This window comes from Panicum virgatum, chromosome 3K, assembly GCF_016808335.1.
Source record: "Panicum virgatum strain AP13 chromosome 3K, P.virgatum_v5, whole genome shotgun sequence".
Classification (NCBI taxonomy): Eukaryota; Viridiplantae; Streptophyta; class Magnoliopsida; order Poales; family Poaceae; genus Panicum; species Panicum virgatum.
The window spans coordinates 58,136,698-58,198,711 of NC_053138.1; the positions used below are offsets into that span (position 1 = coordinate 58,136,698).

The 62,014-nt window shown below is 42.9% G+C and overlaps 5 protein-coding genes, 3 long non-coding RNA genes and 2 other non-coding genes across 39 annotated transcripts; 5 read left to right on the forward strand and 5 right to left on the reverse strand.

Annotated features, from left to right (window-relative positions):
* The first annotated feature begins 6,223 nt into the window (after nucleotides 1-6,223).
* LOC120699890 lies at nucleotides 6,224-8,425 on the forward strand. Its single transcript, XR_005685692.1, has 2 exons — nucleotides 6,224-6,973; nucleotides 8,027-8,425. It is a non-coding gene; the product is annotated as an uncharacterized LOC120699890 (long non-coding RNA).
* Nucleotides 8,426-18,032: 9,607 nt separating this feature from the next.
* LOC120699891 lies at nucleotides 18,033-24,110 on the reverse strand. 24 transcript variants are annotated; one of them, XM_039984000.1, is made up of 6 exons: nucleotides 23,815-24,110; nucleotides 23,473-23,516; nucleotides 22,316-22,374; nucleotides 19,305-19,377; nucleotides 18,363-18,470; nucleotides 18,033-18,264 (listed from the first exon to the last, which is right to left on the reverse strand). In XM_039984000.1, the coding sequence occupies exons 1-6, from the start codon at nucleotides 23,910-23,912 to the stop codon at nucleotides 18,152-18,154; spliced, it is 495 nt and encodes a 164-aa protein (XP_039839934.1). In that variant the 5' UTR covers nucleotides 23,913-24,110; the 3' UTR covers nucleotides 18,033-18,151. The 24 variants fall into 24 exon arrangements, 4 of the variants coding, with proteins under 4 accessions (XP_039839934.1, XP_039839937.1, XP_039839938.1 ...); XM_039984003.1 differs by having other exon boundaries at nucleotides 22,316-22,408; XM_039984004.1 differs by lacking the exon at nucleotides 23,815-24,110 and adding an exon at nucleotides 23,634-23,808 and having other exon boundaries at nucleotides 22,316-22,408.
* Nucleotides 24,111-27,281: 3,171 nt separating this feature from the next.
* LOC120699892 lies at nucleotides 27,282-29,605 on the reverse strand. Of its 5 annotated transcripts, none has more exons than XR_005685714.1 (4): nucleotides 29,244-29,605; nucleotides 28,980-29,158; nucleotides 28,505-28,666; nucleotides 27,282-28,224 (listed from the first exon to the last, which is right to left on the reverse strand). It is a non-coding gene; the product is annotated as an uncharacterized LOC120699892 (long non-coding RNA). The 5 variants fall into 5 exon arrangements; XR_005685716.1 differs by having other exon boundaries at nucleotides 29,282-29,291; XR_005685717.1 differs by lacking the exon at nucleotides 29,244-29,605 and having other exon boundaries at nucleotides 27,282-27,662; nucleotides 28,099-28,224; nucleotides 28,980-29,237.
* Nucleotides 29,606-30,062: 457 nt separating this feature from the next.
* On the reverse strand, nucleotides 30,063-30,136 carry TRNAW-CCA. The gene has a single exon. It is a non-coding gene; the product is annotated as a tRNA-Trp (tRNA).
* Nucleotides 30,137-30,267: 131 nt separating this feature from the next.
* On the reverse strand, nucleotides 30,268-30,341 carry TRNAP-UGG. Its single transcript has one exon. It is a non-coding gene; the product is annotated as a tRNA-Pro (tRNA).
* A 3,597-nt stretch (nucleotides 30,342-33,938) lies between these two features.
* LOC120699894 lies at nucleotides 33,939-35,523 on the forward strand. Its single transcript, XR_005685718.1, has 3 exons — nucleotides 33,939-34,696; nucleotides 34,781-34,867; nucleotides 35,467-35,523. It is a non-coding gene; the product is annotated as an uncharacterized LOC120699894 (long non-coding RNA).
* A 1,510-nt stretch (nucleotides 35,524-37,033) lies between these two features.
* On the forward strand, nucleotides 37,034-37,892 carry LOC120699893. Its single transcript, XM_039984007.1, has 2 exons — nucleotides 37,034-37,289; nucleotides 37,366-37,892. The coding sequence occupies exons 1-2, from the start codon at nucleotides 37,182-37,184 to the stop codon at nucleotides 37,651-37,653; spliced, it is 396 nt and encodes a 131-aa protein (XP_039839941.1). The 5' UTR covers nucleotides 37,034-37,181; the 3' UTR covers nucleotides 37,654-37,892.
* A 1,864-nt stretch (nucleotides 37,893-39,756) lies between these two features.
* LOC120699895 lies at nucleotides 39,757-43,618 on the forward strand. 3 transcript variants are annotated; one of them, XM_039984008.1, is made up of 3 exons: nucleotides 39,757-40,275; nucleotides 40,948-42,441; nucleotides 42,856-43,618. In XM_039984008.1, exons 1-3 carry the CDS (start codon nucleotides 40,191-40,193, stop codon nucleotides 43,353-43,355), a joined length of 2,079 nt encoding a protein of 692 aa, XP_039839942.1. In that variant the 5' UTR covers nucleotides 39,757-40,190; the 3' UTR covers nucleotides 43,356-43,618. The 3 variants fall into 3 exon arrangements, with proteins under 3 accessions (XP_039839942.1, XP_039839943.1, XP_039839944.1); XM_039984009.1 differs by having other exon boundaries at nucleotides 39,758-39,977; XM_039984010.1 differs by having other exon boundaries at nucleotides 39,758-39,943.
* Nucleotides 43,619-46,237: 2,619 nt separating this feature from the next.
* Nucleotides 46,238-50,237, forward strand: LOC120699897 (heparanase-like protein 2). The gene is made up of 10 exons (XM_039984011.1): nucleotides 46,238-46,587; nucleotides 47,342-47,564; nucleotides 47,652-47,688; nucleotides 47,929-48,112; nucleotides 48,290-48,438; nucleotides 48,536-48,766; nucleotides 48,871-49,060; nucleotides 49,142-49,267; nucleotides 49,351-49,450; nucleotides 49,619-50,237. The coding sequence occupies exons 2-10, from the start codon at nucleotides 47,352-47,354 to the stop codon at nucleotides 50,009-50,011; spliced, it is 1,623 nt and encodes a 540-aa protein (XP_039839945.1). The 5' UTR covers nucleotides 46,238-46,587; nucleotides 47,342-47,351; the 3' UTR covers nucleotides 50,012-50,237.
* A 189-nt stretch (nucleotides 50,238-50,426) lies between these two features.
* Nucleotides 50,427-55,853, reverse strand: LOC120699898 (probable galacturonosyltransferase 13). The gene is made up of 6 exons (XM_039984012.1): nucleotides 55,104-55,853; nucleotides 53,700-53,758; nucleotides 53,456-53,611; nucleotides 52,164-52,751; nucleotides 51,466-51,768; nucleotides 50,427-51,127 (listed from the first exon to the last, which is right to left on the reverse strand). Exons 1-6 carry the CDS (start codon nucleotides 55,312-55,314, stop codon nucleotides 50,837-50,839), a joined length of 1,608 nt encoding a protein of 535 aa, XP_039839946.1. The 5' UTR covers nucleotides 55,315-55,853; the 3' UTR covers nucleotides 50,427-50,836.
* Between the last annotated feature and the right edge of the window lie 6,161 nt (nucleotides 55,854-62,014).

The window sequence follows — 62,014 nt, forward strand, 5'->3', positions numbered from 1 at the left end:
TAAGTTTTTTTTGGTGGAAAACAATTTTAATTTCTTTGGATCCCTATAGTTTATAGTATAGATAGATAGATTAGTGGGCCTCTGTGAGAGGGTGGGGGTAAGATTTTTGGTGAAAGACAATTTTAATTTCTTTCGATCCTTATAGTATAGATAGATTTTTATATTTCTTTTTATGGAACTGCTAGCGCTCGGACGTCTGATCCGGGCGTTGCCGTCATAAAAAAAATCCCGTCGCAACATTGTCTGATGTTGCATGCAACATGACCGGATCAAATGAAACACTTTGAACATACTGTTGCAATATTTGTTTAAAAGATTTGCAGCATCAAAAATCAGTGTTTGTGACACCAAAAAATATGTTAAAAGATTGTTGTTAGCCATCCGTTGATGATGAGAAAAAAACCCACTGCAACATCTGTTTGTTTCATGGAATATTTAAAATCCACATGAAACATCTCAATGAAAATGTAACACCCGAACTAAACACTTGCAATATGTCTGTGCAATATCAACATTGCAATATCTAGATATACTTTTGCAACATCTATAAAAAATATTTGCAATATTTTTCTGAACATCTTAAACACGGGGAACATACACTTGCCACAATGCACTAAAACCTGACTGCTGCCCCGCCATGGATGCCCCGACCCCCGGAGCTCCTCCGTCAGCTGACGTGCGGGAAGCCCCGGAGAGCAGCGGCCCGCGGCCGGCCGTGCGAGCTCCGCCCCTAGGTGCTTGGAGCTCTGCCTCTAGCCGTTGCGTTGGCGCCCACGCCCGGCCGAATCCCGAGAAGGAGGTCGCTGGGTTGGGTGAGGTTGCCGTCGCCGGCCAGGGAGCTGCAGGGTGGAGGGGCGTGGAGGAGCGTAACACCCTAATTTTCAATTTAGGAATCCTAAATTAAATTTATTAGATTGGTTATAGATTCGATAAGGTTTTATTTCTTGATTTTAAAACATTTATCGTGAATGTGAATAATTTACTTAGGCATAAAAAGAAAAATAAGGAAAATAGGTTTTGAGTGTTCATATTGCATTGAATTGTTTTTTGTTGAATTTGAATTTGAGTTTAAGTTTTTTTTAAGCATTTTTTCCATCTCTCTTTTCTCCTTTCTAGCTTGGCCCATCTCTCTCTTCCTCCTTTCCTCTTCTCTTTTCCGCAGCCCAACCGCCGGCCCAATCCCCCTCCCGGCTCAGCTCACCCTTCAGTCACCCCTCTCTCGCGCTCAGCGCCAGGTGAGATAAGGCTGTTGGGTCCTTCCCCTCCCTCACGCTAGGCTCAGCCTGAACCCAGCCATGGCTTGCATGCCGCCGCCCTTTCCCTTGGCACGCACGCCAAGACCCTCGGCCACGCCCTATAAAAAGAACTACGACCCCCACTTGACCCATCATCCGCAATGTAACATCTCAAAAATTTACCAAAATAAATCACTCGCTAAAATTGTTTCAAAACCTTTTTCATAAGCGCACCCTACAGAAAAGAGCCACCACCAACTCGTTTCTCGAACATCCAACTGCGACCTGTAAAACCAAGATCAAACAGGCCACATGCATCAACCATATCCCGAAAGCCTGCGATTTGTGCATGACTCCTCTCCTGCACACCCACATGCTCCGATCGATGTAGAACTTCATTGAAGTCACCAAGACATAACCACGGTAAGACTGATGATGACTTGATGAACTTAAGCATATCCCAGGTTTTAAACCGCTCGCTTGTTTGTGCCTCCCCATAAACACTTGTCAGCCGCCATTTGTTGCTGCTAGCCTCGTTGACAATAGCGAGTATGGTAAAATCTCCAGCTTTATTTCATTGTTCCAAAATAAACTGAGGCCACCACTGCGGCCCGAACTGCTAACAGCAAAAGCATTAGCATAACCTAAAGTACTTTTCAAACCTTCAACCCATGCTTTGTGAACTTGAGTTTCTAGCACACAGAGCACGATCCGGCGCGTAGTTCTTCGCTATATCGCGAAGCTCCTTTACTGTCACGGCATTGCCCAAGCCGCGACAGTTCCAACTGAGGAGACTCATTGGACCTGGCGGCGCTCCTCGCGAGAGCCCGCCTTAGTCTTCGAAGGTGATTCTCCTGCTCCTGTACTCCCCTTCGCCGTCGATGACTCATCCGCCTTCTCTCGCTTGCTAGCAAGCCCTCGCAGAAACTGTCGAAAGAAAAATGCTCCCGCACGCCCAAACACCTCGATGCCAAGGCCGGGTAGCTGAGCCAGTTAGCCCCATAGTTAGTCCGAGCACGAGAGGCCAGGAGGGAGCGGAGGAGCGGCCGAGAATCCCTCACCGGCACGATCGCCGTCGAAGTCGTCAAAGCCCTAGAGAAACCCTAGGTACGCCATAAGACAGTAACCCTAGGTACAAACATCTATTTCATAGAAAACCCTCAAAACTTTTGCGAAATCAACCCCCTTAATATGTATTGGGTGGCGGGTTAAATTGTCTCCCACGAAAAAAATAGCGCGCTAATTTTCGCGCTATTGTGCCGCTAAATGCGAATAGCGCCATAGCGCCGCTATTTTCCCGCTATTACTACCAGGCCAAAAATAGCACGTGCGGCCCGTTATTTCATTGCCTTTATGGCTGTTTAGTGTTTGCTGTTTGTGTGTGTGAAACTATGAACCTATCTAGCTTTTATTACCTTTATGACTTATGTTATCAAGTATCAACTTATCAAAGATTATGTTGACTGTTATTATGTTGGAAACTCATGGATTATGTTAAAAATTCATGGATTATGTTGGCTGCTATTATGTTATCAACTTATTATAGATTTTTATTTTTTCCTAACACTTGTAAACAAATAGCGCGCTATAGCGGCACTATAACAGCACAAATCAGCTAACGCTACTCCGCTTAGCTGCCGCTATAGCGCGGCCATAGCGCCGCTATAGCGGCGTTATGGCGCCAATAGCGGCCCGAAAAGGCCAAACACTATTTTCAATAGCCCGCGATTTTTTTTTCATGGATTGCCTCTCACACTTACACACTGCATATACCACAACATCGACACCTATGATGACTACTCTCTCCGTTCCAAATTATAAGTCGTTTAACTTTTTTGACACCAAATTTGACCACTCGTCTTATTCAAAAAAATTATGAAAACATAGTCAAATTTAACTCATTATTGAAGAACTTGTATTGATGAAGTAAGCCACAACAAAAGAATTGATATTTTGCACAAATTTTTGAATAAGATGAATGGTCAAACTTGGGGTGAAAAAGTCAAACGACCTATAATTAGGAACGGAGGGAGTACCACATAAATGCTTTCTCGCTGCGGACGCAGGGACGATCCATACATTTAACAAAGCAAATACAATTTGATTGAGCCCGCAACAAAACTTTATAAGTATTGATATATCCGTGACGGGTCTCTCGGTGGCACCAACGGCGCGGCATTTTTCTTGTTCTCTTCTAAGGGGATTGGATGGTACTGGGGAAATTTGACTTATAAGAGATTTGATCCTTCTCATTTATTTTTTCAATCCCCTCCAAACCAAACAAAACTCTAAAATGTGATTTTTCCATTGAGAAGAGTCCTACCAAGACGTTTGGTAAAGTATATTTGGTAAAGGAAAAATAAATAAATTCAGTAGCAGGTGGCGGCAGATGCCGGCGGCGCCCGAGACAGTAACAGTTTTTTTTAATAATCAAGACAGTAACACGCCGCCGGGATTCTTTCCAGGCCCAACAGTAGACGGCCCACACCATGGGATTCTTTCCAGGCCGGAACCAAACACAACCGGAACATGAAAACGATTCGATGCCGCCGTTCCCGATTCCGATCAAACTCTTCATCCTCGATCAAATATAAACCCGTCGACGACGCCGCCGCCGCCGCCGCCTCTCCACTCCGAACAATCGCCGAAACATGGCGCTACTTTCGTCGACCTTCCGCTTCTCCCCTGCCAGCGGCGGGACCCCTCAATCCGCCGCCAGGCGGAGAGCCGCCACCGGCGCCCCCAGCTTCTTCTGCCCGGGGAATGGCAGACAAGGAACGCAGCGCCTGCGCTTGTGCCGCTCAGCTCCGGACGATTATTGGTCGACGCCGCCGCGGTGTCCGGGGGAACTAATCCCGATCCCGGCGCCCAGGTGGTGGACGCTGGAGCTGCGGCCGGAGGATCTGGTCGAGCCGACGGGGCAGGGCGTGGAGGAGCTCAAGGCCATACGGGACGCCCTGCTCCGGGACCCTCTCCAACCCGTCTGGCTCGCCTTGCAAGAGATCGTGGCCACCGGCGGAAACGTCTTCCGCTGCCAATGCTTCCATGTCGGCGTTTGTCAGGTAGTACAAGATATTTATTGTCAGGTAAGTACAAGAGAGACTCTCGCATGAGTTGCTGAAGAAGTGTGTGCCTGTGTGCAGGTCCATTGCTCATCGCGGCAGGTCTGTGTAAACTCTACACAGTGGCGCCCAACCTTTTCATGGATATTGTTCTTGGATACATATTCTACAAGATGAGTGTTTTAGCAGCAAATCTGAAAAGAAAAGGGAGATCAAATGATATATGTGGTCGGATACAGTTTGGTGAGTCCAAGAATTATATTTGCTACCTCTTTTTTTTACATTTAAATAGCTCGCAACAAAGAGCTATCTCAGTCGCTACAATATAATTACCGTTGCACGGCATTGTACAAGTAAAATTTAACAAAACTATACATAGTAGTCAAAGAAAGTTCCTGGATGTTCTAGTGGAAAGAATATTAGTAATATTGAGAGAACTTTTCAAGGCAGTTCAATTGGTTTCGTTACTGCTAACCTGTTTAACAAATGTTAATGGGTGTTCTATCTAATCACACATAGTACAGCCCACCGCTTGGCTTTCACAGATTAATTATATCTTAGTTCTACATCCAAGATGGTTTAAAAGTCATTACAATTAGTTTTTGATATTAACCCACATGCAATGCACCCCTCAATTTTGGTCTGATCATATCATGACCACTAAAAGTTACATTGGCTTTGCAACTATTTTTTTTCCCTCAATGCGTAGCCAATAATAGGCTCCAAGTATCTTACATTATTATTTTTTCAATGCAGTTCTTATGCTTATTTTGTTCTTGAAGTGTAACAATCCTACCAAGGTACAATTTCTGCCAGAAAGCATTCAGACCTAAGCTCCATTTATTCAGCTCCGCCATCTTAGCCATCTAGAGGAGGTTTAATTGTTAATTATGTGTGTTAACAAACTTTTTGTTTCTTTTTTCTTTATGACTTCTGCTACCGGTTCACGGAGTTTTTCTGGTTAGTACTTGTGATAAGTTCCGGTTAATGTTTTATTCTACTTGGTTAACTTTTGTTAGATTACATGGTATATCATATTTGACGAATATTTCCTTGAGTATGTGAAGAATTTTATACCCTGTAAATGCGTTTCAGAATTTCTTTTGTTGGAGCAAAATTTCAAAACAAATTTTGCTATTTAGTTTGACTTTTCATATTCTGTATACTCATGATTAGAAGCTCTAAACCTCAAAACTGCACCACACTGATTGTCGAATCTTTAGATTTGAACTCACCTGTGGTTGTGATTGAACTGTTTCTCAATGATAATAAAGGGCCAATATTTGGAATCAAAATTGGGAATAAGTAGATATTTGGTCCACATGTTCAAGAATAATGTTAGGGCAATAACAGTAATAACGTTGACTGTCAGGCTTCTTCTTCATAAACTATTGATAAAATTTTCATGACCAATTCAAATAGGTGCATGATCAGTGATCAAAGAGAGAACATGCTTTGTAAAATACCATTTATTACTAAGTGATTACTTTATATGTGTCTGAACACTTAATATGTGTTATATATTGATGCAAAACTCACTACTAGAAAACAGGCTAAAGATCCAGGCCAAAGGAACCACTTATTGCTTGAACCGGTACTAATGTGAGACATCAGCACCGGCTGCATCAATAGCCGGTACTTTTGGCATGCGCCGAGCGCTGGCAAGGTGCGCCACGGCACAAACCGGTGTCAATGCACTGACAAAAGCACCGGTTAACTCCATCAGCTGGTACCAAATTCGCCATGCATCAATGGCACCGGGTGGTGGCACGACCCGGTGCTTATGGAGCAAACATTAGCACCGGGTCAAGCCATGACCCGGTGGCTGTGCTGGCTCTGGACATAGGCACCGGTTGAAATGAGTACCCGTTACTGATGGCCGGCCTGATCTCCCTCGATATTTTAATTCCTGACCACCCATCTCTTCTCTCTACCGCACAGACCCCCACTCTCTTATCCTCTCCACCGCCCAGCACCCATCTCTTCTATCTTCTCCCCATCTCTCCTCTCTCCCACGCCATAGAGGCCAGGCTGGTGGATGGAGCCCATGTGCCGGAAGCTCACTGCCAAGGTGGTCTGGGTCATGAGCAGCTTCATCGTCTGCATCGCCATGGCCATGGTCACCATCCTCAGCTCCTGTCGCTCGAGGTAAGCTATAGCGGCAGGCGGGGCTGAGCTCAAGCTCGGGATGGTGCTACTAGATGTGCTACTAGATTTGGCCGCACGAGATTGGCGCTCCTTTTCTCTCTCCCATGCTTGCACATACAAGAATCAAGACCGATGGTTGCATCTGTATAGTTTTCTTCCGTTGCTTTGTCTTGCTTGCTTGATGGGAATTGGACCTTTGATTCGTTTGTTGTTGAGGAGATGAACAGGTGGTGTGGTGCTCACCCTGCCCGACGGCAAGCTTGCGGGATGCAGGATGCACTTGGCGTATGCTCGGTCCCTGTTCGTGGATGGACCGGCGGCGGCTCCCTCTTGCGGATCCAGGCATGAAGCGGCCAGATCCGGCGAGGAGGCATCACGCTTAGTCGCTTGGACGCCACGGAGGTGGCGGCGAGCAGCCGTACGGCGGGGAGCCACTGGCCGCACCAGACGGATGGGCCGCACGGCCAGAGCAAGCCATGGCCGTTCCCGTGCCTGCGCCCGCCGAGCACCATGCAGTTCCCCTTCGAGGTACGCAATATGCGAGCCTTTCTTGCTGATCTGCTGCTCCACATTTCGATTCAGAAGCTCACGCACTCTCTGGCATGCGCGTGGGAGCCGACCGCCGCCGCCGACGCCGTGGGGCGCGCTGGCCGCCGCCGCGGGAGCTGGCGTGGGGTGCTCGGGCCGCCACCGCCGCCGTGGGGCGCGCGGGCCGCCACAGCTGCGGGAGCCAGCCGCAGCCGCCGTAGGCCGCGCAGGGCGCCACCGCTGCGTGTCTGCGGGAGCCGGCTGCCGTCGGGGGAGTGAGCGGGCTGACGCCACCGCCGGAGCAGGACGGGAGCCGGCCGCGTGGGTGATTTTTTTCTCTTTTTTTTCTTATTTTTCAGAAACATATATGTATATGGGATTGTATTGATTGGATGTATCTTGTGAACTCTTCTTTGGATGATTTGTGAGACATGATTATTTTGTTCGATGGATTTAATATCTGAACATTCTTTGGAGCATGAATCCTGTGAACGATGAGAGGGGAACGGTGGGAGGGGGAACGGGAGAGGATGCTAGAGAACGGCCGTAGCAATTATTCTGGTACCGGTTGGTATTACCAACCAGTTACCAACCGGTACCAATGGAGATGGAGGTCTTAGGCATCGGGTTATTTACCCGGTGTCTTAAGTAGTCACATTAGTCTCGGTTACTTAGTACCGGTTCCAAAACCGGTACCTATGCTTATTTTCAACTGGTGTTGATGGTCCTTTCTCTAGTAGTGACTGAAATGACCAAAGAAATACTATTCAATCCCAATTGTTTGCTCTTTTTAGGGCTTCAAATGTCGTCAAGGATTATATAATTCTAAATATTTGTTAGATTGTGCTTTTGTGCACCTCAATTGTCTCTCTTCTTTGGCGTGATTATTTTGGTTGGTCCCTAAATCATTGTGTCGTTTACATTAGCATCCATCTTCTACATTGGGCGTGTCTGGATCCGACCGCTAGATCTATTTGGGCTAGAGCTATTTTTTATTCTCCCCTAAGTATCTGGATCTAATGGTTGCCTTTTTCTAAATCCCATCCACTCCAGAACAAAGTGTATGCAAGTGTATGCATGCAAAGTGTACTGTGAAGTCGTTGATTTGAAATATCCAAGACAAGAACTTGAAGGACTGTTCAAGGCGATACTGACAATATTCAAGCGAATGCTGAAGCTATAGCAATATTCAAGCGAATGCTGAAGCTATAGGTGGCTTGATGATGAAGGGGGCGAAAGCTTAAGTTCCATTTTTTCAGAAAAATGAGGAACTGTGCTGATAAGCTATGGTTTTTGTTGTTGTCCCTAGAACGAAGGGCGGTTAAATAGCCCAACCAAGTGCTTTGATGACTTTATAATCACCATGAGATTATCACGTTTCCTATTATGGGGTAATGGGAAATGTTTACTTATCTGATTTTTGTTTCTTATTATACTAGATAAATTAGCAACTTTGGGTGTTTTCTCTTATGCGCTTCTGCTGATCAAATCTCCCGCAACCAAAGAGCGAGTTTACAAGCTAATAAGGATTTGATCACTCTTTAATCAGAAAATTTGCACCAAAGAGATTTGACAAGTTTGCTTATTCCCCCTCCCAAGGTGCATCCGGTGGTATTCTCTTGGGATGGAACAGCTCCTTATTTTCTGGACAGATCATTCACAACCTCAGATTTGCAATCACTGTGAAATTTACATCAACTCACAACAATGAATCATGGAACCTAACTACTGTCTATGGTCCTTGCCAAGGAACTGAAAGAGATGACTTTGTCAACTGGCTAAATGATCTGCAGATTCAGGATGATGAAAATTGGATGCTCATAGGGGACTTCAACTTCTATAGATCCTTAACTGATAGAAATAGGCCAGGAGGGGACATTAATGATGTATTTATCTTTAATGAAATTATCAGCCATCTGGGTCTCCAAGAAATTCCTCTGAAAGGAAGAAAATATACTTGGAGCAACATGCAACAAGAACCTTTGCTAGAGCAAATTGACTGATGTTTCACATCTACAAATTGGATCTCCCAATACCCCAATACTCTCCTTCTTCCTCTGTCAAAGCCAACCTCAGATCATATTCCTTGCATGGTCCAAATTGATACAATGATACCTAAGGCTAATGTGTTTAGGTTTGAGAACTTCTGGGTTGATCAACCTGGTTTCATGAATCTGGTAAAAAGCACTAGGAATTCAGAGATCAGAGCAACAAACAGTGTCACCAAAGTTACAGCTAAGCTCAAAATGTTAAGGAAAGTGCTGAAAAAATGAAGCAAAGGAATTTAAAAAATCAACAACCTCATTCAGCAATGTAATGAAGTACTTAGTGTCTTGGACAAGCTTGAAGAACAAAGGACTTTATACATTCAGGAAAGCAATTTCAGGACTATTCTCAAGAAGCATATTCTGTCCCTTCTAAAATTCAAGTAGGAATATTGGAGAAAACGCTACACCATTAGATGGACCAAGTTTGGAGTTGAAAACACCAAGTTTTTTCATGCAGCTGCAATAGAAAGATATAGGCAAAACACTATTACAAGCCTAGAAACACAAGATGGCAGAATCCTCTATGACCATTTTCAGAAAGCAGCTTTATTATTGGAAAATTTCAAAGCAAGAATGTGACACTCAACAAATCCTCAGATGCAGTACAACATAAATGATCTAGTCATTGAGCATGAAGGACTAGAGCAAATTGTAGCTCCCTTTTCCAAAGAAGAAATCGATAATGTTGTCAAACACATGCTAGTGGACAAAGCACCTGGGCCAGATGGATTTAATGGGATGTTTTTCAAGAAATGTTGGCACATCATCAAGGAAGACATCTACTAGTTATGCAATGACTTCTTTTCTGGAGTAGTGGATTTGCAAGCAATCAATAGCTCTTTCATTACTCTTATTCCAAAGAATAACAATCCCATCTCCCCAAATGATTTCAGGCCAATATCCCTAGTGAACTCCATTCTCAAGCTGATCACAAAGTTAATGGCAGATAGGCTGCAAGCTCACATCATTCCTCTTATCCACAAGAACCAATATGGATTTATAAAAACTAGAGCAATTCAAGACCGTTTAGCTTGGGCATTCGAATACATTCATCAATGTCAGCAATCAAAAAAGGAACTTATGATCCTAAAATTGGATTTTGAGAAGGCCTTTGACACAATTGAGCATGATGCAATTCTGAAAATGATGGAAGGACTTGGATTCAATGGAACTTGGATTGGTTGGGTAAAGAGAATACTGGATACTGGATCCACTTCAGTTTTGCTAAATGGGCTCCCTGGAAAAATTTTCCACTGCAAGAGAGGGGTCAGGCAAGGAGACCCCCTTTCACCTTTATTATTTGTCATGGCTGCAAACCTATTGCAATGTATCATTAACAAGGCTCACAATCAAGGCATCTTCTCATTACCTATCAATGCTGATCCTAATAATGATTTCCTAGTTATTCAATATGCAGATGACACAATAATGGTGATGAAAACCTCTCAGAGAGAACTGTTTTGCTTAAAAGGGCTTCTACAATCTTTCACTGAATCAACTGGTTTGAAGGTCAATTATTCCAAATCCCAAATGATTCCACTAAATCTAAACCAAGACCAGACATCAATCCTGGCCAACACTTTTGGATGTCAACTGGGAACTCTATCTTTCACTTATCTTGGTTTACCTTTAGGCACAACCAAACCCAAAGTGGAAGATTACATGCCTCTTATGGACAGAACTGAAAGAAGATTGACTGCCACATCATCCTTTCTAACTCAGGCTGGTAGACTGCAATTAGTAAACTCTGTCCTCTCTTCCTTGCCCACATACACAATGTGCAGCTTGAAGATTCCAATTGCAGTGCTGGACTTCATTGACAGAGCCAGGAAGCATTGCCTCTGGAGAGGGTCAGACGAGAATACAAAAAAGAGATCACTGGTTGCATGGCCAAAGGTCTCAAAACCAAAAAACAAAGGTGGACTGGGAGTGATTGACCTCATAACACAAAATGAGGCCTTATTACTCAAGCACCTGGACAAATTTTACAATAAAAAAGACATCCCTTGGGTAAACATGATCTGTCATTCTTATTATTCCCAAGGACAAATTCCTCATGCTACTGCTGACAGAGGATCTTTTTAGTGGAAAGACCTACTACACCTTTGTGCCAAATTCAGAGGAATTGCTACTTGCACAGTCGGCAATGGCTCTACCGTGCTCTTTTGGCTAGATGTTTGGAATGGTTTTTTTCTCCAAGAAAAGCTGCCAAGACTATTCACTTTTGCTAAAAACCAGAAAATTTCTGTGGCAGCCTTCCTGTCAACGCCAGATATGTCAACACTTTTCCACCTCCCACTATCAGAGCAAGCCTATCAAGAATTTCAGGAATTGCAGGAAATAATTCAGAGTGTACAAATGACACAGACAGACAAGGATCAATGGCATTATATTTGGGGATCATCGAAGTATACATCCAAGAGTTTTTACAATCACCTCTACAAGGACTTCCATCCACCAAAGCCTTTTCTTTGGATCTGGAAGTCAAGATGCTGCAACAAACTAGTCTTCTCATGGCTTCTTCTAATGGACAGACTAAACACTAGAAGTCTTTTAAAAAGGAAAAAAAATTAAGATTGATGGCAATAACTACAACTGTATCCTATGTACAACTCAAAGAGAAGAAACTGCCTTCCACCTCTTTTTCACTTGCCCTTTTGCAACCTCATGCTGGCAGCAGATTGGAATTCAATGGCAACATGGAAATCCTTTCTTCCAAATGCTAGAAATAGCTAAGCAGAGCCTCAACTGCAACTTCTTTATGGAAATTTTCATAATCGCAACTTGGCACATTTGGAAAATAAGGAATGAACATATCTTTGAGAATTGCACAACAACCCTCAGCCTGTGGAAAAGAAATTTTAAAAGTGAATGTCTTATACAAGCTCATCGAATGAAAGACTCTCTGAAGACACCCTTCTTAATTTGGTCCAATAGCTTGACTTAGTCTCATTTGTCTGTATAGCTCGTAGATAGCTCTTAAGTTTCTGTCTAGTTGTTGCTCCCTTTTGCTTCTTCTTTCATTTGTACAGGCTTTCTGTATTCCTAACTTTTGGTGTTTCCTTTTTTTATATAAATAAAATTTTACAGCGGGGGCCTCCCTCGCTGTTTTCAGTTCAAAAAAAAAACAAGCTAATAAGGAACATGAGCTAGCTACATGTCTGAATCCGACCTGGGCCACTAGGGCCCAGCCACCATGGCCAGCTAAACAGTCAGCGGCTTTGTTAGAGTAGTCCCAACCCTCTACATCAGCCGGTGTCTATGGCATTTAATAGAGTGTCATGTCACCAAAAATCTGATGTGGCATTGAAGTTAATGAGGAAAGAGGGTAAAAACACAAGACATCGTTTCTCATTCACGAAACTGGATCGACTCGTCTACCAAGGCACGAAGACACCGGCGATTCCGCGTTGTGGGCAATTCCTCGTTTCTTCCGTTGCTTTTTGCGGGACCCACCAATGGACCGCACGAAGCCACGCCGCGCGGCCGCCATGGGGTTGGGTCTACATCAAGAAACTCTGCATTGGGTTGTGCAGTTTCTAACTATTGTGTCTTAATGATGTGACACTGATGGAAACCGGTCGATGGTTTTTGGGTTGGGACTGGCCTTACAGCTCCACAGCACTGAGGAGACCATTGTTCGACATTACACTCAGTTCGTATGCCAAGCCAGCCATGTTGCCGATGAGATTTATGTGAACGTAGAACTTAAATTTTTGTCACCCGGTGGAACTCTTATTTGACGTCACATGCCCTCTAACCATAACTAAAAAGAAAGTTTTATTCTCACACAAAACATGTGAAGTCATGCTAAATGATACTAATTATATACACACATTAATAGGAGAATATATAAAAGATTCATAATATAAATAAGGGGGTAAATGCAATAACAAATGCACTACAAAATAATCAAGACGGGTAGAATATCAATAGACTACCAAGACCAACACACCACAGGCTCCGCTGAGGTTCTGCGCTCCAGCCGCGCACAGGAGACTACAAAAGCATCGAACCACACAGTTATGGAGCTTCTGTTGTATCTCGCTAGCAACAAGGATCTTACTATTACTAATTGGAGGCTCTTTATAAAGCTACATGTGAAACCTCATAAGATCTTAGGTGGACACTCTAAACAAATAGAGAAATTCTAAAAATTCTCACAAAAATCAGAAATATCTGGCCATCAATCAAACAGCTCGATTCATAATAGTCACTGGATCTGTTATCTTTTCTAATAATTATCCATCTTTGTCATCATTATGAAAATAAACTAAAATAACTCTCTAAACATGTAACTAATTACCCACCTCTGTCATTATAAAAAAAATCTAAAGTAACCCCCTAACCTACATGAAAATTAACCACATACCCCATAATAAAAGTAATGCAAATAACTCCCTAAATTTGCATATAGATTGTCCAATTATGTCATTATTGAAAGTTAAAGTAACCTCTGAATCTGAATCTAAACTATATATAATTATAATATAATACTAAAGTGCACCTATAAAATTCTAAATTACTATTTCTATCATTATGAATATATTATCTTTTGAGCTCTTTTACAATGATTGTAAAGTACCAATGGGTACTTTCATGTACTTTACCATAATTTTTTTTCTAGCCGTTGATCTGTGAAAAGTGTATTCATAAAATTAAATTAAATTAGTATTCAGTCCTATGGTACTTGATCCCATATTTTAGAAGTACCAGGTGCTTACCCTAGGTACTTCTGGGTACTTCCTACCTTCACCACCGTAGAATTTTATTAGATGGAAGGCTCCTATTTTTTTCAATCATTGTAAAATTTCTCTTATCTTTTATATAGAAGTACTACCCATGATATGTTTCGCCATATATTCATGTATGATAGAAGAGATAAAAATACAAATTCATAGATAAATTGTTCAATTAAATATATATCAAACACATAAAAGAGATGTGATGCAAAATGAAATCTATTGCAACTAGATAACAATAAATATGTAGTTTAGAGTATGTGTTAGAATATTTAATAGATAAAAGAGGATGTGAGATAGATAATTATAAGGAATTATTAGCTATAAGTTTTATTTTTACATTAATTATAATTAGCCCGTGCAGGAGCACTGGTTGATAGCCTGGTTACCACTTAGTGCAGCCATTCCCATGTTTGTGTAATTTCAGGCCGACGACATTACCAGCTACTAAGAAAAGCATCGGCGTTAGAAGTTGTGGCACCAAAAGGCCCATCTTCTAGAGTATGATAAACCACACCTGCCGTGCAACCACACGAGACCAACAAATGCTGCATACTTTCGTCAGCCTAATCTCAGCGAGCAGGTGAGGAAGACCCGACACGACACCTAAATAGATCATTAACTGCCTATAAAGAACTAGATGATCACATGCCACCGCATTAAAAACTGAATTACTGGCGAGGAGCATATATTTTCATCTGCATCTGGGGAATAAGCTAGACCATAACATGCAGTTTGATCTCCACGTGGGCAGAATTTTGCTGTGCTAAACTGCCCACGCATTCTGCGTGCAACTGCACAGGGCCGGGTCTGGCGCGGAGACCCCGTACAAGGACTCTGAACTGCGCTGCGCCCAGGTGCCCCCAACATCTTCGCAATGCACTGACTAAAAGCATCAGACTCACCTTTTTGGGCTCGAATTCAAGGGAAACGTGAAGCTGCAAATCAAACTGTTTGTTTTTATGACACTGGCATGCAAACATGTTTGCACATATGCGCAGTTTGTCTGCTATATGGAGCAATTAGCATCGAAACTGTGTGTTAAAAGTTCATGATTTATTGCAAGTAGATTATATTGTTCGGTACATATTGAGCAAAAACACAACTTTGATGAGAATTAACCCTACCATCCATAACGTTCCTCCTTTTTATGAAATTTAAATAAATCAATTTCTGAATCTGTATTTGAGTGCAGCGATAGTCTGAACAAGGATGTTTCATGTGTCAATAAGTACCTCCTGTTGGATTAAGATGATTACACATAGTACCAACATTTTTACCTTATCATTTTCTTGGTCAAATTCAGTGCTAACCTAACAACACAGCTGAAAAGAGTCAGCACATGTTCTAGTGAGAGTACAACGGTCCACAAACACAAAAGATCATGTTCATCTTTCAGCTTTTTTCTAACATATAAATTGACTTTAGCAGTAGCACAATATAGGATTGCATCTGTATGGTTGAATAGGTCAACAAAGGCAGTATCATGGCATCATGCAGGAACATATTCTACTGCTTACCTAGAACTCATATGGGTTAATGCCATTAAGTTCAGCAATTTAGATTTCCTCTCGGCAATATTTCCTCTGAAGTGTCTCACTTCTCCTTCCTGCTCTATAATGGACAGATAAGCCATAAACAAGCTGGGTAGTAACTGAACAATGTTGACTGAATGCAATATGCAGCTCTTATTAATAACCCACGCTGTTAGTGTTTAAAGCTTTCATACATAAAGCAAGGGAACCCTATCGAATGCTGACATTTTGTCTAACTTAATGGGACAACTGAGTTCACACTATGTCAAATTAATAAGTATCAGCAAACAGGGGCAACTAAAAAATGCAATTTAGAAAATATCAAGAAAGATAAATTATCAGGCAGATGAAATTCCCTTTGCAAAGGCAGGCAGAATACTATAGGTGTCATTTAGGTGCACGTCGATGTTTATTTATCAGAACAATGATATGTAAAGACATAGCATACAGACAGTACCAGAAAGTAAATTCTAGAAAGCATGGGCTATATTAATATTCAACCTCAAGGCTACTGGACAGCTATTGAACACCTAGGATGCTAGAGAAGTATAGAAGACCGACAACAAACAAAAACCACATGCAAAAGTCGTCTTGGACATCATGCCGGGTCATTGGCCAGCAGCTGAATCAATAAGCACCCACTGAGGCAGAAACAAACTAAATGATCACCAGACCTCAAATCAATAACAGCATCCGCTGAGGTAGAAACAAACTAAATGATCACGAGACCTCAACAATTTACTCCTATGCAGTCTCTACTCTCCACCGCCATGACTAAGAAAATGAAAGAAAAAAAAAACTCTGACACAAGGGGAGAGACATTCGAAGGCATTGCTTGAAAGGTCAAGAAAAGGCACCCGAAAGTCGGCTCTTATCCGTAAGAGGCACTGTTGCATCGCCATGACTATAGCCATTCACATAAAGATCATTTAGCTTCTAAAGAAAAAAAACATAGATCCAAGAAATGTGTCAGGAGTGTAATTATACTTCTTTTAGTTGTTTATCGCAGTACCAAACATGCCTTCTTGTTGGGCTTGGGCACTGATTTTCTCTAGAAAAAGAAACCTGAATTTGTTCAAACTTGGTTAAGTTTTTCATGTGGGATTGTTCGTATAATCGTATGCCACAAAACTGTCCAGTTTTCTATGCCTAGAATTGACAAAGGGTGAGTTAATGGAAACGATGGATTTAGATAGCGAGACTTATATGCCAGACTTAATTAGTTCAAGCGGAGCAATCAACGCACTTAACTCCAACCTCTGTTATCTCTTAAACCATGTATTATATAACCAGCAAACCAACCTACGACAACCAATTTCATGGAATGGAGGAATTTAAGTCCTGGCCTCCTGGGAGAGGATCTGGAAGACTTGGGCACCCGGCAAATAAATGTCAGTTTTTCATGTGGCTGGCAATCAGGGACAGATGTGTTGGACATCTGATCTGCTGGCAAGAAGGAATTTGCCGCACCCTGCAAGCTACCCGCTCTGTGATCAAGCTGAGGAAACCATAATCACCTGCTGATCGATTGTGTCTTCGCTAGAGATTTTTGGTTCAATTTTTTGAGGAGAGCTAGCCTGCAGGTTCTCTCTCCTTGCTTGGATGGAAAACTTTTTGAGGACTGGTGGGAGATTAGCGCTGACTCGGCGCCTGCTCACATTAGAAAAGGCCTTAATTCTCTGATTATTCTAGGAGCCTGGACTTTGCGGACACATAGCAACCGTTGTGTTTTTGATGGAGCCTCTCCCAGTGTATCTAGAGCCATGGTGTCGGCCAGTGAGGAGTTACATTTGTGGGGTTTGGCTGGAGCTCGAGGAGTGAATCACCTTCTCGCTCTGGTGTCAAATGAAGAGTGGTCGAGGTCGGATGTTTTTTTTTGACAAAGGTGCCTTTTAGTTTGTTGGCTCAGTGGGGGGTTGTTAGGATATCCCTTTGATTAAGGGATAATTATAGGCTCATACCAAAATTACCCCTGAAGGGTCATGGCTATATATAAGAACCTGTACATATATATAAGAACCTGTACATAAGGAGAGAGAACAAGTTCCATCTACATTCCGTCTCGTCTGTGTTAATCTTGTGTGCTACTAGGAAGGGATACGGGTGATCTTCTACGTCTTCCTCACACCCCATCTGCTGCGGGAAGGGAAGGAGAAGGATCGGGGATCCGTAACAGCGCCGTTTCTCAACAGGGGTGTGTGTGCGGGCGTTGTACGGGTTCTTACCCCCTTTTCTTCTTATTAATATAATTATGCGCAGCTTTCCTGCGTGTTCCAGAGAAAAATAAGCTGATGATATTCTACCAGGGAATAACAGCACCCTTGCAACAAAGCATGCAAAAAAGCAAAAGTAATGCCGTCCTTAGACAAATCATGCAGAAACACTGAGAATAAATGGTAAATAGTATTCTAGTTCGGGATAGCCTAATTTCAGTCCATGCCCACTAAAAAAGGCAGCTAAGGAGTAAGAATGGCCATGTAGCAATAGCACAAAAATATTGGATTTTAGTCATACAAGTTAACTAGATCATACTATGAGACAAATGAAACTGATGAGTAAAAAAACAACGGAGAGGGAAGTTGTCCAAATGGGACTAAACTAAAGACATGCCTATGAAATTTGCTGCCTAAATTGCTTTTGTTCTTAACAGTAGTCCATGGTGCGAACCTAATCATGTATCCTGGGAAATAGTGGGAAATAGCTTGTAGGCAGACTCTCACAAAAGACAACAAACTTCTTGAAAGCACAAAGCCAAATTGATTTATTATATGCCATATGCAGGGTCACAAAAAAAGAACTAAATTAGGAAAACTCTTAATTATCTGTGTACATAACCCTTTGAATGCATAAACATCAGACACACATGGCAAAAGCATCAATCCGCCTACAGATATGCAGATCCCTTTTTGAGGTTTGGGTGGTGCTCGTTGTCATTTGTGTTTGGGACTGGGCATTCTGCCTCTCTCCTGCGTATAATTTTCCTCTTAATAAAATGACATGCAGGTGCAGCTCTCCTGCGTTGATGAAAACAAAGACCGCAGAACCAAAAGGGATGTCCACGGACCAGGTAGCGATAAAAGGCATGGCCTCCCAGTTGCCACCTGTCCAGACCCACTCCATTGCATCGGCAACTGTCTCCATCTTTCACCTGGGCTCACCACCTGCATACTACCTACATTCCACGAGATCGGAATAAAAGGAGTCAAATAGGTATTTGGGATGAGGAACGAAGGAAGAGGTCACATGGGGCGCTTAAGTGAACATAAAACAGAATGAATGCCTGGTGGTCGGATGAACAGTTCAGTGGAACACGTACACACTGATTCCAATGGTCAAATAACTGGTAGCAGATGATGTTAACTATGGAGTGCTATTCTAGGATGTATTTACTTTTTAAGAGTCTCTATTGAAGCATCTTGTAACTGTTAAAATGTGACTCCTACGAACAAAGGAATTGAGCAGGATTTTTGGTGACCAAGACATGTCTTCTACACTATCTTTTGACCAGAGGATAACTCCACCATATGTCCATGTTATGCAATGGTATTGAGCGTGCAGAATGCAGAGTCTGGAATAGCAAACACAATAACATATTTCATTCAAGAACAACAATATCCATAATACTGCAGTAAGGGCAATCCTAAATCAAAGAGAAGGCATTGATCAATTTACCAGAAAATGAACTATTACCATGACTGCAATAATATATATATATATATATATAAAAACATCAACAGCCAGAGTGGTATTTCCAAAGCATAGGCATTATCCCCCAATAAGCTATATCATTAATGTTACACAGTACATCTCCATATATAATTGGCATTATTATTATCCAATCAGCTGCAGCATTCATCTAGCTAGGTGATTTAAGGAAATTCAAATCTTCTCATGTTTGAGTTTGCCATTTATTCATAACATTTTTTTTGTCACTATAGCAAATGCAGCAGCAACATAGTTACAGCTTAGTTGGTCATATCAGGGGCAAAGCCTAGTGGAGACCAACCTTGGCTCCAGCCACCCTTGCTCTGGCTTGCCTTGCTGACCTCAACAGCAGCACTTGTTGGCCGCTGCTGCAACTGCCATTGGAAAAGACAGACAGGGCGTCAGGAGAGTTTGTCATGCCCATGCAGATGTTGAAGGAGAAGGGGTATGATGAATGGGCTAACTGGGCCTTTTATCTCATGCCCTTACCAGTAAATGGACTCACAGGATGGCCCAACAAAAGGAAACAAAGCAGCCTGGTAACGCTCACAAGCAGCTCGACACTTCCATTTATCAACCTTAGTGCCACATCTAGCTATGGCACAGCAAGTGGCCATTGCCGCCATGGACAGTATTCTGCCACTACCCCAGACCCATAGAAACATGAATCAGCGCCCCCCCCCCCCCCCCCCCCCCCCCCCCCGATCTGATGCCACAAAGAGGCCCTCCAACTAGAGGGGAAAACAAGAGAAATATACACAGCTACATATATATCTAACACCCCCCCTCAAACTCACGGGGGATCCACAACACTGAGTTTGGAGAGGAAGTAGCTGTGCTGAGCCCTTGTCTGTGCCTTTGTGAAGAAGTCTGCCAAACAAATCTCAACTAATCAAATATCAACTAAAACAAACTAAATGCAACTCTAACACTTGTAGCTACAGCCTTCTTCCCTTTCCTCGAGCACTTGTATGTTATGGATAGTGCCGGTGATCTCTCCCAGGATACAATCTACTGATCTAAGTGTAGTTGTATGATTGTTTGTGTACATGTGGTGTGAGGGTGGTGTGCGTGTGTAGGGTTGGTGTGTGTTCGTGCATGAGCAGATACTACAGCTATACCCAGATGAGAGACGTCAAAAAAAAAAACTAGCAAGCTCTGTAGTCATAGCTATAACTCGTAGACACATGTATGCATGAAAGTATGAAACAATTTTATGATTAATCAACAAGTTATAGGAGAGGTACAAAACAAAACATGTGCACCTAGAAAGGTAGAGCTCTAAATATTCTGGGAGAGGAAAACTATAAAAAGCATTAATTAATGAAAAGAAACTAAAGTAATTAATTTTAAAAGAACAGTTTGGAAACTGCATCCCTTTCCTGTCATAAATTTCTTAATGAATCAAGCCTTGACGGAACTGATGGCCTGGAAAGAAAAAGGTCAAGACCCTGAAGCACAACGCACAAAGATACATAAAAACTCCTTTTGCGCAGCTATCTTTATTCTGACTTTGAGCATCAATTTATCAGTTTCTTTTTTTTGCTTTTTCTTTTTGTTGCTTTGATATGTGCTAAAATATAAATGAGTTCTAGAATTTGTGAGCTTTACAAATTTCTGTACTATAAAGCCACTTTGAGGAAACTAGCTAGCTTCTACTGAAACAATATATGTCAACATGCACGCATTCTTCGGACTGACATACAATCCCAATTCCAGCAATGACAAAAGTGGCCAGGGGGTTAACTAAATGTCTCTGTATGTTCAAGTCCATACTCAGTTAATTAGCAGAAGATAGACAAAAGGACGGCACCTAAACATTTTCATAGAGTAAAACTTTTTTTTTTTGCATTCTTTTTGTTAGTTGCTTTTGATACTATTGTTGACAGCTGAAACACAAATAACAAAAAAACAGTGTTACTCACCGTAAAAGTTGGAAATGACGTACGAAGCAGTTGGTGTAAATAGTTTTAATGAATTGGAAATGAGATTCAGTATAAACATCGTTTTCTTAAACCAATGCAGTGTGCTTTCAATTGAATGTACAAAGCATAGAAATTAAGAGCTAGAGGTACAGAGAAAATGGGTCCCAGTAAGGCCTCAAATGTGTTAATCGCTTGTGCAAAGATATCAGGTAATGGTTTGCTGACAGGAAGTAATTTGGCAGATATAGCCAGCAGCACAAATAGAGAGTAGAGCACAGAAAATTGGAATGCAGAGACTTATCATCCATTATCACCATCTAGCAATCCTTGCTTTTACATGCTCCTGCAAGCACCTATATCACACACAACGATAAGAGCCAAGTAATAAAAAACCATCTGGGGCAGAAAACCAAGAGAAAGGGGGAAGAGAGACCAAAAGGCTAAACTTGAACGGAACAGATTTTCAGCAAGAAAACAACCAAATGGCAAACTGAACTATTTAGATATAAATAGAAGTGGGATATTGATTGAATCTTGAAAAGAAATTAGATAGAATGTTTACTCTTTGGCTATACAGATTTGGAGACAGAAAACAGGGATGAGAGGAAGATTATGGAAGAACCTGATGTGGGGGTATTACTAATTCCAGTGGAAAATCAATATATTCCAGCAAAAGAGATAAAGTAATGCAGTGGAATCTTGTAACAAAGTTAAATGCAACATGTGCCCAGGGAGTGTTAGAGGAGCTTGGTTTGGACTTCAAGATTAGCATCTGTTCATCGTAGAGGGTGTGGTCGTTGTTGGCAGAACCGCCACTGAGATGCACCACAGCAGCAGAAGTGGGAGGGCTGGTGAATATTACTCATAGGGGCAGCTCAAGATAGGAATCAAAGGGTTAGCACAACTGATGGGTGGTGGTTCAGTTATCGTGCAGTGACGAATCAGAGAGACAGATGCAAGATGAGGATGGCAGATGGGGAAGAGAAGACAATGTGGACGAAATTACCGGGAAGGATTGAGTGAAGATAATGGCCCAAGGGAAAAGTCACCAGAACTGAGCTTTAGAAGAATAGATAGCAGTTAGTGTGTATGAATCATATAGATATATTATAAATGAATAAGTCAGCAAAAATTGTCATGAATTTCCAAAACATAACTATTCATGAGGCCAGATGGCCTTTCAGTGAGTTGTAAAGCAAAGGGATCTTATTCAGATCTTCTATTATGACTGGGTATCAGCATGCATTGCATAGATACAGTCAGAACTCAGATATACTCATTAGGGCACTCCTCTAAATCACAACAATATTTATAAGGACACTCTCAACAGGAAATTAATAGCATGCTTAGTTATTAAAGAACAAACCAATGTTGGGCTACGTATTACCTGGTTGAGATGCAGCAAGAGACAGTTATCCATGTCAGCACAGATGTGATTAAAGTGTCCTGCTTGTGGGAGCAATTTTAGCCAATTAGGACACTGTTGATGAAAGAACAAAAAGCTTGAGCATTAATTTAGTAGAGTGATGCGTCAATACATTCGCAGCAAAGCAATAAAGCATAACATCAGCATAAAGCACATACATAAACTCAGAAAAAGCAAAAATGGAATCACTCAGCAAAGAAATCCTGGTGTAAGTTAAATAAAAGAGAGCAAGGTTCAAAGGAGAAATACTGATCATACAGATCTACATATGCAAAAAGCACAGGTCAGTAGCATGAATAGTTACCCTGACAAGTCCTGTCATTGAGAAACAACAGCAGACATTACACAGTACATGTTAAAACAAGATAAACAAGTTAGTGTATAGGACTAAGATAAGCATGCTTGCTCATACATGCTGAGCCGAATCAAAAGAAGCCTGGAATTCCACCAACAGAAATCTTCCCCATGTCAATCTATGAGTATGGTTGCACTTTAAAATATTTGCAGAATTGTATGTTGTGAGCTCAGCACTTACAGTTAACATGACTGTGTGACCATGGCAATGGCAATTTTAAGACTTTCAAACACTTATCATTACACCCACTATATTACATGCATTCAAAGTATCTAGGCAGCTAGTATATACATCAAATCGTTACTCCATATAACATACGCCAGACCGAGACCAATTTAAGCAAAACCAAAATCGTCTAAAGTTGAAATGAAAATAAAAGAGAAAAGTCTGATAGGCATACCCTCCACATCTCTCAGTACAAAGAATGTGTTTGTGCAAGATCAAACACTCTCGCACAAATGACTGATGATTGCATAAAGACCTATACATCTACCCCCTAGAATCAATCAAGGCACATAACAGATACAAGAATCATAATTCATTGGTGTTGAAGAGAAAGTTAATTTATTTTTTCTTTCTACAGGTAATGACCCATGAGGCCAAGACACATGTATAATAAACAAAACAAACTAACTATAAGAAGAAGCGGGTCCTAATATAAGAAAGCCTCATAAAGAAATAAGTCATCTTATATGTAAGCCCAAGAATATAAGCAAATTGCAACAAAAGAGGCTAAGATCATCCCTGAGACGTGAGTCCTGACCTTGCAAGAACATAAGCAAAGCACCATAGGAGAAACAGTATAGCCTTGAGAAAAAAAAAACATAAGTCAGTCAGCAGTTTGAGTGTCACTGCAATGCGCTTTGTGATTAACCAAGCAAACTTCAGTTATTAGTGTCATTGCAATTGGGACCTCGAACATACTATCAGGTAGCTCTTCTTAAGGAGCATGTGCGTCCTTATACAGGGGAGAACGCTGCAGACCTATTCCTACACTTGGAACTGAACGATAATGGAATGAGACCGAAACAGCTATGCTGTACCGCACAACTGCGCATGTTGAGCAATGAACACTTGAAGGGAAAGGGTTGAAAGCATACGCTACCTTAAACCCGCCAACGGAAGAGCAGCGCGACGGGGACGCTCCTGCCCTTCGTCTCCCCGGCGGCGCCGAGCCGGTCGGTGGCGGCCGAACAGGTCCATAGAAGGTTGCGAAACATATTGCTCCACCGCCACCAAGCACACAAATCAAATCCGCAACCAACTGAACGGACCGGACTTTCCGTGACTCGATTGCACCTCCACCCTTCCTTACCCCCTATTGAAGGGAGGGGGGAGAGGATTATGCCAAACGAGGATGGGGATGAAGGAGGATGGGGACCGGGGGACGAGGACCAACCGCAGAGAGAAGAGAGAGAGGCAAGAAGGCGTAACAGATGAAGACGTGTTCGGGCTATCAAGACGTATTTTTGCTACCTTGGACTGTGGAGTTAATGGGCCCTGAAGACAGTGTAACAAGTCGGCCTGTTAACCAGATTACAGCACAGATGAGATGCATACACTTGGGCAAGATGATGTAGCCCATTGATTATGGGCCTAGCCCTTTCGGGCCCATTTCATTCGCCAGGCCCACTTCAGCGCAGACAGGCCCTGTGCACGCTGGACGGTTTCTGGACATCATTTTCCGTGCGTTTCGGCCCATGTGGTTTGAATCTGAGGTTTTGGCGCCCTTTTCTGATTTCACACAGTGGCGAGACCTTGCTCCCCGTCCTCATCCTCCACTTCTCCAGCCTACCTGCCCTCGTAGTACAAGCATTGGAATTTACCCTGACTACAGTCGAGCTTGACCACAAGCGTTCGCGGCAAAACATCACTAGTTTTAATGTGCACATGTCACACCGAAAACAAAGCAACAAACTCACATAGCCAGGGCCTTCATTCCCTTCTAGATAGGACATCGTCACAGCGGCTGTGTACTACCGTACTGGCATGCAGGCTATACCACACGTTGCCGGCAGTACCAGTAATAACCCAGGCACACGAATTTGTTCTGTGAAAAAAAAAATCAAAAACAGTCCATATGAAACTTAGATTACAAGATCCCCCCCCCCCACCCCTTCTTTCTCAAATAAGACCTTTTTGATGCAAATGTCCACCCCTGTCAACTCGGGTTGCAAAGATCACCCCCATTACACAAATAACATCAGTTGACTCCACCAATTTTTGCCGATGTAGTGTCATGATAGGCCATGGTAGCCAACTAACCAAGTCAAGCTTCTTCAAGTGCTTAGATTGAACTTATTCACTGTGTCGTAGTGTTTTTTTTTTACAGAAAAGAAATTTAGTGCGACAATATTTAAGCTCTCATAGTAGAGACTACATTTGCTGCTCCAAATTGATGAAAACGGACTGAGTCAATTAAGCATGCGCAGACTATATATATATATATATATATATATATATATTGCTAGGGTGATTTTTTGCAGCAAAAAGTTGAGTAAGGGGTATGCGTTTGGAAAATGGCTTACGAGAACAGATTCAAAACCCAAGTAGCATACAGGGTGGTTTAATTTGTAACTTATTTCAAAGTTGAGTAAGGCCGTGCCAGCGTGTGGTTCCACCTAGCTTGTCGCGAAACGAGCGCGCGGCCGGCCTGGTTCGCCGGGGTGCCGCGCGCCTGCGCATCCGACGAGGCCGTGGTCAGCGCCAGCACGCGTGCTCTGCTCCTGCTGCACTCGCAGCGCGGCGCGGCAGCATTGAACGAACAGTGTTTGCGAGTTAGCTGACGCATCGTCTAGAATGGCACGTTCGGGCCGGACTGTGTGTACGATAAAAAACAGTGGCGTGCGTGTGTGTGGTTGAAGGAATAATTTGTATCCCCTCTTCCTAGCTTGTCTATACGAATTAAAAAAGAATAGTAGTCGTGATATCCCTACATAGAAACCCCCGGAAAAATGATCGAGGTGGCTGGTTATGGACGATCGACCATCAAATTAAATAAGGAACAAAGCTTAAACGTGAGTGTTTCTTTTTTGAGAGAGAAACGAAGCTTGCAAATTGAGCGCGCGCAGCACCCGGCGCGGGGCAAAGCTATTCATCGCGCGCGCTACTGCGTGCGGAGCTATCGCAGAAGGGGGCGTGGCCGCCCTGTTCATCTTCTGCCTCCAGCGGGGGGGGGGGGGGCGCCCGCCGGCGAGCTAGGGGAGGGGGGAGGGGGTGGCCGGCGAGGGTGGTTGCCCAGAGTTCTAAATAGCCGGCTATAGCTTCCGCTAAAGACGGCTATAGCCTATAGGAAGGACAACCGCTATGGCATTTAGCCCGCTAAAGCCGGCTATAGCCCGCTAAATGTCGGCTATAGCCCGCTAAACGCCGTAACGGTGACCTTGCCGCTAAATAACTTAGCCGGCGATTTAAAACCATGGTGGTTGGTGGGGGGGAACGGCCGCCGGTAAGGTCGCCGGCGGCCGGGGTGGTGGAGGGCGGCGGCGGCCTTAGGATCCGGGATTGCTGGGGGTGGGGCGGCTCTATGGCCACCGGACCTAGAAAAAAAGATGGGGGAGGAATCGACCCGCGGTGGGCGGTGGTGTGTGGGCGGGGGCGAGGCGGCTCGGCGGAGCGCTGCCGGCCGGGGTGGTGGGCGCCAGCGGCCGGGCCAGGTCCCGAGCGGGGGCGTGGCGCCGGGGAAGGGCGGAGATGCGACCTCGGTTAGCGACGGCGGCGGTGAAAGACGGCGGCAGAGGCCGTCGGAGCCGGAGGAGGCGGTCGACGGCGGAGGCGCTCGGCCTATTCGATTGGATGAAATCCATTCGCGCGCGACGCTTGTGCTACATGTCGGCGGAGATGGCACGCCGCGCGTGGGATGGAAATGGAAAGGTGGGGGGGTTCGTGGGCGTCGGGAGAGGCTTTCGCATGCGGGTCCGCCGACTAGTTGCGGTATATTATATCATCATTACATAATTAATGTAGCACAAGCGTCGCGGCGTCGTGGCATATCCAATCCAGACTCTCTTTGCCTCGATCACGCCGGCCACATGGTCACATGGATGGGGCTAGCCCAGGCCACGCGCCCCCGGCCGGCTTCGGTCCGACGTCATCGTGAGAGAAGCACAGCCCGCGTCAACCCCCTCCCCAAGAAGAATGATCCGATCCGCGAGCGGGGCCCACCTGCGACCCCTGTCTCCCCTCCTCTTCCACGCCACTATCCTCTCCACGCTGACGCGTGGGCCACACGAGTGCCAACGTGGTTTTGAATGATCTATGTTTTAACTAAATACTATACGTAAACCTATTTCCATGATCACTTCTAAGCTAGCTAGATGCATGGATCTTTTTTTTTGAAATAGCGTCAATATGCACGCATGGTTTAATTAACTAGTAGTGCCCATGTGCCATGTTTTAAAATCAAGAAATTTCTAGCATAGATCCACATACGGCATGTACATATTTTAAAAAATTCAGAAAATAACCACTTTATATTTAAAGCATGAATTGATATGTGACAATTATATAAACAACCTAGGAAACAAGATATTTAGATTAATTAACCAACAATTTAGCTTAAATCATAATCCATACCATAATTATTTTCATCCACACATTGTATTATATGTATCTTTAATAAGGTTGTGTGTTGTGTCTATCCAACAAATCCACGCACATAACAATCAACAAACGTTTAAGGGACAGAGAAGAGGAACCTTGTTCAACTTGGTTCCTTCTTTGGGATAAGAAAATGTGTGTACAACTCGATCACCCAAATGAACAATAGACATAACGCCACCCCACGTTGTCCTCATCCCTCAAGCACATCACAGCTTGGCATCGGTCTCCTGCAGAGTGGTGTCGAGGAGAGCCCCACGCTGATGCAGCTCCCCATTAGCTGGACTTTTCTCGTGGTCTCTACCCTCAATTAGGCAGCTACAGAGCCACCTACACCTCCCCCTCTAGACACCTCTGCAAATGAAGTAGCTAGTGATCGCTCACTCATATTATATATCGCAAGGTGAACCAAACAATTACTGAACTAATTATCAAACTGTCAAATAAACACAAAAAAAGAGGTAGATAGCAACTGTAGCTGCTTCTTGCAAAAATTTCGTTAAATTCTACCTTGCAAAGGTGAACCAAACAATTAATGAACTAATCAAAACTATTAAATAAACACCAGAAAAGAGGTAGATAGCAACTGCAGTGGCTTCTTACAAAAGTTTTATCAAATTCTACTATGCAAACAAATTGTGATGAAATTTGAAATAAAAGGAGAAACATAAAACATCTATATCTGAAACAGTAAGCTAAAGGAGCTATATCTGAAACAGTAAACACAATGAGATTTCAGATGTTCCGTTGCCAAGATATGAGGAAAAATACTTGGGTTGTTTGTATCTACACTTTTCAGGATCAATCCTCGTATATACAAGGGCAGTGGCCAGCAGGATACGCCCGCCTGAGCGACGACACATGCCAGCATGCATCGTTATGGCGGCAGCGGCGGCGGCACACTGCTCCCGTGTATCTGCAAACAGATTCAGAGTTATCTCAGCAACGGTGCCAGTAGCCTCAGTTGTGACAGTTCCATGACATAATCAGTTATGTCATTGGCAATAAAATTTTACTACATGTGGGCTACTGGCCGGGGTATTCACTCCAAAATGGGGAAAATGCATACTTCGGTTGAAGAGCTGAAAATTTAAGTAATGAATTTAAAGTAGAAGATAGAGCACTCAGCACAGGTAGCATTCATAAAGGAAGTGTGTTGTCAAGAACTGAAAAGTGTGACAAAAGCTATAACTTACAGTGGCCCCTCCTAAAAAATTGTAGTTCAACAATGATCACCCATTGAGGTAATAATCGACAAAGGGGACCAGCATAATAAGTGAAATTGCTTGAATTGGTGCAGTTTTGCTCAGCAGCTCAAACGATCCAATGTTGTACTTCTTCTAAAAGGAGCCAATGGTCTGGGAAGAGGAAACATATTATCAACACAGTCCATATATAACGGAGCTTTATCAAATAACCAAAATCATTATTGCAGAAAGTAACGCCCCAACAACAATTATTTTCGAGGCTCAAAAACAATAATTCTTTTCGATCATTTTCATGGTTAAAGAAGATAAAGAGACTCCAATGCATCAGCCATATCCTATTCTAGAGCTGATTCAGAGGTGATGTGAAGTTCTGCCAAAAAAAAAGTCATATACGATCCAATGTTGACTATATGATGTAACCTAAGAACAGTAGACGCAAAGGATCAAAAGATGAGAGGAAAACCTTTGAATCGATAATCTCTTTTAAGCGATTAACCTCTTCGAGCGCAGAATCCCAGTTTCGATTCAGAATCTGTGATGCCAACATCCCCCATAAAGCTCTCACACTCCTATCGCTATTTGTGGTCAAAACATGATAGTAGTAGAGGTAGGCCGCAGATCAGAATAGGACCCACACTCATACTGAAATTTAGAATAATCATATAAGGCTTCGATCTGATCAGGGCCAATCTGCATTGTTGTGAATAAAAAGAGTTTGAGCTCTCACCCTGCAGCAACATTGAAACCAAACCAATTGCCTCTCACCCTGCAGCAAACCACCAGCTCACCCTGCAACAACCAAGACCAGCATGTGACATGCGTAAAGTTTAATTGAGCTCATCTCTTATTTGCATAGGCAATGATTATGAAGAAACAAGGACTTAAATTTCAGGAAAGTCTTATTGACTCATGTCAGGAAAGGAAGGGCGATGCAGTGTGGTCAAGCAATGCATGGCACAAGAATCCAGTTCCTATCTGATGAGATGCAGCAGGCAAATGATAAATCATTCCAAGTAATTACAATCGGAACCTAAACCTCTTTAATTACACACTACAAGCATGAGCAAAAACCTGTTGTGTGCTCTAACAGACTCTATTTATTGGCTTGAACAAGATACGTCTTATTTGAAATGAATTGAATGAATAAGTCAGAAAAGAAGAATCTTTTGGATTCCTGGCATTCTAGACTCTTTTCCGCACTAATTACCAATTCTTTTCTTGGTCATTGAGATTCGTGGATAATTTAGACTATTATTTAGAGATAGATCGTACCTCTTTTTTTTATCCCCTCGAACAAATCGAAATGATTGAAGTTTTTCTATTTGGAATCGTCTTAGGCCTAATTCCTATTACTTTAGCGGGATTATTCGTGACTGCGTATTTGCAATACAAGCGTGGGGATCAGTTGGATCTTTGATTGAGTAATATTTCTTTTTTGATTGACCTCCTCTCTTCTCTGGTCTGGAGGAGGTCAAATTGGAGTTGCAATTCTACTTTGTTTTTTTTTAAGTTATTTTACTCTGTTTTGACATAAGATATATGGAATCACGCTCTGTAGGATTTGAACCTACGACATCGGGTTTTGGAGACCCGCGTTCTACCAAACTGAACTAAGAGCGCTTTCAAAACAAAAAGAAAATCCTTTTCTACTCTTAACGTGTCTCACGTCCGTATAGTATCTACAAATTCAAGTTATACCCACTTTAATCGATCTCCCCGCTACTGCCCATAAAGAAGCGAGAATTAATAGGTAGGGATGACAGGATTTGAACCTGTGACATTTTGTACCCAAAACAAACGCGCTACCAAGCTGCGCTACATCCCTTTTCCAAATTGTTGTACAATGCCATTGTACATAATTCCTTTCTTGTTTTCCACATCGTAATTTTCTTCTATTTCTCTATCTATATAGAACTTTCTTGTCATTTCTTGTTTTTGGTCTCATATAATCAAGGAAGGGTATACATCTAAAATCCAGTCGAATTTCACCTAGAAAAGAAGGATTCCTATTCCTTAGTAATGTATAGGAAGAAGGGGTCATCTTTTTTAGGGATAGGAAAATATCGTCTATTCTGATTCATTCTATATATATAGAATATTGATTTTGTTTTTTTAGTTAGGAATTTTGCCTAAACAAAAGAAATACAAAGGATCTTGGGCAAGAGTATCTGATCATATATGTATTCCAATACGGAAGGAGGATTTTCAATGCGGGATGTTGTTTCTAAGCAATGCAGCATTCAGACCCCCTTCAAATTTTATGATTAACACACACTTGACATATTAAAGATAATCCCGATGCCCAGATTCATTTGGCTAATCATGGTACATTGAAGGACCATCCGTCAACAGTAGTTGATGTGTAATGTTACAATAATCAGGCACGAAACAAAATATTGAGAGCTAATGTTTAATAAATTATACCAGCGTATTCACATATTCACATACGCCAAACAGTAACGAATCATGGAAGTTAAGGATTCAAAAATTATTGATCAATTTAAAATGCTATATTGCTCATAATATAAGATGATCTGTTTTTGAATCATTGCCAGGAAAGCTATTAAGAATTCTATAACAGTTACCTCACATTAATTAACTTACATGAGAACCATCTTGCCAGTCTTAGGGAGCTTGCAGAAGCCCCTGACTCGGTACCATTAGAACCCCTCATTGCGGCCACCTCACCTTTGCATAATTTTTGCATCCTCTGCAGAACCCTAACAGTGGAACAAGAATAATCAAAGTCCAGCAATTAAAAGCAATAGAATCAAGTAATAGGAAAAATCTTGTCTGATAATTTTTGTTACGAAACTGACAATGAATGAAGAGAATATGCATCAGAAGAAAGTCAACAATCATCCTAAAAAATATTATTGATAGAATCACTAACACTTAGATTTATACACGCTCCACATTTTGCTATGTAACTTCCATTACTATAGAATTCCTCAAACCTATCTAGATTAGAAATGAGTGTATCAACCATCCTGCATAAACCTGTCTGCTTTATGGTGGCAACCTTCACACCATTTACTTCGCTAGCATAAACCTGTTGTTCATACGAAAACTCTCACTTAGTGTACAGTAATTTAAGTGTTCTCATATTACTATTTGAATACCAATAAGCATTCCTGCACCATAGAAATATAACAAATTCACAATTATATAGATCACATATATAATATGCTGGCCATGATGCAAAGTAAAAATTTTAAAGGAGCTCACATAAAGAAAAGTTAGACGATCAAAATTCAATAATATAAAAATGGATAATGGATTAACCTTCTGGGCAAGTGCTCTGATGGGAGCTTTGCAACCTTGTCATGAATACTGATGGTCGCCCAGCTAATACACTTTGCGAGCTTACCTCTGTCATCTCTCATATTTTGCAAAAAAAAAAAGATCAACAAGTTGTTATTTTCCCTTACAAGTTTGCGTCCGCCGCCATCCGTCCCGCCCACCAACCGCCCTCATAGAACCTCGAATCCCGTCGCCGGAGTTGTTGATTTTATTTTGTTACTTTCTTCTCTTTGTTGTTACTAGCCATCTACTGGTAGAAGTAACAGGGGGCTTTCGATTTATCCTAAATCGAGAGCCCTCTCCGTGTAGCTTTTCCGAAAAAAAATGATCCGTCTAGCTAATCAGTGAATATGGTTCGTGCCCAGATAAATTAAAATTGTTGCCCAACATTCGTGGACAGAGAGATTGCAATAATTAATAAAAATAAAAAAAGAAACAAAATGTATGTTGCATGCAGGCGTTTTGGCGTGGGGGAACAACACAGAGCCTGGGGCCAGCTGCACTACCACGGCATTGCTCATCGTTCTCAAATCTTCTCCCACCTGGCGTGTTAAACCCCCACCCCGCTCCGTCCCGCTCCTCCTCTTCCCCACCGCCCCTGCCCGGCCACCACCTCCGACCTCTCCAACGATTCCCGCTCAGCCGCTACCTCCGCGATCGCTTCCGTGCCAATGGACCTCGGCGCTATCAAGCCGGCGTGCGCCTGCTGCTCCCTGGTGGAGCACCGCCTTGGGGGGCTGCGGCCGCGGCTCTCGTTGTCGCTGTGGGTCGGAGTGCCCCGTAATGGCCGCTCCCGCGGTGACGCCCACGCTGCGCGCGCGCCGGCTCCGCTGGTTCCCGCGGCGGGGTCCAGACCCTCAGGGTAAGACGCGCAAGGAATGCTTTGCTTGGGACTTTGGCTGATGTGCGCGCGCTTTAGTTTTCTGCTTGCCAAGGATTTGAGATCGAGGAATGCTTTGGGACTTTGGCTGATGTGCGGCGCGCGCTTTGGTTTTCTGCTTGCCAAGGGTTTGAGATCGAGGAATGCTTTTGGGACTTTGGCTGATGCGCGCGCGCTTTGGTTTTCTGCTTGCCAAGGGTTTGAGATCATCTTTGGATTGATTTGGTTTAGGGAGGTCCCTCCTCTGGTTTGATCGTGATTTCCAGTTGTCACTACTGGAAACTGGAATTTCCCTCGGGGTGAACATACCCACAGGGAAATAAAAAAACCGACAGAAAAATAGAAAAATAATTTTTTTATGTGTACACCGACAGTGAATAACCCTCAGGGATATAGCGACAGGGAAAGAAAAATTTGCCCGTCGGTTTTTTTATTCCTGAGGGTTTTTACAATTGCCCTGTCGGTGGGCTTCCCTCAGGGAAATTCCAAGCCGCCAGATCTAGTCTTCATTTTCCTGTTGACAAAAACCCATAGGGAAATTATTAGCACACGCAAGGAAATTCCAAACCACCAGACCTGGCCATTGTTTCCCTGTTGGTCGAAACCCACACAAAAATAAATTGTGCCGACAGGGAAATGTTCTTTCTTTGTCAATAAAACTTGACAGGAAACCACATATTTCCCATCAGGCGAATAATTAACAATTGTTCGGACATGATACTTCATTCTCAAGCAACATTAATTCAAATCAAATCTGAGCAATTTACAGAAATATATATATATATATGTATATATATATATATGTATATATATATATATATATATATATATATATATATATATATATGTCCAAATGTTTGGTAACAATACAATTCGTAAGGATTTCCAAATGCAGCAAGTAAACTTTCACCTTATATATATAACATGTTTCGTTATCAGATTCTTCTTACCGAATCGTTCTAACAAATAATAATGGAGTATTTTCTCTTGTTTTCCAGTAGCATGTGGGGGACGGGCTTCTCCTCCAACCGTGACACTTGCCGCCCCCACCATCTGCTCGTCGGGGCCTTCTTCAACTCGTCGGGGTAAGAAAACTTTCACCCTGTTCGGATGGCCATTAAGCGCTCGGCTTCTCGGAGTCTGAATGTTTCGCTTGCTACTCGGAGTCTGAATGGAGATATCACTTGCTACTCATCGGGGCTTGTGGTCGATCGCTTGCCATTGGGTGGAGAGCAGCACTCGTTGCCGTGGTTTTTTTTTTTGAGGGGTAGATTTATATCTAGCTAGGAGTATTTCCTTGATCGCTTTGCCAGTCCCAATCGTTGCATTGGAAGAGCTGCGGGCCGCGATAGGTGTTGGACTGTTAGATTTGTGGGCCAGAGGAGAGAACAAGGGAAAGGAAGGTCCGGCCCAGCCTATTTCAGCATAACCGGAAAAAGAAAAGCAGCAGCTCCGCAGACACGCCGCCACAATCCCGCCGCCGGCAACGGCTAATACCACCACCCCGAACTACTACTTCCCATGTCCCGCCATTTCTTAACCAAGAGTCCAAGACTTCAGAACTCTTCGATCCTTCATGCTCTGCAACCTCTGACGGCGGCGGCACCCGTCGCTCGGCATCTGTGACTTGGCTGCACCCGCGCCCGCCACCTGTTTGCTGTTTTGCTTCAATCTGTTACGCTCCCAGATTAGTTCCTGCCACATGTCTCTCTTTGCATTTTTGCCTTTATTTTTTTCTTCTAATGCTGTACTTTTTTGTGTCTAAAACTGACATTTATGTTCTGCTGCCTAAGTCTTCAGACGACGATGCAATGAACTTGGAGTTCATTAGAGAATCTTTAATGACACAGGATAATAGGATCTTCTACAGCTTACTGGAGAGATCTGAGTTACCAATGAACCTTGAAACATACAGTAAGGAGTCTTGCGAGGTCCCTGGTTTCAATGGAAGCCTGATGGACTTCATCATGCAGGAGACTGAAAAAGCACATGCAAGGGTAAGTCAGCAATCGATTTGTTACTTCGTTCAGTAGTATAATGGTCAGAAGCTAATTTGAGTACCTCATATTGTAACTATGTAGGCTGGAAGGTATAAGAGGCATGGAGAGTTGCTCTTTTTCAGCCAAGTGGTGCTGGAGCCTGTACTCCCAAGGTTTTAGTCCTCCGATGTGAGTATACCATCTTTCCATATACCTATACTCCCATCTTGATGGATATCCAGTAACACTTAATCGTCGGTATGTGATAATGCATTGCCACATGCTATATCCCATTTGAATTTTTGAAGTGTCCTTTTCCATTGGGATGGGGTTCATTAAAGAAGAATCAGATAACAGAAGTGACCCGCAAAGTAAATTTAGGAAGGATTTGATGTTTGTTATACTATATTAGAAAGATAGCCATCCAACGCGAAGCATCTGTAATACTCTGTCATCACTACATTCTGATATCTGGATTTGTTCTGGTTTTACCTTTTTCCTCCATAATATCAAGTCTAATCCACCGGTGACTCCAGCAAACATCATAACATGATCCATGATAAGGAAATTATCTTTTTGGTCAGGTTCTGCACTCTTTTGCTGGGACTATAAATTTCAACAAAGTTACATGGGACATATACTTAATGAAACTCTGTCATCACTACATTCTGATATCTGGATTCATTCTGGTTTTACCTTTTTCCTTGATAATATCAAGTCTAATCCACCAGTGACTCCAGCAAACATCATAACATGATCCATGATAAGGAAATTATCTTTTTGGTCAGGTTCTACACTCTTTTGCTGGGACTATAAATTTCAACAAAGTTATATGGGAGACATATTGTTGGAATATAAGTGAATTGCCCACCTCTCCCCATCAGCTTAAGCTTTTGGGTTGAACTGGTCGGTGCATGCAACTCAATATGGTATCAAAGCCAGAGGTCTCGAGTTCGAATCCTGGTTAGCGCGATTAAATAAAATAATTGCTGCTCGCTCCTATTCCACGTCTGAGGCCTGAGGGAGCCTCCACGTGAGGGGGAGTGTTGGAATATAAGTGAATTGCCCACCTCTCCCCATCAGCTTAAGCTTTTGGGTTGAACTGGTCGGTGCATGCAACTCAATACATATACTTCAGAAAAATGTTGCCAGAACTTTCAAAGTCAGGAAGCAATGGTGAAAATGGCTTCTGTGCCATTTCTGACACCAAGGTCCTACAGGTGAGATTTATTTCAATTTTTGTATACTTTTTTGTTTATATGCTTACATAGTACTTTAAATCAAACAATTTATCTCAAGATTCTATTATTTATAGTTAATATTCTAATGTTGTTATGTTTTGCCATATCTTTGCTGCAATATACGTAATATACTATATTTGTAATTTTGGTTCCACCACACAAAAAAGATCCTGTTTCTTAGAATATACTACTGAATTGACTCAATACACTTTAATACCATCGATTTCTCATTGTCGATAAAACATTATGTGCCTTCCTCGCTGGCGCTTATGTCATCACCATTGGCATTGCTACCACTATCTGTCCAGTCACCCTCATATTGAGCAGCACTCTCGGGCTGACTCGTACTGCTTGCGCTCCCTGATCCAAACGCCATTGATTGTTGATTCTGAAACATAGACCTTCCCAATGGGGCTCATTAGTGGTGATTGGTAGAGGTGTGAAAGGCAAGTAGCGTGAGCAGCGCAGGGGTGACTAGGCTATGTTGGCTGTAGGGAGAGCTGTGTTGTTGGCTTGAAAATGATGAAGAAATCACCAGTGTCATAGGAATTTCTCTGAACAGCAAGAGAGAGCCTTGGAAGTTGAGAGAAGGCTTATGAGGGTTTTAGATTGGGAAACTGAGGATCTCAATCTCAGTGAGAGAGACGGTGAGAGAGAAATGAAGCAACTCATATAGCAAAGGGGAGAGGTGTGAATCTGTTGCCCTATATGAGATATATGCATTATAATTTTTCCATTATAGGCATTTTGGACCTTTTTCGCTTCATAGGCCTGGGTTATACTTCTAAGCATGTATACATTTGCAATTGGGATCTTTCTGTGTCATGAAACCAAAATTTCTCCTTTTATGAAAGTATATAGTTTGCTTCAGTTTGATTCAGCAATTCTTTGTAGTTCCAAATTTGGTCACTCTGAAATTGTTAACTGATACTGCAGGAACTATCCAAAAGAGTACATCATAGTATGTTTCTAGCTGAGGCAAAATTTAGGGAGTCTCCTGATCTTTTTGAGGATGCCATCAAAGAGCAGGCAAGTGTGCATTTCAATTATGATATTTTGAGATTGAACAATGCAGTTACTTTATTAATTTGGATGTCTGTTTTTTTTTCAGAATGCTGAAAAGTTAAGGAAGCTGGTTACATGTTCTGAAGCTAATGAAAACACCCTACGGCTCAAGAACAGAGAGGAAATTTTTGGGTTGTTTGAGAACCAGGAAAAACCATTCACAATGAAGCTACATCTCAGTGCAAAAACTTTTTGACATGTATATAGTACCATTGCTAATAGAGGTACAAGTCCAGTACTTGCTTTTGAAAGGGAAGGATGACAACTTGTCATCAAGTGCCATTCGCAATATGATCCGTATAAAGGTAAGAAGTAGTCTGATAAAAAGTTTACTATCTATATGACAAACAGACTGCTTAATTTCCTGTTTAATATTCTTAGGCACTATCGAAGACCACCCAAATATTTGTTGAAGCCGAGCCATCACTTGCTTATGCTGCAAAGGTGATTGGGATCTTAAGTCTCTCTTTGTTGCTGGGAGCAAGGGATAGGATTTCGGAGTTCTTGAACAAGAAAGGTTTAGCGATTGACAAGTCTTTTTTAGCACTACTGTTTGTGTGGATTGTAACTGTAAAAGGTGCCTACACAACATTGAAGGAGTTGAAAATAATTACAGAGTTGGTCCAGTACTACGTAAAGCTTTTGGAGAAAGATAAGAAAGAGAAGTAGGTGTAGCCGTGCAGGCTTGCAGTGAGGGATTGCTCATTTAGTGTAGCTTCAAATAAGTATCACTTAAGACTTGAAGCTTTGTTCATTTAGTGTTTATAATCTTATGAACTCGATTAGCACTTGTGTGTTGACTGATAGTGGGTTGTGTACTTTGTGCTTTTTCTAGCCCCTTTCCATGTATATCTGTTGGACCCCTTCTTATTGGATACCTTATTATTGAGTTGGATTTTCATGCTTCATGTTCTAGTCTCTGTTACCTCTTTTTAATTAAAAAAGTAATCCATATTATGTTATTAATAATTGGCGTCCCTTTTGCTTATAGGTGAACTGCCATTAGTGGTGCCAACTATTGAGTTTGTTGACTGACACTCATATAAACTCTTTACGTTATCCACAAAATGATCATCCAGTGATAGTATGAGCAAAGAAAGGATCCGTCTCATGCCTAACTCCTTAAAAAGTAATAATTTTAATAAAAATTACAGTATTGAAAAAAGGAAATAGTAAAATAAAAAAATAATGCCGGTTCCCCCTCTCTAAGTTTGCATTTGGCACACTACACTGTAGAGTTGAGAAAAGTGGCAGTACTGCATACTGCATGGACATAAACAAATAGCAAGAGTACTGATGGTGTTGGCCAAATGGTTAGTTAATTGTCTTCTCGTGAGAATCACATGGTGATGATTTGTCAATAAGTGAGGACAGGTTTAGATGGAGATGAGATGGGAGGTCGGTGGGTTCAGTTAGCCTGATGCCATCCGTCCTAGTCTGATTACGCAGCCTAATGGGTTGGCTTCATGGACTGATGGAGATGGGGCCATTGAGCTCTGCACGCATGGGCTCGGCCTATGAACTACTAGCATTGATGTTGTGATGTCACGCCTTGTCGTAAGATTTGATTTTACAAAAAATGGGCAATCAACTTCTTCAATACAAGACCTATCAAAATGTGAAATATAATGATACTAGCATATTTCAATGATGAAGTTACATCTCGTAATAAATACTCCATCCGTTCCAAATTATAAGTCATTCCAAGAATCTTGGAGAGTCAATATGTTTTCAAGTTTGACCAAATTTATATGACAAGATAATAATATTTATGATACCAATTAAGTATCATTAGATTCTTTGTTAGCTATATTTCCATAGTGCACCTATTTGATGCCATAAATTTTTATATTTCTCTCTATAATTTTGGTCAAACTTTGAAATTGTTTGACTCTCCAAGATTTTTGGAATGACTTATAATTTGGAACGGAGGGAGTATTGAACTGACAAAATTGCTTGCTTATTGCACATTCTATTTTCCTTATCCTGCATTCTATGTTTCTTTACCAAAGGTCTTGGAAGGTGAAGAATCTCATTTTAAAGCTTTGTTTGGTTTGGTGGGGATTGAAAAAAATTGAGAAAGGAACAGATCTCTTATAAGTCAGAATTCCACATTACCCTCCAATCCCCTTAGAGGGGAATTAAGCGAAAAGGTTCTTAAAAGGACAACAAATCTAAATGTGAAGCAAAACTCTATGTATTATTGGCAAAATTAATTATTTTATAAAATCTATTTATTTTATTTTTTATTTTGTTAAGAGAGAAACACTAGGAAATCCCTACTACATGACACGGACAAGAGGAAAATGGGTCGCGATTTTGTAATAAACTCATCATTTCTTGATAGACTTGAAAATTCACCAGCTACACAATTGGAAAAATACACGCTTGTCTTAAAAGAAATAACTAAACCCTAATAGGCTACTACACGACGATTATCTCCACATCTCCTATAAATAATTTCATATAATTGGGTCGTCAAATGTAAATTAAACCCAAACCAACCCGGGCACTCAACAAGTCAACATCAAATCTCAAACTTCAATACGTATGAGATCCCCTCCATCTCGTTCCAACACCCTATTTTCAGACTCTGAACCTTCCAACCCTTGTGTGCAATTCTGTTCATCTGTTGCAACCTTCATTCAGAACCACCATCCAACTCCCAAAACCTGAAAACCGAAAACCACCTCTACCGGTCCATGGACCCTGTGCAGCTGCCTTTTTCTCCCTCACAATTTCTCCCTCACAAGTCACACCTCGCCTCCCTCCTTCCCTCCCTTTCCATCTCCTCCGGCAAGGCTCCAACTCATCAACCAGCGACCCCTAATCTCCCTCTCCCAACCAGCTGCTCGTCCGTTCTGCGGCGGCGCGGCGACAAGGCGAGCCATTCCTTCCGTGATCGCACGTCCCGGCGCCTCTCTGCCTCCGCCGCCGTCTTCTGGCTGTCTCTTCGCCGGCGAGTCTGCATCTCGATCAAGGATCGGCGAGAGGTGAGGTTTACTGGCTTGTAGATTCCTTTCTGACGGCTGACTGCCTTTTCCTTCGTTTTCCCGGAGATTACCGTCGTTGGTACTCTGTTACCAAGACGATCCGATCAGGTTCCTTGATCCGATCAGGTTCTTGAGTTTCTTTTTCATTTTTGTTAATCCCCTGTAGAATATCTCTTGAAAACACGCAGCGGGAGCAGAAACATTGCGTGTTTCATGTTGCGATCTTCGTTCATGTTGGTGCGGTTTTTTTTTTCAGATATGATTTATTTTGATGCCCCTGCTCAGTTCTTTCATTCTGGTGAGGCATCATTTGACATTTCTTGCTAATGTTGATTGGAGAATGAGTTGAGAGTTGTACTGCTGTGAACTAGGCTAACCCACAAGTGTCAGTCATGTCAAGTAGATTGGAGTTAGTTAGCTGTACAAAGTTTTTTCAAGAATCTGATTGCAGTGTTTACAGCACGATAGCAGAAGGAAAATAAAAGGTTCCTGAATAAAGTAACACTGCATGATTAGCCAGATTTGCTAGTTAGGATTAAAATACAGAGGCGTGCTTGCGAATATTCTGGACTCTGAATTATTTTTTGGTCCACTGTATTCTGGTGTATGGTTGGAGTTGTGCCACAACATGCATGGTTGACTTGCATCGAGTTTCTTGCAAACGCCTTCTGGTATCAAGTTGGGGAAAATGTTTTAGCATTTATGTTTGGTGAGAATTAGTTCAACTGAAGGGGAAATTAAAGCTCAATGAATGCTTGTGTACTTCCATAACAATTTCTTAGTAGCAGGTGATGAACACCTTGAAAAAGTGTATTCATTAGCAAAATATAACACGCCAAAGATGGCAATAATTCTGATTTGAAAATAGGGCTTGTTTAATTTGCAGATACACATTATGCCATTGTGTGTTTTTGTTTGTGTTTGGTATCCCAACTATTTGTGGCGCTCACATCTGTGTCTTCAATTGCAGCTTCTGTGCTTCAAATGACTGAAGAAGTGATCAAAGAGGTCATCACCTCAACTCCTGCATCAGCTGAACCAAAATGTGAAGACCTCATGATAAGCTCTCCAGTAATCGCAGATGGCACCAGCATGCCGCCTGATGTTAAGAGGAAGGAGAAGCCAGTCCCACATTACCTAAGAGCGTCTAGTAGGTCTTGCCATGACAACTGCAAGTATGGGATCAAGCATTCCTCTGAACCCAAAAAGTACTGGCCTATTAGTCGCAAGCAATTGCGTCGTGTGAGTGCTGGAAATCATGAACACAGCCCAGTCGAAATCAGACTACCAAAAACTTCCAGGCCAAGAAAGGAGGACCAAAAGCTGAAAAATTCTCATGAAAATGATGGTGATGCTACTGCTCCTGGTAAGCCTGAACTCACCAATCCCAAGGCACCACTGGAAAGAGCACCTGATCATTTTGACAGCATTTCCTGCGTGGAAGATTTGTCAGGTCAAGCATCTGAACCTATTGTGGCTGAAACGCAGCCAACTGATGCAGAATGCTTCGTCATCACTCACGATGATGTGGCAGACTCTGAAGATGGAGTTTCATCGAATGGAGCTGAAAGCATTGAGATGGAGATGCCATTAGCTATCCAGGACATTGATGAATCTGGCGAACAAACTGAGGATGCCATTCTGCCAGCTAACAATGTACTAGTTGTAGATCATGTACCTGATCAATCAGCAAATGATTGTGCAAGTTCAGATAAGAGGACTACTCAGGCTGTGATAGCATCAGAGAAGCACAAACAGGCTGCGCTTGGTACTAAATCAAAGAGCTCAGCTAATGAACCTGTAAAACCAAAGGTGAAAACGACATCAAGTATATCCAGGAATATTGTCTCAAGCCAGAGAAATGGAAAAGCATCGCATCTGAAAGCTACTGATGCAGCAGTTGAAAGCTCCAGTGGACCAAAGACAACGACAAAAACTGCAGATGCTACTGCTACTAAAAAATTCAGTAACCCGGAGAGGAAATTCAGCTCAACTGTTGCGTCAGCTGCGCCAAAAGTTAAGGAGATCAAAGTACCATCATCCTCTAGCGCAACCGATTCAGCTGCCAAACCTGCTAGGTTAGCAAAGCTGAAGTCTCAGACAGTGAAAAATGCTCCCTCTCCACCGCTTTCATCAGGGAAACAGAGTGAAAGAAGGATGGCAGAAAAGAATGCTGTCAAGAATGTTCTAGTCTTGCGAAAGAAGGGAGATGAGAAGGTGGTACCAGGTCCACTGAAACTGTCTCGTTCTGTAAACATGTCTGGCAAGTCCATCTCGAGCCTCAGGTTGAAATCAATCAGAAAAGACAAAATTGCTCCCCCAATCAAGAGCAGTAAGAAGGTTTCTGAAACAGAAAATTCAGCCGCTGATGCTAAGAATGCCAAGGAGAAAATTTTGAAGATGGCTTCACCAAAAGTGCGAAAACCAGAAGTTAACAACAAAGAGAGCCGTCCTCCACGCAAAGGTACATCGGCGTCTCCCAAATAATCACATGATTGCTTCCTATATCATAGGTTGCTTAATTGCTTTCAATACTAATATCGTTAACATGTTAGTTCACAAGGCCCGTGCTAGATGCTCATTTTACAGTGTTCGTTGTGCAACAAAATAAATTAGTCATTGTACAAATCTACAACACTGTGCGTCCCATCTCAATGCAGATATTTTTGTTTCCTGAATTAGGTGCATTTCTTATTCTTAATGTAAACTGCAACCATACCTGTCCATCGCCCTTTTTTGGATAATTCTTTTCTGAATGTTTTTGGTAAATGCCTGTTCTGAAGCTGCATAATCCAAGTTTTAATCATTTACAAATCTTCTTTGATGTAAACTAAATTCTTGTCGTGCACGATGACAACTAAATTCTTCCATTCTACAGAAAAACCTGACACTTCAAGAACTGCAATCGCAAGGAGAGCGAAGCCTGCACCGATCGCCCCCTCAAGCACCGTGGCACCAGCGTCGCAGCCTCGCAAGCTGACGTTCCGCCGGGGCAAGGTGCTGAACCCTGACGACAGCAGCAGCAGCACGCCGAGACGGCTCCGGTTCAGGCCCGCCATGGCCGCGGCAGACGCGAGCGCCGCCAGGAGCAGGGGCATCAGAATCACCGGCAGGAGGAGCGGCGGCGGCAGCGCCGCGGCGAGGGACGCTGGCGCCGAGGTCGTCGTGCTGCGGCGGCGGCGGCAGGACGGCGAGGAGACGAAGAAGCAGGAGCAGGTGCTGCTCAACAACGTGATCGAGGAGACGGCGAGCCGGCTCGTCGCCGAGGCGAGGAAGAGCAAGGTGAAGGCGCTGGTCGGCGCCTTCGAGACCGTCATCTCGCTGCAGGAGACCGGCAAGGCTGCTGCTCCGGTGGCGGCGGCAAGCGTGGCGCCATGAGGCTTTTCTTGATCTGAATGTTTGGACCCTTTTTTTTTTTACTGTAAATGAGGTTTTGCTCTCTCTTTTGCCTTTGTTATCGCAAAACAAAATAATAAATAAAGAAAGAAAGAAAGAAAGAAAGAAAGAAAGGCTTGTAAAACTTCAGTTTTTCAATAGGAGTTTTTGTCCTCGGTCGTAGACCAAAGAAGAGTTTATACAGTTTTGTATTTGTACAAGGCTTGGCATTTTGTTGCAGACGAATTACTAGCAAGTTACACTGATGGTGCTGCACTGTTAAACTAACTTTGTTTCAGTGGATTCCTGAGCAGGGTACTAATCTTATGATGACACTTCCTTTTCTTTTGACAATTACACTGCATAAATCACATCAACGCATTCACTGACATGGAAAACATGTTCATGTTTCATTGTTTCCTACATGGCAGCTGCAAAGGTCAGTGCAGCTCAAAAGTCATATCTTGCACTTGCTCCAATTCAAGTTTCGAGAGCGTTTTAATCGTTCTTGCTGGCTTGACTGGACCGTTGACCGTGGAGAATCCGGGTCAAAGCCAGATGGTTTGGGTTGACCTGGTCAAACCCAACGCTGCTGCGGCTAACCGTGAGCCCTTGGAGCAACATGTTGGAGTAGTGGAAAGGGCCGGCCGCCAGGCCCACATTTGGATTTTTCTCTCTTTTTTTTCAGGCCCATTTTGGATTTTTCTTTTCCGGACGGAGAAAAACGAAACGAAATGGAATTCAGGGTCAACGTTCGACGGAAGAACGAAGCAGCCAGCCAGACTAGTCCAACAGGCAATTTGGAAGGTCATGATTTGGAACTTGCCAATTTGGAGTAGTTTGCTAACAAGAATGTTCCATGGAGGCATCCAAGCTTCTCCAAGTGGATCAATCAAGCAAATTGGACATGCGAATTTAAAAACACAAGAACTCTTGGAGTAACACTATTATTTGAGTTAGTAAGAAAACGTGAAAAGGCATGATGCCCGGCCCAAATTTGGATTTTTATATGTGCAGGATGGATGCGCTAAAAATTCAAAGTCAACATTTGAAAGAAGACGCAGCAGGTAGCCAGCTAGAGAGGTCCAGCACGGAACCAACCAGCTAAATTATGATTTTGGAGCAGTTGAGGCATCCAAAATAATACCAAGCTGCATGAACATGGCCTATACTAGTATATCCTAATTTTTGCAAGAGACGTGCTTTGTATTTGATGGAGATGGATGAGCATGCCTGACGTGGCATGGCCTCATTTGGACCATGTGTCCTGCAGCCACTGCACATGCAAGGATCAAATCAAGTCAGGTCAAAACTTCGTTGAATTGCACATAAAGTAACATTATGTGAAGATAACCAAATCAGAGAAATAATAACCATGTCGAGTTTCAGCTAACCATTCGCAAACTAACGCTGACAGAATTGGGCACTAGACATAGTGGCCATTTGCATCACATGCACATCATGGTAGGGCCTGACGTGAGAGGCCTAAAGATAGGGATCAGACGAAGGTTGCAACTAATTACACAGTCTAACTAATTAGTATAAAATAATTTTTTAAATCTAATTAGTCCATAATTAGAAATTATTTGTCAAGTAACAATAAAATGTGCTACAGTACCAAAACTCAAACTTTTTCACCAACTAAACAGGGCTCAAGTTACGCGATGGGGAAAGTGGACAGGAAGCACCTCTTTGCATCGACAACCAACGGTGAAGCAAGCGGATTTGGTCCATCTCTAATTTCCATGACGATTATTTTCAAAAAAAAAATACTTTCATGACGCCGACCCGGCCTCATCCATCCTCTCCATCTGAGAATCAAACGTAAGACTTGGACTTTGCTTGATTAGCAATTGCATCAGCAAGTAGACATCCCTTCCCTGAAGCCTCCAAAGTCCAAACCAAGTCCTTGCTTGCTCTTTCTTCAAGCCATGGATGACAAAGAAGTCCATCTACCGTTTCCCTGATCGTATTATCTTTGATGATGCTTGCTTCTTTCATCATTACGAGGTAGAACATGCTTATCCTGGCAGTAAGCAAGCCAAAAGAAAAAAAAAGGAAAGCCACGAAAAAGGCTCTGCAGATGACTGGACCATTGCCATTGTTGGGCATTGGGGCCCACATGTCTGGACCATTGCCATTGTTGCATGGCATCCGGCTGCGACAGTTGACCGGAGCAGGAAGCCCCATCTAGCTACTACCTGCTGAGAAATTTCCATCTCAGAGCAAAATGTTCCTTACCAAGTCCGATGCCATTGCCCACAATTGACTCGCCATTTTCAGCAGAATTCTTTTCACAAGGGGATCAAAAGAGCCTATGAACAATTTATCTCCAGATTTAAACGAGGAAGTAAATGAAAAGGCATCTGGGCCCTTTGATCCCATCTCTGCACGGCTGCCATCCTTTTTTCTAAGAAAACAAAACAGATCAGCTGCAACCCAATTTCTCCGTGCAAATTATAAAAACTTTAATCTAGATCATCAAATCAATATCTAAAGGGAAGGGTGCATAAAGGTGGGAGGGGTGATTTGTAAAAGTGTGATTACCCAATCTAATGGTGGGTTCAGATTGTAAAATTACTCAATCCTCCATACTCTTTGGATGTTAATCCAATGACTCAGATTGAAATTTTTATAGGTTGTATGGAGAAGTTGGTCACTGCCCTTTTCTAATCCAAACTTGTTTCCAGACGCGGATTCTTTAATCCCCGCTCTGTCGCATTCAGATTCAGGCGCCGTGTTCTCTGCACAGAAAACAAACGCACAGCCCTCCGGAAGAAACAACACAGCCGCGTGACTTCTCCGGACACGAGTGATGCGAACAAAACCATCACTGTTTGGTAGTAGCAGTCATGCCACTACTGCTTCTTAATTAGGAGGGAGCCGCGTAGCTTTCGGCAAGGTGAGGGAGAGGGACTGAGGGAGTAGCTTAGAAGATTATACAGTAGTAGTATAAAGCGTAGCGGCAACCACCGCCGAGATTTCCTCAAGAATCTCCCCGTCCCTTCCCCCCACTCCACTCTTTCATCCACAGCACGAGCTCCGCGCGATCATAGAACCCACTCTCCGGGCCTGGTTCTGGCTGACGAGGGGTTGGGATTGCGGCGAAAGGTTGGAGCTTTTCTTGATTTGCACTGCCGCCGGCATTGGGAGGAGAGGGGGTCCTGTTCTTGACGTTCTTGGGAGCTCGCTGAGCCGAGTTGCGGGCGTTCTTGGGTCGGGTGCGGGTGTCCAGGTATTGCCCTCCCTGCCTGGTGTCTCTTGAATTCCAGTCTAATTCAGTTCCTTTTAGTACGCAGTTTACCTTCTTGATTGGTAGAGTGCTCGTGGTTCATCTGAGGGTCGGATTCTGGGTTTTTCTTGGGCTTTGCTCCATTCCATTTTTCTTTCAGTTTTACGGTGGGAGAAAAACCTTGTTCTTCAGTCTCCATCGATTCGACTTTTAGAAATGGTTTCGTCAGATTTGGGAAGAGATTAGGTCCGTTGCTAATTTACAAGTCAAATGGTCTCACTTCTTCAATATCACACGCTCTTTTCCGGGAATCCGAAACGGGCATTTCCTGGATTTGAAGGATTTTGCTTCCCTCTTCAACCGATGAAATTCCTGCTTTCATGAAAACAAAAATATTTTCTCTACCTGAAGATATAGATGGAAGAACTTATCCTGATACTATGTTAAATGGAGATATCTGGAGGTGCCTCAGTGCCAAACGGCAAATCATAGTTTCATTCATGATTGAGACATCAACAAAGTGGTCTACTTAGAACAGTTCCACGAATGACCCATTAAAATAAAAGCAGATAATATTACCAAGTTGAAACGGCAGGAGTCGCTTTCTGCTCTACTAATGGAGTAGAAGTTTAGACGTTTTCGTACCAACTATTTCTTTTTTTTAAAAGAAGTACCAACTATTTCCCTTGCATTAACAGCATTGCAGTAGGTCTGAGCCGTTCCATTTGTCCTTTTTGTCGGACCACACCGTTTGCAGGTTCTGAAGCATGAACTTATGGTTTATCTTTCTCTTGCCTCTTCTCTGCCTGCCTGCACGGGTTCGATCAGAGGATTACTCGGATGTGACTGTAATTGTTCGAGGCTCTGAGACAATTGCTTCAACCAGCGATGAGTTTGTCTGCGCCACCATTGATTGGTGGCCCCCAGAGAAGTGTAACTATGACCAATGTCCATGGGGAAGGGCTTCTGTCTTAAATTTGGTAAGTTCCAAGATTATGCTTTTTGTCATGTGGTGTTTGTTGTATCAGAAAAGAACTAATTTTTGTTCTTTTTGTGAATCTCCCCAGGACTTGACTAATCCTTTGTTGGCTAAAGCTATTCAAGGTGAATATTGGAACTACTTAATAGAATAATTTTCTAAAATAGGAGGAGCTTCTCATCTACTTAACCCATCTATTGGAAGAAGATAACAATTCATGCTGATTTGTAATCTAATGTAAAATTGATTTACTGCTGAAATGTACCATATGACCCGTGCCATTTCTCAATTGCAGTCTGCATTCTTGATGATACTTCAGCATATTTCGTCATGAACTTATTCCTTTTCCACTGTTGTTCTTGTAGCCTTTAGCCCACTACGAATCAGAGTCGGAGGCTCCTTACAAGATCAGGTGCTATATGGCACACCAAATTTGGGATCTCCATGCGATCCATTTACTAAGGTTTCAGGCGGTCTGTTTGGGTTTTCTCAAGGATGCATAACCTTGGAAAGATGGGATGCTATTAATGATCTGTTCCTGAATACAGGGTGAGCCCTTACTTCTTTTGTTGTTTATTGCGCTCTGCATTTTCTTTAGGATGTTTATTATAGCATGGCTTGTTGAATATACCACATCTTGAAACTTTTACATGAGAACAGAACTTCACATTAGGAATATCCTTATTCTGTTCCTTGGCCATAATCTATTTTGTTTTATACTTTCAGTGCAGTTGTTACATTTGGTCTTAATGCACTTCAAGGACGACGGCAGATAAGCAGAAGTGTTTGGGGAGGTCCTTGGAATTCGAGCAATGCTCGAGAGTTCATGGAATACACAGTTTCAATGAACTATCCTATAGATTCTTGGGAATTTGGTATGCAATGTGATGCCATTCTTATTTGCTGCTCTCAAAGTTGGGAATATTTTCCATCCATGTAGTGCTTATGTTAGATGTTGTGCTCATGTCATAGGTAATGAATTGAGTGGAAGTGGAATTGGTGCGAGTGTGGGAGCTGAACAATATGGAAAGGACCTAGTTGAACTCCAAACAATCATCAACGAGTTATATGGAGATTCCAGGAAACCACTGGTTGTAGCCCCAGGAGGATTTTATGACCAAAAATGGTTTGCTCAACTTCTTAAGGTATCCGGGCCAAATGTTCTCAATGCAATGACTCATCATATTTACAACCTTGGTGCTGGTGAGTCCTTTTCAGACATAAAATTGGCACTACTCCTTGACCAATCTCTGTTTTCTATCCTACATCCAAGATGAGACAATTCTGGTAACTTGAATGTTGATCAGGTAACGATCCACAAGTTCCAGATAGAATTTTGAACCCACAATATTTGAGCCGGACTTCCGACACATTCAGAAGTCTCCAACTAACAATACAACGCCATGGACCATGGTCTGCTCCATGGGTTGGGGAAGCTGGTGGCGCATATAACAGCGGCAGCCGTCTCGTGTCTAATACTTTCCTGAATAGCTTCTGGTGAGTGTCTGATGAACCAGTAGTCCTGTCTTCACCCCAATTATTTTGTTATTTTGTTCATATGTTCGCTGTTTCAACTAGGTATCTTGATCAACTTGGGCAATCAGCAAAGTATGACACCAAGGTTTACTGCAGACAGACGCTGATTGGTGGCAATTACGGGCTTCTTGACACTGACACTTTCGTACCAAACCCGGATTACTACAGGCAAGTTTCTGTAATGAATATGCCGCCACAAACTTGCTTTACTACTTCCATATGCATTGGATTAAACCACAGTATCTGTTCAGTGCCTTGCTGTGGCATCGGCTCATGGGGACAGGAGTTCTTTCCACAGACATCAGTGGTTCTTCATACTTGCGTGCTTATGTTCATTGCGGGAAGCAGAAGGTATAATTCTTCCCCAAGATTTTGATTACTCACCATTTGTGCCCACCAAACTGAAACAACCAAGGACATATTAGAACTGTAATGCACAGTCATTTCAGCCTGTTAGCAAGCATAAGTGGACATTCAACCAATGCTGATCTCATCGCTCTCAAAATGCTCTTGCTATAGGGGGGCGTCGCACTCCTCTTGTTGAACCTGCACCAAAGCATGGGATTCATGGTTTCAGTCAGGAACGACCTCAATGTCAATCTCGCAGAGGGGCAAGGGATCAGAAGGGACAATGTGTTTGTCCGTGGCCTTAAAAGGACGGTTTCTTGGGTCGGGAGCAAAGCTTCAGACGGGTATTCCAAGAGGGAAGAGTACCATCTCTCGGCGAAAGATGGGAACCCCTTTGCCCGGACCATGCTCCTGAATGGAGTTCCTCTAGAACTCACTGAAGATGGTGACATCCCTCCATTATATCCTGTGGAAGTTTCTGTCAATTCACCAATCTATGTTGCTCCTCTGACCATTGCGTTCATCGTGTTCCCAGACTTCGAGGCTGAAGCTTGTGGTCGATGATTAACTGTAGAGATGTTCTGAAGAGTGAAGAGCATGGACACTGTAAAGATACGTGTTTTTGTTTTCTGACGATCTGTGTCCCAATTGGGGGCCACATTTTCCCAACAAATAGAGTTCCCTGGTTACCAATGTTATACTGATCCATGTCAATGCCTCGTGCCTTCGATGAACAATTCATCAACATCTCCAAAAAGATTTGTTCGTCTTTTCCTTCGTATCAATATAATTCCTGAAAAAGTGTGCCGTCAAACTTGCTGAACTGTGAGTCAATTATACTTTTGTTCAGAGCTGTATTGATCTTCTCACCGATTAAATTAGTCAAACTCACAGTTTTCTTCTGTAAAAAATATATTCAAATGGAATGCATGCACATATACATGGTTAATCTTTTTGGGATGATTAGACATCATAAAAATAAGGGGCGAGTCTACAAGGTTCCCTTCGCAAAATCAAAATCCCATGCTGTTCACATGGCGAACTGTGTATACTCTTCATCAATTACAATAGTGATGGGGCTACCATCAGTTCTGCCAAATCAGACAACATATATATTGCTCCATCAAATACAAAAGAGCCATCCTAAAGAATATTGTAATTTCATGAGCTATGATACAAACGGAATAAATTAAAAGAAAGGGGTCCTAGAGTAAATGGGTGAAAAAAACATTTCCTTTCTGTTCATCAAGTATTCTCCATCAGCGCCTGTAACCGTCTGGGGGATTACTAAGCTCCCCGGTTACCCTTCACAAACTCTCTGATGTCGGTCTCCAAATAACGAATTTAATTTCACTTAATATATGCTTTTATTTATTTTGTGGCGACAATCTACAACTGAGGCTCCATTATATGACAGTTTCTTATGAATTCATTTGAGTAGTTCACATGTCTTGTCCAAAATGGCTGAAGATGTTTAAAACCAATCTCCAGCCATGGTTTACTTTGCCCGTTATAATGTATAACTGCTGCTTGTTCAACACTATTGATATCTGTCTTTTCTTGATAACCCAAGCCTAGCAGATGCCATGATGGATCAATTGGATGAACATGGCCTTTAAATGCTATAAGCCCCGGTGGTAATGTTCCAAGCCTCCAAAGTGTGAAGTTTGACTTTAGATTCTGCATGAAAATGAGTAATGAAAGCTCATCAGTTACATTCAAATGCAAAAAATATAAAGACTAGACTGCAGATATTTTCTATAATCAACTAAACTTGAAATTAATACTAATAGAATTTTGCTCATTACGAAGTAGCTATCACATGCTTTTTCGACCAAGCTTTTAATTCTCAAGCCGATCAGCAGACATGTATTGATTTTCATTATTTGGTCTGTTTTGGAACTTCGTACCAGTAAAAGCTAATTAAGTTCAAATGCGGGGCATATTAAACTTCTAATAGTTGTATATGTTCACCTGTTTTACTATGAAATGACAACAAAAAAAAAATCTATCGTTACCTCCTTAACCCAATGATGGTATTTCTCTTTGATTGTTGTCTTCCTCCATGCATTCAAGTCAAAAATATTCATGCCATATGCCCAAGCACACTCTGAAGGGTCAAAGTTGTTTGCAATGAGGGGATGAGAAAAGTTAAAATAATTCCTGAACCTCTTAGACATCACCCAACTGTCTCCACCTCTGCAAGTCTCAACAGCACCATTAACCTTCCCAGCTAGATCAATATCCCAAAGTGGTGATAGGTCATGCTGGACAACAACATCATCATCAAGAAACACAACCTTGTTGAGGCTTGGGAACAACTGCATTTACAGATTACAGTCAAATCATGTAATTGTGGAATTTTCAGCAAAAAGGACCGCACTTTGAACAAATTGCACCCATATACAAATTTTGTATCTATAAGTAGAGAAAGCTCCAGATATCTGAAGACAAGGAAAAATGTATTTATTCAGCATCAATTGCTTCCTGATCCCAGCAGGACCAGCTAACTACAACATGTTCAAAGTGGCTAATTTTATGGAGTACAAAGCTAAAAAAATACTTCAATTATTTTGCGTGTTTCATAGTTTGAGCCCATCCTTCTATCCTATCAAGTACTATGCATGATTTACTTGCTTTCAAATACACCAGAGCTGACAAAACTGTAATAAGAAAATAAAGAGCTAGAATAATAGCCAGAAGAAAATTGTAATACCTCAGGCAAGTATATTCGAATATGATTGAGTACAGAAGTATATGTTGGACTTCCTGCCTGCAGTTTAGCTGCAAAGACCCTTGGGCTGTCACTAGCGCTGGTTCTTGCAAGGTGATTTCCATGGTAACGATCTCTGACACTGCGCTGAGTTTCTATAGCTTCAAGTACAGGAACATTTTCTTTTGTTAACCAATCAAACTGGTGCACACCTTTCACCTCAACAATAGCAGGATAGAGAGAATTCAAAGCAAACCATGAATGCATGGCAGGATAGGTCTTTTTGTCAGTAATAACATGGAAGACTATCCTCTCAGGCTTCAGTGATGATCTAACTGTCGATCTAACCACAACTGAGGCTGCGAGGATGTTATCTGATGCTAAAACAAAATGGTAATAGGAGTTGTCCGAAAGACGAGGCACCAACTCAGGGGGTGGTAGTTGTTTCCTTGCAAGGGCATTTGAGGAGTATTCATCGGTTAAACGCAATGAAAGGCAATAAAGGCCTTTAGGAATAGCAATTGCTGCATAGTGTTTGTTTAGCTGCTCTGATAATCTTGATGATCTCAATTCCTTATCCATGCTCTCCATCTGCATGGCATAACAATAAAGAAAATGAGTATAAGACTGAAGCAGAGAAATTGTATAGACGACCTCATGGAACACTAGCTGATATTAAAACTTTAGGTTGGTGATCACTCACATTAAGTGCATGAGCTTTGTGGGATGCTGTGTAAGTAGCAAAAAAAGGTTAATAGTTTCTACACAAAGGCCATACTGATCTGTTGTAAAAACAACTGCAGATTTAGAGGCAGCTAGATTGAGGCTTTCTTTACTAAAAAATTGGGTCCTAGTGTAGCATCCTCATTACATCATTCAATCAAGTTATTAACCTTCAGAACTGAAAATACTTAGGAGATGGTTCAATTAGATAGAAGCGTTTTGTGAAGCACTGAAACCATATACATTGTTACATGAAAGACATCCTTTCATAGAAAAAGAAAACATTCATATAGTACCTTTGGACAAGATATAAGTGTATATAAATCTTTTCATTAATGTCTACAGTACAAGAAAACATCAACAAATAATCTCACAGCAAAGCATGGGTGATACATTCATTGAATTGCAAGAGAGCAGGACACTGAGTTCCTGTGGCAACCTGGTTTGCGAATCACCAAACACATTAACTAAGAACTGACACAGGCTAACAGTTTACTGCCAAAAGCAAGCAGAATGCTTGTACTGTCAATGTTTAAATACAGTGGAGAAAAGAAAGAAAGAAGCTAGCTTACCGTAGCCTTTAGTTTAAAAGCAAATGACCTTAAATCATAATCATTATTCTTCATATCCCAGATAAATTCATCAAAAGATTCTGGAACCTTCAAATCAACAGGAGCTTCCTCAGAATTTATTTCATCAAGTATTGAATACAAATCCCTCACAAGCCTCTGCAAATTAGAACATAAAATTCAATCAAATAAATAAAGCAAATACTCAAAATAGAAGAACAGAGATGATTAAAGGGCATAAAAGTACCATGGAACCATCGTTGCCCCTACCAAGAAGGCGTGGACCTAACCGTCTTCCCAGACAATCTGATAATAGCAGCTGGTGATTAGTAACAAGTTGTTGACCAGACATTAAATATTATACAATTACGTTTTATATACAGAATTCAGCATTGAATATAAAATGCCGCAACAAATATCCAAATAATGAGAAACCACCCCATGCTTTTGCCTATTGCCTTAAACCAGCAGCAACGATAGACAATTCTTTCTTATGTAAGATTTTATTTAAGTATATAATGGAATTCTGAAAGTTAGAAGAGGCACTATAACAAAAAAAAAAAAACTCAACCTGCGAGGGGCAAGCTGCCCCCGAGCATTAATGTAAGACAAAAACCTCTCACGCAGGCCGAGAAAACCCCCGAACCCCTGCCCCACCCTTACACAGGTGCATTGTAACCCATACTGTAGCCTGTGTGAGAGCGGGCTAGGGTGAGCTGGGACCTATTTCCATGTGCTTTGGCGTGTAGGCAAGCGAGGGGATTTTTTTTTAACCTTAGCCTGAAATTTGCTCCCACCGGGAGTCGAACCCAGGCCCTGAGGAGTGCTACTGAGGCCACCTAACCAATCCGGCTAGACACCCGTTTGCAAGAGGCACTTTAACTAATGTATCAAGTATGATTATGATGTACTAAAACTGGCAAATAGATCTCAAATTGTACTATACGTAGTGTTAGATATATTATAAACTTTTATACATTTAGAAGAAATGGTTCATCCAGGTGTTGCATTTCAAGTTGCAAACGAACTATTGCTCTCTGCAACAGCTTCAAATCTAACACAAATGTACTAAAACGGAAGTCCTACGTGTTCGTAAAGCAACCTTAGCAACTACTTAAGATGGGGCATAAGCAGTAAGCATCCTCCTCTGGAGTACCTTTAATGTACATACTACATAGGCCAAAATAAGAGTTCTCTGGAAGCACGAGGAAACCAAGTTGGCATGTTGGCAGTTAATTGCACACAAAGCAGGTACGCGACCAAATAAGCTGCCCAAAGAGGCCCTAGATTCTAGCAACAGAAAGTATAAGTCACGAGAGTCATGACTAATGCAGTTACATGTGCGTGCAACGTAACAAGAATTCCGGTTGAAATGCCAAATTTATCAGCTACATTCCCGTTATTCACCGACCAAACCACACAATTCATGCAAACGTGAGCACAAGGAGGAGCATATCTAGTCAGGCAGTGCATTACCTAAACTGTCCCGTACTAACATTGCGCAGCATATCGTGATTTCAGGATTGAAAGTAGCAAAGCGCAGCATTTTCAATAACGGAAGATCATTCCAAGAAAGGAATGGAAGTAACTATATGCATCATTTCAATAGCAGTAGCAGCAGCAGCGGTTGCGGGTTCTGTGGAGTAGGTACCTAGGGAGGAGCACTTGTTGAAGCCCTCGAGCGTCATGACAGCGGTGAGTATGAAGACGAAGGGCAGGAGGAAGGCGAGGATGAGGATGGTGTGGAAGACGGTGCGGTAGGAGAAGTGCCGCGCGGCGGCCTTGAGCCTCATAAAGTCTAGCAGGCCATGGCTAGTGGAGATGGTGATGCTCCTCATGCTCGGCGACAGGCGTATCTGCATCCTCGCTGGCGGCCGCCCACGCGCACGGCCGCTGCTCCCTCTCCCGCCCCCGTGGACCAGACGAGCATCGGGAGCCGCGGCGGCCGGCGGGGTGGCTCAGGCGGGGCATGCCAGCCCGGCGGTGTGGGGGCGGGGGGCGCCGCCGGCCGGATCCGGCATTGCCGCGCGGGGAGGGGAACAGAACCGACAGCCCTCAAGAGAAGGTGAAGAAGGGAAAAAAAACGATCTTGATTGCTCCCCGGCCCTGGCACCCGCGGGGCGTTCTTGATTCGCCTTGCTCCGGGTCCTGGGCGCGACCAATCCCGCGCCCGGATCAAGAAACCCCCCGGTGGCTGGTGAGATTCCTGGCCCGATTTCTTGTCCTCCCTCCGGCGGACAGGGAAGAAGGCTGGATCGCGCGAGAGGAATGGGAATGTGAATGGGCGGGGGGAGGGGTTTGATCTGGGGTTCTCGGCGGTGAGGTTCCGGATTGGGGATTAGGCGGGGGAGGGGGAGTGGGGAGGAGGTGGAGAGGGGAAGCGAGGAAGAAGACGAGGGATTTGACCCGATGAACAGGGCGGCACGGCACGGCAGCGAGCCCGAGTGCGTCGGTCAGGTCGGCGCGGGGTCGGAGCCCCGTCCGGCGTGTGCGTGGTGTGGTTGGGTCAGAGGCCCGGCTCGGACTAGACGTCTAGACCCAACGGGGTTGGTGGTTCCAGGAAGACGACGAATGACTCGGACAAGTCCGCAGAACGCAGCACGATGGGTTGATTTCTCGCCAGTTGCCAGTTGCCAGTTGCCAGTTTGCCACAGATGGAAGGGTTTCCTTTTTTTTTGAGTGCTCGTAGATTCGCTGAAAATGATGCGAGCATGTTCTTTTGTTAAGATGTACTCTAATTTCTTTGTATTGTTATAATTTTACCGTTTTGATTATTTTTCAAATGTTTTACGTAAAATAGAGGGTTTGTAGATCACTCAAGGTCTTAGATCGGATAGAATTTACCGGTGTCAATTGACTTCAAACGCTGAATAAAAGCTGGTTCCCGACCACGCCTTTTACAACATTCCCTTCAACCTGTGTCAATTTGACCTCATGAATAGGGCGGCACCGACACGACATGGCAGTGAGCCAAGTGCATCATTCACGTTGGGCCTAAGGTGGTAAAGGGCCTTATTTTCTTTAGCTAGATAATCTAAAGATCAAGCTCTAAAAGTGCTGGATTCTTATTTTATATAATTTTGAGTTAAAAATATAAAAAGATCAAGTTGTATTGTGAAAGAATCATGATCCATTACCACCTCTAGTCAAACCAAGCACACCGATTGATTCTGGAAAGAAGAGGGAGTCCCTTGAAGGCTTGGACAAGTACGCAGCCATGTAAGTTTTTTTTTTAACCATGGACTATCGAAAATGATCATTGCATTTTTCTCTACATGTTTTGTATCAGAACTTTATTGTAGATAGTGTGGTCATAAATCACTATGATATAAATTTCTAATAGATTAAAGAAGTGTTACGTTATCTATAGATTCAGGATCAATTTTTTTTATGATACGAGAGGTAGTCATTGTTGTCTCTCAGAGTTTGTCACGTATAACCCCTGGATTTCTTTTCTAGTGGTCAAAGAAGTATTCATAGTTAATGAAATAATCAAAATTTTACATGATTTATAAATTTTTCATGGGAAAATCTTTTCATCAGAAACGTACCAGTCTTATTTAACACCGCATACAAATGTGAATATTCTATGCATATTTGAATTTTATTTAAGCGAATTGCATGGAACCTCGAGTATTGATGCGTGCATATTCACCAAATTACACCAGAATCAATATCTTTTATGCCTTTTCACACCAGGTTTAGTAGTATGTGCAATTCATGATCTTCCTAGGACCGGACATTCGGTCAAATTGGTTATTAAGAATTTCGAATTTAACAAAACGGCCATCAAATTTGCTAGAAAACTAATAATCGGCTAAAATCCATTATGTTAAATAAGTTTGGTTAATTGACTAACCGAAATACATATTGTATCTATATAGGAATGCATAAAAATAGAACAAAATGCAAAACTACTATTAATGCGCATCTCATACTGCACTAGCACACATAAATTTTGGTTAGCTTGATTCTAGCTTGAAAGAAAAAGGATTTACTGGGTAATCAGTCAATGAATACAAAGGACAACTCGGTCTTTTGCGAGGTGTGGGGAATTAAAACAACGGAAAATTTTCGTTCAAGAAAAAAGAACAGCGGAAAAATTGAGCACCAGTGTTGCTTCGTAAGTTGCATAGATGCTTGCAGTGTTGTTTCATGGATATGCGGGTTAAAAGGTGTTGTTTCTTCAACGCAACCTGAAACAAGTGCTGTTTTCTGAACCCACATGCTACACGGAGAGCCCTCTCCATTTAGCACTAACTGGAGAGCCCTCTTGTTACATTATGAAATACACACAGAAAGTAATAAAATGGAGAGAAAAAGTAACTCTACTACACCTTCTTCTCCGGCACGGGATGGGCGGGAGGTGGGCGGGGCGGTCGGCGGCGGGGTCGCCGCCGGCCGGGGTGGCGGCGGAGGTGGGCGGGGTTAGGGTTCTAGGGTTTCTGGGGTTGGGATTGGGGGGAGAGCTCCATGACTGGCGGGCCTTAAAGGGATAGCCATGGGCGGCGGCCGGCCCGGCGGAGGAGATGGGTTGTGGGCGGCGAGGCCGGCGGCGATGGCGCCGCCCGCGCCGCCGGCCGGGCGGTGGTGGACAACCGGTGGGCGGTGTCGGAGGCGGGGGCGTTCACTGGAGATGAAGAACACGATGACGATGGTGGTGGCGTGTTTCCCGTTGAATGGAGGGAAAGGGGAGGGGTGGGGGTGGGTGGAGGGTGGTCCTCGCCGGCGTCGCGCCGGCGAGCCGGGTGGCCGAGTGGCGGGCGGCAGGGGGTGAAGGAGGAGCGGGGCGGCGGGCACAGGCACTGATTCTAGGCACTTGCGATCTAGTGATGAGGAGATGCTATGGTTAAAATTTGGTTGCTGGATTTGAATCAAAACTCAAATTATGGATGAATCAAAGTTGGGGGCGATTTTTGTGTTCCTGCGCAGAACAGATGGGTGGCGGACGGTCCGCCTGCTAACCGCGGACGGTCCGCCGTGGTGGTTCAGTGAACCGTGGACGGTCCGCGTTCAGAAGTGCGGACAGTCCGCCAGTGTCAGATTTTTCAGATGGTTGCTGAATTGACTTATATCATAATGGATTGGTTCTATTGCTTTAGTAATTATTCTTATGATTAAATTTTGATCTCAGGTCACCCCGGAAGGTCCTCAAGGCCACTACTTCCAAAATCAAGAAGGCTATGACTTTCAAAAGACAAAGAGATGGTGATGATTCAGATGATGAGGACTATGCTCCAAACCCAAGTGATATGGCTGCAGCATCCTCAGTTGGTGGTGTTGGAGATGACTCGTCAGAGGAGGACATTGAGGGTGAGGAGGATGATATCACAGACCTCATGGGGCTGAGTCTTCCTAGCAGACAATGGACGGCTGAGTCCTATTCTAATGCAAGGTCAATCAATCAATATCATCAGCAAAGTGATACGAATCTCCTCTACTTCAATACTCAGGTACAACAAGATGCCTACTTTGGTCATATGGTTAAGAAAACAGTCTTTAAGCATTAAACCATAGACCTAGCTTATATGAGATCACAACCACTTATGACTAAGCTAGTTGATAGGCTTGAGCAAATGGGTTTAGTCAATTTTCTGCAGCATAGGTGTGATTGAAATGAGACAGTTATTCGTCAGTTCTATGCAACTCTAGAAATTAGTATGGAAGAAGAAAAGATTTGGTGGAAAACAGGGATGAGGGTGTATTATGCTACCTTTGCTCAATTTGCTGCTGCAAACCAGTTAGACTATGATTTTATCACAAATGAGCAAAGTATGAACATCATATTGGAAAACCCTCTAGATGAAAATGAGTATCCTGTTTATTATGAGCCTGCTAATGTGGGGATTGCTAGAATGTTTGGAAGCACCCAAGGTCTTAGCCATCATCCTGCAGTGATCAATAAAATTGCAAGAGTCACCTTTATGCCTAAAAGTGGAAACAAGGACAAGGTTAGAGGTCTCTACTGGAATGTTATCTCACATATCATGAATGGAAATAGAATCAATGTGATTGCTCTTATTATGGATCGGCTAGCGGATCTGAGACTCAACCTTGAGATGAACCTGTATTTTGCACCTTACATCATGTCCATCATTAAGGCCAAGACTAGTTTTAGAGGGATTTGTGAGTGTAAACATACTCCATTCAGGCCATTCAAGAATGACACTACTTTTCTTATGAGGCCATTGACTCCTTTCCCTGGCGATGCTAAGGATGAGGAGGAGCATGAGCAGGATGATGATGACGGTGATGTTGGTGGTCCTATGGGAGGAGCTGCAGCCCAGCATGCCATACCACCTCTACCACCTCCTGTGCAGCCTCAGTGGGCTCCTCCAGCTGGGTACTTTGATCCATACTTTGCATCTCTGCAGCAGGGGATGTCCACTCAGATTCAGGGATTGGCTACTCAGATGCAGAACCAGATGAATTTGGGTTTTCAGCATATGCAGGAGCACATGACTCAGCACATCAGTCAGACTGTGTATCAGCCTATGATGACACAGCTGAGAGGTGTTCAGGAGAGTCTACACTCAGACATAGCAGCTTTGGACTCTCGTTTTGAGGACATGCCTTCTTCTGAGCAGGTTCAGCAGCTTGAGCAGAGGTTTGACACCTTCAGTGCTGCCTTCACCGGGTTCTCGGATCACTTCTACTCGGTGTTCCCGGCTCCTATGCCGCCTCCGGAGTTCTATCCGCACCAGCCTTTCTACCCACCGCCACCGCCACCGCCTCCGCCGCCTCTGGATTGATCTTCTTGGCAATTGATGCCAAAGGGGGAGAAGAGGCTTGGAGTGATGCTCAGATCTAGGGGGAGCTCATGGACTTCGCATGGAAAAATTATTCGCTTTGCTTCCGTTTGCTACTCATGATTTATTTATGTCGAACTTTGTTGCATTGCATGTTTATGCTTTATGTCTTGCATGGACTCGATATGTGATGAACTATGTTGGCTTGTGATATTTTTTCGATTATGTTCATCTTTGTGGTTTGATGAGGTTGTGCTAATCTTGTTGAAATTCATATCATATATATCTTGTATATTGTATGCCTCGATTTCCACTTGTAGAGGAAACTTTGTCAAAATTTCAAAATTCATATATATATGTGCTCTTGGTATTCATTCAAATTTATAAGCACATATCAAGGAGGAGTTCTCTCTACTCATCAACTTAGGTGAATTTACTCATATCATATTCTGAAATTTTCAAGAAAAATGAGTAAGTTATTCCAAAGTTCAATTCCAAGTCCACCTTATGCCTTGTGTATAAAATTGACTTGAACACTTTTTATCACTCTAAAATTAGTGTTGTCATCAATTACCAAAAAGGGGGAGATTGAAAGCATCTAGGCTCCTAATTCGAGTTTTAGTAATTAATGACAATGGTCTGTGGATTAACGATTTCATTTGAGATAATGAGGATAGGTTGATCCACGGATGAAAGGTATTTGATGGTGAACATATGGAGTGTTGGAGATGATGTGCAAAGCTCGGGCTCAAGGCAAAGTTATAAACTAGGGCTTTTGCATTTTACCGGTCACAAGGTGTTTAGTGGATGAAAAGTGACCGGATTTGTTGGATAGATAGCCGTACTATCAGAGGGGTTGTATACTCGTGCTTGACGGGTCTTTAGTGCCACATTGCTCAAAATGTCTAGATGCAAGCATGAGGGCTAACGATGTTTTGAAAGATTTGAAAACGGATTCAAAAATTGAGTGCTGACTGTCTTGTGCGGACGGTCCGGCCCAAGGGGACGGACGGTCCGTCACACATTTTGAAAAACATCCAGAGAGGTTGTTTGTCTCTGGTGGGCTTGCTAAGTGACGGGCGGATGGTCCGGCCCAAGCGGGCAGACGGTCCGCCCCTCTAACTCAGTTTTGTCCAGAGACATGTTGCGCCGATAGCTTGAATGGCGGACGGTCCGCTCCTAGTGCGCGGACGGTCCACCGGTCACTTGACAATATGACCAGAGACATTTTGGGTCTCTGGTGGGTTTTGAGTTTGAACGGCGGACGGTCCGCCCCTGTGGCGCGGATGGTCCGCCGGTCAGTTTGAAAAGTGACCAGAGACGTTTTTCGTCTCTGGTAGTTTGGAACTTTTAACTGCAGACGGTCCGCCCCTGATGCGCGGACGGTCCGCCAGGGCTCAAACGGTCGTTTCTGACACGCATTAAATGCATTACTAGCCGTTGCATTTAAATGGCGGACAGTCCGGTTTTTGTGAAGCGGACAGTCCGCGATTGCGCAGTTTTGAACATAACGGTTGGATTGTGAGGGAGAGGCTATATATACCCCCATGGCCGGCCGTGGGGGTCTCTCTTGGCTCATTTGAAAGCTTCCTTGACCTTCTAGAGCAAGCCCTCTCCTCTCTCTCACTCATATTGCTTTGTGGTTGCATTCTTGAGAGTGTGAGAGCATCCTAGTGCATAGCATCAAGTGTTTGAGCTTTGGGGTACTAAGGAGTCTTCAAGCAAGCGTAATCAACTTGTTACTCTTGGAGGTTGCCGCCTCCTAGACGGCTTGGAGAAGTGGAATCGACGAGCTCACCAAGAAGATTGTGGT

Excerpts from the sequence above, each read along its gene's own strand:
- LOC120699891 (XM_039984000.1), bottom strand. The coding sequence starts at position 23,912 with ATGGACCTGTTCGGCCGCCACCGACCGGCTCGGCGCCGCCGGGGAGAC. Across the intron at positions 23,517-23,814 it reads CTTCCGTTGGCGGGTTTAAG|GCTATACTGTTTCTCCTATG; the intron begins GTAGCGTATGCT and ends TTTTTTCTCAAG. Across the intron at positions 19,378-22,315 it reads TCTTGCTGCATCTCAACCAG|TTGCAGCAGCGGCCAACAAG; the intron begins GTAATACGTAGC and ends TTCCAATGGCAG.
- LOC120699893 (XM_039984007.1), top strand. The coding sequence starts at position 37,182 with ATGTATATAGTACCATTGCTAATAGAGGTACAAGTCCAGTACTTGCTT. Across the intron at positions 37,290-37,365 it reads GCAATATGATCCGTATAAAG|GCACTATCGAAGACCACCCA; the intron begins GTAAGAAGTAGT and ends TAATATTCTTAG.
- LOC120699895 (XM_039984008.1), top strand. The coding sequence starts at position 40,191 with ATGTTGCGATCTTCGTTCATGTTGGTGCGGTTTTTTTTTTCAGATATG. Across the intron at positions 40,276-40,947 it reads TGCTCAGTTCTTTCATTCTG|CTTCTGTGCTTCAAATGACT; the intron begins GTGAGGCATCAT and ends CTTCAATTGCAG. Across the intron at positions 42,442-42,855 it reads GAGCCGTCCTCCACGCAAAG|AAAAACCTGACACTTCAAGA; the intron begins GTACATCGGCGT and ends TCCATTCTACAG.
- LOC120699897 (XM_039984011.1), top strand. The coding sequence starts at position 47,352 with ATGAACTTATGGTTTATCTTTCTCTTGCCTCTTCTCTGCCTGCCTGCA. Across the intron at positions 48,439-48,535 it reads TATAGATTCTTGGGAATTTG|GTAATGAATTGAGTGGAAGT; the intron begins GTATGCAATGTG and ends CTCATGTCATAG. Across the intron at positions 49,451-49,618 it reads TTCATTGCGGGAAGCAGAAG|GGGGGCGTCGCACTCCTCTT; the intron begins GTATAATTCTTC and ends CTCTTGCTATAG.
- LOC120699898 (XM_039984012.1), bottom strand. The coding sequence starts at position 55,314 with ATGCAGATACGCCTGTCGCCGAGCATGAGGAGCATCACCATCTCCACT. Across the intron at positions 53,612-53,699 it reads GGGGCAACGATGGTTCCATG|AGGCTTGTGAGGGATTTGTA; the intron begins GTACTTTTATGC and ends TCTAATTTGCAG. Across the intron at positions 51,769-52,163 it reads TTCGAATATACTTGCCTGAG|TTGTTCCCAAGCCTCAACAA; the intron begins GTATTACAATTT and ends CTGTAAATGCAG.